The sequence below is a fragment of the Oncorhynchus gorbuscha genome, linkage group LG03 (assembly GCF_021184085.1).
Source record: "Oncorhynchus gorbuscha isolate QuinsamMale2020 ecotype Even-year linkage group LG03, OgorEven_v1.0, whole genome shotgun sequence".
In the NCBI taxonomy this organism is placed as follows: Eukaryota; Metazoa; Chordata; class Actinopteri; order Salmoniformes; family Salmonidae; genus Oncorhynchus; species Oncorhynchus gorbuscha.
Window position 1 is genome coordinate 91,452,133 of NC_060175.1, and position 72,089 is coordinate 91,524,221.

Consider the following 72,089-nt stretch of genomic DNA (forward strand, 5'->3'; position numbering starts at 1 on the left):
TGGAGAATGCTGCACTTCCTAGGAGTCACATGTATCCATTGTCCCAGGAGGAGACAGTAGCTATGGAGACATATGTTGCTGAATCACTGGGACAGGGGTACATTTGGCCCTCCGCATCACCCGTCTCCTCAAGCTTCTTTTTTGTGAAGAAGGAGGGAGGTCTGCGTCCGTGCATTGATTATCAAGGTCTAAATTCCATCACAGTGGAGTTTAGTTACCCACTACCTCTCATCACTACAGCGGTGGAATCATTTCACCTGGCGCGCTTCTTCACAAAACTTGACTTGAGGAGTGTGTATAATATGGTGCGTATCCGGGGATACGCTGGCCATCTGGCCATTATGAGTACAGCGTCATGCCATATGGGTTGAAAAATGCTCCCGCCGTCTTCCAATCCTTCGTAGATGAGATTCTCAGAGACCTGCTCGGGCAGGGAGTGGTAGTGTACATCGATGACATCTTGATCTATTCTGCCACACGCGCGGCGCATGTGTCTCTGGTGCTTAAGGTACTTGGGCGACTGCTGGAGCATGACCTGTATTGCAAGGCGGAGAAATGTGTGTTCTTCAAACAAACCGTTTCCTTCCTGGGTTATTGTATTTCCACCTCCGGGGTGGTGATGGAGGGTGACCGCGTTACATCTGTGTGAAATTGGCCGACTCCGACCACAGTGAAAGAGGTGCAGCGGTTTTTAGGGTTTGCCAATTACTACCGGAGGTTTATCCGGGGTTTTGGTCAGGTCGTTGCTCCCATTACCTCACTGCTGAAGGGAGGTGTTATGCACGCCTCTATGAAGAGGGAACGCAACACCCTGCTACAATTAAACTCTCCGTGAAGTGAAAAAGTTATGGACTGTAGGTGCGAGTAAGGATGACAACAGACAGAATGTGGTACCGTTTACAAGGACTTTATTCCTTCACACGGTAATATGGGGAAAAGGGGCTGGACGGAACCAAAGCAAAGAAAGTAAATCTCAAAGCCCCCCCTCTCCTATCTTAACTGCCTACCCACTACTTACCTAATTTAGCACCACCTGGTGCCCTAACCAAAATACAAGGGGGTGGTCCGCCCAGGTCTTACCTAGTGTGCCTAGACAGCGAATATGCTACGCGTATATGTATGCCCGCGGGCCTCTTGCCTAAGCACTCCCTAGGTGCCTTCCCCTTCCCCCCCTGGGAACAAATGAAACAGGAGAACAAATCATTTCTCAAACAAACTAAGAAACAAAGGACATCAAATAAGCTCTATCTGAGCAACAAACTCACAAAACATACCAACACTCAGCAATGAACTCCCAGCAAAATCAACCTCTATTCAAATCTCTCTAGCAAAAACTCTGCAATGACCTCCCAGCAAAACTCTAGCAAATCTACTTCCAGCAAAATTCTCCCTCCTGAACAGAACACTGGCTTTTATATAGCTTCTGAAGGAATGGGTAATTGGAGACAGCTGAGTCTTGACGAGGGGGCGGGGTCAGCTCTCCAATTAGCCATGGAGTCGACCAATCAGCTGCTTGAGGGATTTCAGGAAGCCATTTCCTGAAATAAACACATGCAAACATACAAACTACAACACATAAACTGGGGAACGTAACACCTCCGGGGTGGTGATGGAGGGTGACCGTGTTACAGCCGTGTGAAATTGGCCGACTCCGACCACAGTGAAAGAGGTGCAGCGGTTTTTAGGGTTTGCCAAATACTACCGGAGGTTTAACCGGGGTTTTGGTTAGGTGGCTGCTCCCATTACCTCACTGCTGAAGGGAGGACCGGTGCGCTTGCATTGGTCAGCAGAGACGGGCAGAGCTTTCAGTCGTCTGAAGGAACTGTTCACCAATGCACCCGTGTTGGCGCATCCGGACCCCTCTTTAGCGTTCATAGTGGAGGTGGACTCGTCCGAGGCGGGGGTCGGGGCCGTGCTGTCCCAGTGCTCGGGCATGCCATCTCAGCTCCGCCCTTGTGCCTTCTTTTCGAGGAAGCTCGGTCCGGCGGAGCGGAACTATGACGTGGGGGACCGGGAGATGTTAGCTGTAGTCAAGGCTCTGAAGGTGTGGAGATATTGGCTTGAGGGGGCGAAACACCCTTTTCTCATCTGGACTGACCATCGTAACCTCGAGTATATCCGGGCAGCGAGGAGACTAAATCCACGTCAAGCTAGATGGGTCATGTTTTTCACCCGGTTTCGGTTCACCATCTCGTACCGGCCAGGCTCCCAAAACACCAAAGCCGACGAGCTATCCCGCCTCTATGATACCGAGGAGCGGTCCGTTGAGCCAACTCCCATCATTCCACCTTCATGTCTCGTGGCACCGGAGGTATGGGAGGTGGACGGGGAGATAGAGAGGGCCTCACGGTTAGAGCTGGCCAGCGGGGGCTCAGTACGTGCCGAGGGGGGTCCGGGATAAGCTAATCCATTGGGCTCATACTCTCCCCTCCTCGGGTCATCCTGGCATCGAGAGGACAGTGCGGAGTCTTAGAGGGAGATACTGGTGGCCCATGTTGGCTAAGGACTGCTCAGAGCAATGCTCCTCGGCACTTGCCTATAGGGAAGTTACAGCCCCTCACCATTCCACAACGGCCGTGGACACACTTATCGGTGGACTTTCTTACCGACCTTCCCCCGTCCCAGGGAAGTACTACGATCCTGCTCGTTGTTGATCGGTTTTCTAAGTTCTGCCATCTCATCCCGTTGCCCGGTCTCCCTACGGCCCTGCAGACTGCGGAGGCCTTGTTTACCCATGTCTTCCAGCACTATGGGGTGCCCGAGGACATTGTTTCTGATCGGGGCCTCCAATTCATGTCCAGAGTTTGGAGGGCATTTATGGAGAGACTGGGGGTCTCGGTCAGCTTGACCTCGGGTTTTCACCCCGAGAGTAATGGGCAGGTGGAGCGCGTAAACCAGGATGTGGGCAGGTTTCTGTGGTCATATTGCCGGGACCGGCCTGGTGAGTGGGCAAGGTATGTCCCTTGGGCTGAGCTTGCTCAGAACCCCCTCCACCACTCCTCAACGAACATGTCCCCTTTTGAGTGTGTGTTGGGTTACCAGCCAGTTCTGGCCCCATGGCATCAGAGCCAGACAGAGGCTCCTGCTGTAGAGGAATGGGTACAGCGCTCCAATGACACCTGGAAAGCCGTCCAGGAATCGCTAAGGTTGGCGGGAGAACTGCAGAAGAGGAGCTCTGACCAGCACCGCAGTGAGGCCCCCGTGTTTGCACCGGGGAACAGGGTCTGGCTCTCCGCCTACCCTGTCGGAATCTTGGGCCGCTGTGTGTGGGGCAATTTAAAGTCCTGAGGAGAATAAACTAGGTGTGTTACAGGTTACAACTTCCTAGTTAATATTACCGTATTAACCCCTCGTTTCATGTGTCTCTCCTCAGGTCGGTGGTGGCTGGTCCCCTGCAGGAAGGTGAGGTGCCTGAGGTCCCTCCGCCCCCTCTGGACATCGAGGGGTCCCCGGCGTACACAGTACCTGGCATTCTGGACTCGAGATGCCGGGTGAGGGGCCTACAGTACCTCATGGACTGGGAGGGGTACAGTCCGGAGGAGAGATGCTGGGTTCCAGTGGGGGACATTTTGGATTCTTCTCTCCTGAGAGACTTCCACCGCCTCCACCCGGATCGCCCAGCGCCTCAACCTCCGGGTCGTCCTCGAGACCGGTGGCGGCGGGCTGCGGGAGCCGCGTATCAGGGGGGGGTACTGTCACGACTTCCGCCGAAGTTGGCTCCCCTGCCTGTTCGCGCGGTGCATTTTAGGTAGAGGTGGATTTATTTTCTTAACTTGGCACCCTGTATGTCCTTTCCCTGTATTATTGGGTTATCATTTTGTGTGCCGAAGTAAAGAGCACTTTGCCCCAGTGGAACTCTCTGTGTCTGATTCCTTCACCCACCTAGTGACACCAAGGAATTTAATGGAGGAAAGTCTGTCAATTGTTCATGAGACTCACTCACAGCTGAAAGAAAGTTGATCACAGGCTATTATTTCCTTAAAAATGGTACTATCAGCGTCTGAGGACAATATTAGTTATTTTTGTTTCGTTTCGGGATCCTTCTCCTACTTAATTCACAGTCCCGGACAGACAGAAAATGATTGGTCGCAGTAGTCATTAGTTAGTCATTATGAACTATAGCCTACAGCCAGACGTGCCTAGGCAGCTTGGCATCAATAATGAGTATAAACTGTTCAACTTCAACTTGATTGGGCCACTAAAACACAAACTAAACTAAACTGATACTGATATTAGTTTTGTCTTAAATGTGTAGTATTTCACTCAGTCTGGATCAATTGCTAATCCCTGGAGAAGCATCTCTGTTTTGATTGCCTGTTATCAACTTTCGGTTTGCTCTATGAAAGCAAAACAATTGACTTATTGTGGCAGGTCCATGGATGATGATCCACATTGATTAGATTATAGAACCCTTTTGTCTTGATTAACTCTTAGATGTTAAGTCCCTTTATGGGGGACTTTGAGCGGTTCAGGACCGGTTCTGACTGATATTTTGATCTACAAAGCGCTCTGTGAACAGCATAGGGTCCTGTGCCTTATAGTGCCAGAAAGTCCCATTGGTCTGCTCTCTGCTACCAATCTCTCATAGAGATGACTTGACGTGTCAGGTTTCAGACCCCACATTTGCATAGGGAGTGACGTGTCAAATTATCTGGCCTATCCAGACAAATCATTTATTTGCTCTTCCTCTGAGTGACATAGCCCAGTCTGGGAGACGGCTTATAAAAGGGGACAGTCTATCAAATCCAATAGTTGTGTTTTCATCTCACTGTGATATTCAGCTGGATTTAGATCTCTCAACATGAAAATATACTAAATCGTGTCATAGAATTGAAAGAAGACCACTTTCTCCTGGTCACTGATGGACGAAATCACTTTCTGCTTAAAGCGGATGTTATAACAAGTCTGCACAATTTTGAATAGCGTCTCTGCATTGCTCAGTGGACAGTTAGGAGAAAATTCTCAGTCTTCAGTTATATGACATAGTGCCAATATTGTACGGTTACTTAGTAGGATCGTATTAATTTTACAGTTATAAGGTGGAATCTTATAATAAGTTTCTTATAATTACATTTTTACTATATTTAGAAAGCATTTAAGTCATTTCAGGCCTTATTACTCAACTTTTGTTGTAATAGGAAAAACATCTTAAATGATTTTTCATATTGTCATAAAATTTGTACTATGTATTTGACCTTGTGTCCTCAAAGGTGAGTACACCTAAGAAATGAATAACTTTTCTTTGACCAGAAATGTGAGTTCCTGACCTTTCTTAAACTATGCATCATTACCAGTTATTGGCCATCTCATGAAAAGTAAATACATTTCGGTATGTCTATTTAGGTGGAAATCTACTGTTAGGATCATTATACATAATATTATGTGATGTCATTGATCTAAATTAATCCAGCTTTCAGGCCAAATAAAAAACTCTACATGACCATAGATGTATTTGGTGATATGCTGTCAATTACATTTTAGTTCATTTTAAACTTTTGTTCATGATCATATTGGCCATGAAGTATTTTTTTCTTCTGTCATATTAAGTCATTTAATCCGGTAGTATAAATAAAACACTGTAAAATAAAGCTGTTTTTAAGCTGTATAACAACTTAATATCAAAGTATGTAGTCAGCATCATGTGTCAGGTATTTGGATTACTAGTAACCCACTAAGCAAATAAGCAATGCTTCCAATGGTTCCACATATCCTACATTCACATCCTGTTTCAATCCCAACCACACCTTAGGCATCATGAGTTTACCTCTCGCTGCAGTTTCTCATGGGCTCTTTGAGAAATACAGTATTGTCATCTAAAACTGTCTGATAAAGCAAAGCGTGTCGTCATGTTCTTATTTGAACATCTTTAGAGAGAATTCAAGAGATTAGCATGAGTACATCAGAGATGCTCTGACAGTTGACAGAGTATTTTAGCTGTGGTTGTGTGTTTGGTATTCAAATAGATCCCTTTTTGATGAGTAAGCGATAGCCCCACCCCTTTAAGAGAAGGGCTAAACTCCTATGTGCATATTCTTAGTTGAGCAGGTTGCAAAGCAGCAAGTTGATCTCTAACTTGCTCCCACTAATAGCTGGAATACTACAGACAGATTGTAAACACACAACTTTCACAGCAGGGGTGTGCTATTGCTGCTTTTACTCTGCCATAGGAGTTGGCACAAGGTGAGACATAGCCTCAAATACTTTTAGCTTTGAAATGCCATTGGTTTAGTGTAGTCCATTCCTTCTCTATAGTTGTTTTTTAAAAAGTTGTATCTATTAGCTTTGCTTCAAATGATATTCATTTATATAAGATGAGTATCCTATTTTAATGATATTTATAATCATTGCATTTGAATTCATCTAACTTTGTTGTTGTATTTGGAGACTATAGTATTGTGATACAAGAATGAAGTATCTCATTCACAGCATTGATGTTACGAACACACACACACACACGCACGCACGCACGCACGCACGCACGCACGCACGCACGCACGCACGCACACACACACACACACACACACACACAGATAAACAGTTTCTTCTGCAGGTTTCAACTGCGATCAAGATGGGCAATGAGCATTCTAAAAACAAGGTATGTTTGATAATAGCCTTCTTTGACAACATGCATGTTTTACTTTGAATGTTGGAATACAGGGGAAAGAAGGCTGGTTGTGGCATTTTACACCCAATGGAAGTGTTTGCTGTCTAATAATAGTAGTTTCAAGGTTCAAATTACAGGCAGTAATATATTAGAGATATTACGTGTGCACATGCATCTAATACTAATTGATGGTCCGTACAAAATGGAGTAACGATGAAAGTGATATGATGAAAACAATGATGACAAGAGAAGCTCATGTCAACCATCTTTCTTCTCATAGGCTGAGCAGGCTCCAGAAAAGCCCCTGCATGGAGGATTGAATGGCCATGCTGTAAGCATCTCATCCAATGGCCTGGAGAATGGTGTGTCTATGAGTGATTTGATAGCCATTTATCCTGTTGTCACCTGATTGTTACCCCATGATCAATAAGGCCCAAACTGTGGGCCCAACTGATTGCAACACCTCTGTCTATGATGTCTATCATGGTAACCAAGTTATTTATGTACTACTCCAATGGGATGACATGACACTAACACTATCCCTTGTAATCAATATTGAATTGCTGGATTAGTCTGGATCAATATCCAAGTCTCTCATAATTCTCTGTAAATACAGCCGTCTGTCAGTGCTCTTGGGCGGTGTTCAATGTTAACTATAGGCGTAGCCTTCAACATAGAGGATGAACAGATGTTTGATCAGTCCTTGTGTATATTGTCTCACTGGATCAACAGTTTTGTACAAGGATTTGCAGGCCAAGTACATATGTATTTTCTTTAAGGGCGATAATATTGATATTGGTCATCTATTCACTAGCTAGTGAGCAGCTAAAGCCACTGTTTCCAGACTGTGTTTGTTTCACAGACTAGCCTGTGTGTCCCCAGTAGCACATTAGTTTTACATACAGCACAAGGAAAGGTTTGGCTTGCATTTAGCATAGGGTAATGAGCCTAGCACTGCATTGATTAGTCATAGAGGTAGTATCGTTAGGAAACTCCTTTGGTAAAGTTGCATGCCATTTCCTACACCCTCCCATGTTCTACTGAATTACATGTTGGGAACTAAGATAAAATAAGATAAAACTAAGATGAATAAAACTAAGATTAATAATATGTATCCTCTTAGATGTAAATTTAAACTTAATTTAACTATGCAAGTCAGTTAATAAGAAAAAGCTAACCCGGACGACGCTGGGCCAATTGTGCGCCGCCCTATGGGACTCCCAATCACAACCAGTGTGGTTCTGGTACCGGTTCCGATCGACATTTTTCCTTTATAAATCCATCCATGGACATAGTGGATCGAAATGGCTTTCATTGAGCGATTGCCCTGGCTCCCACCGAAACAGTAGTATTTCTTTCCGTGCATATGTGACGTAGGATATGAAATTTGAAACCCCGTGAAGCTGGGATTTGCCTCCTACCATTTCATTCGCACTTCCAACTGTCCATCAACTCCTGGCTGAAACCTACATCAAAGCACATAAATATGCACATTTTCTCGAACATTAAACATACAGATTTGTATTTTTCCAGTTAGTTATAAGGAATGTGAATTTTTATAGTTAGTTATTTTATCATTTGATTATGCTATATTTAGAAAGCATATAAGTAATTTCAATCATTATTCATACAGTTTTGTTGATATAAATATTTCATATTTTTCATATTTTTTTCATATTTGTACTGTGTACTTGAGCAATTTATTAAAATAAATACCAGAAAGCTGGGATGTTAACCTTTCTTTCAGTATGCAGCATTACTAGTTATTGTTTATGGCCCTCATGATAAATAATTACTTTTGGGGATTACATAGATTACGTTTTCAATTATGTTTAGGTACATTTAATTGGCTAATTTCCATTACCGGACATAAAAAAGATAATAGTCAGGTATTACATGATGCTTGTGTACGAAGGATGAATCATATCAAATAACTTTCTTTGTCACACCAACTAACTGACTTATATCTTGCAGTTATCAGTGAAGCAGCTGTGGAGCAGAACAGTATGCCTCCCTCACTGCCTCCCTCTGAAGAGTCAGGTATAGTGGAGGCAGATGGCAGTGGTCTTGGGCCTGTGGTGGTGGAACAGAAGTCTGCCATCAAGGAGGTTCCAGAAGTGGAACCAGAGACACAGAATGCTAAGACTCAAAACACACCGGAACCAGAACTGGAACCAGCCACCCAAGAGAAGGAGGAGCCCAAGAACAGTACGAAAGAAAAAGTGAACATCTTTGAAAATCTGTTCAAGAAGAAAGCTAAGGCTCAACCCACCCCCGACCCGGATCCAGCCCTGGAAAAGGAGGAGCCCATAAAGGACAAGATTGTGGAGGAGATTGAAAGTTCTGCAGAAGATCAGAAAGTCCCTGTGGCTGTGACCAATGGGATCCAAGCTGTAAGTAATCTAATCAGTGATCCCTTCAAATTGGGTTGGCATTAGTTCCATTTCAGTTTCACTCAGTGTACTGATAATTAATTCATGATCATCAGCTCCTAACTTGAGATTGTTACATTTCAAAATCGAAATGATTTTGGTTATTCCAATGTAGTTAACTACGCATATAGCCACTGTAATGTGAGGTGTACTGTGAATTGGTAACATTTATTTACAGTAATATTGCATCTGTTGAGACAAAAATTCACAGATCATTATTCACTCTCCAGTGTATAACAAAGCCTATTACAGATCTAACAAACATCCCTGTTGATTATTATTATAAATGAGACAAACGAAGGCATAATTTCCTTGCAATCATCCATTGAACTGGATTTGAAAATATTGATGGCTGCACATTTGTTTCCAATGCAACTTCCATTACTGTCTGATTTTCGCCACTGAAACCACTGAAGAGCAGCCAGAAACCACTGAAGCTCACCCAGGAACCACCGAAGAGCAACCTACGGACAAGAGTGTCAGCCCACCTGAAGAAGAGCCTATGGAGGATAGTGTCAGCCCACATGAAAAAGAGACAACAGAACTGGCCATTGGTGAAGAAGTCACAGAGGATAAAACTTTAGAGGAGTGCACTGCACCTGAAGAAGAGCTGGAAGACATTGCAAGTGTTAGCGAAGATACAGCTGCTGTAGAGTCAGCAATGGCTGAAAAACTTGCATCTAGCCCCATAAGAACTGTACAGTCTAAAGTGAAGAGTGTCAGCCAACCTTAACAAGAGCCTGAGAGTGTAAGCCCACCTGAAATGGCTGAAGAACTAGAAGAGATGAAAGAACTTCTTGAAGATGTAACTTCTTTAGAGTCAGAAGAACCTAAATCCAGCCCACCCAAAGAAGAAAGATGCCACTATCCTTTCTTGGTGTTGCAGAATGATATTACTCTAAGTCATATTACCTTAAGGAATATTCAAATAAAATTTAAAATTGTAAGATAAGAATGGGGGATTTTCTTACAAAATCAACACAACCCAAAACAAAACATGATATTTGAGTTTGCTGACATTTTTCAGAGCAAAAGAGACAGAAGTCTCCAACATTGCTGAATAACAATGAGTGTGGGTGGAAACAAGCATTAATAAAAGGATGATTGTTGATGGTGCCCCGAGTAGGCAGAGGCATGGTTGGAATTGTGCTTCAATCTCAATGCTGCGTCTAACAGACTCCTTGCTAAGCGTATCAGCTTCACTGATAAAACACTCACATTTCTGAGGGCTCATTCTTTGCCGTTGTCTATAGGAGCCACTTGCTGAGGTAAAGGAGGATACAGAGACTTCAAAGGAGCATCCCAACCCTAGTCCAGAGGCAGAGGAGGTCAAAAGCCCCAACATTGCAGAGGAAAGCAGTCACATTCAGGAAAACCAAGAGGGAGAGAGTCAAACAGAAGAGAATCCAGTTATGAACTTCTTCAAAACACTAGTAAGTTGATTTTATTTGTATTGTTTAAAGAGTTGTTTTAACAGTAAGGTCCATAAGTGAATAGATATGCACAAAATATTTGCTCTATTTGCCTAATGTTTGTTTTAAAATATGTTTAAAAGTGACACTACTTCCTACATCTGTAAACTTATTTTGAGAAAAAATTATTTCAAGCCTTTGTAAAAGTCCAACTGTGAAACCACTACAAACACTATTGAAGAACCATCATTTATTTGGTATGGAAAAGAAAGTTTGCCATGCTGTCATAATTCCAAATATGCCTCTGAATAGCAAAACATTTAGCCTAATGCTTGATTATGGTATGGTAATCCTAATCTTCTGTTGTGAAGTAGGGACCACAGATAATTAAATGAGAAAACAGTGTTCCATCAGTGATGTCATTGTATTTTAAGACTGTATAGTGCTGTCAGTGATCATTGTGTGTGAAAATATGTGTAGAGGCGTCTCTGAGAAAGAGTGACCACGTCTTGAAGGAATGATTACACAGGCAGCTATTGTCATTTCTCTTCATCATGCCTTCTTTTGGAATCATGCCTCCATAAAGAGTTAACATAACCCCAGCCCCATGTTAATCAAATCCTTTGAACATGCGGGAATGTGGTGGTCTGTTGTTCAGCCTATAGTGTGAGCTCACAAGGGAGGCCTGTGCCATTGGAAGTTGAGATGCATGAAAATATAGTGAGGGAAGGCGTACGCCATCCCCAGAGCACAATGGCCATCCCAGTGAGAGAGCATGTACTGTATGTGCTTTGCCAAGGACCTCTTTGTGTGCCATCAGTTAGACAACCGTAGATGTCAATGGCTACAGTGCCTTCTAAAAGTATTCATACCCCTTGTCTGATTCCACATGTTGTTGTTACAGCCTGAATTCAAAATGGATTAAATAGATTTTTGTGTTTCTTCTCACCCATCTACACACAATAGCCTATATTGACAAAGTGAAAACATGTTTTTAGAAATGTTTCCAAATGTATTGCAAATGAAATACAGAAATATCTTATTTACATAAGTATTCGCAACCCTGGGTTAATACATGTTAGAATCACCTTTGCTAGTGATTAAAGCTGTTAGTCTTTCTGGGTAAGTCTCTAAGAGCTTTGCACACCTGGATTGTACAATATTTGGCCATTATTCTTTGCAAAATTCTTCAAGCTCTGTCAAATTGCTAGACAACCATTTTTAAGTCTTGACATAGATTTTCAAGCAGATTTAAGTCAAAACTGTCCACTCAGGAACATTCACTTTCTTCTTGCTAAGCAACTTCAGTGTAGATTTGGCCTTGTGTTTTAGGTTATTGTCCTGCTGAAAGGAGAATTAATCTCCCTGTGTCTGGTGGACAGCTGACTGAACCATGATTTCGTCTAGGATTTTGCCTGTGCTTAGCTCCATTCCATTTTTTATCTTGAAAAACTCCCCAGTCCTTAACGATTACACGCACACCCATAAGATGATGCATCCACCAATGCTTGAAAATATGGAGTGTGGTACTCAGTAGTGTGTTGTATTGGATTTTCCCTAAACTTAACACTTTGTATTCAGGACAAAAAAGTTAATTTCTTTGCCACATTTTTTGCAGTATTACTTTAGTGCCTTGTAGAAAACAGGATGCGTGTTTTGGAATATTTTTCTTCTCTACAGGCTTCCTTCTTTTCACTCTGTCAGTTAGGTTAGTATTGTGGAGTAACTACAATGTTGTTGATCCATCCTCAGTTTTTTCCAGTCACAGCCATTCAACTCTGTAACTGTTTTAAAGTTACCATTGGCCTCATGGTGAAATCCCTGAGTGGTTTCCTCTTCTCTGGTAACCGAGTTAGGAAAGACGCCTGTATCTTTGTTGTGACTGGGTGTATGGATACACCATCTGAAGTGTAACTAATAACTTCACCATGCTCAAAGGGATATTCAATTCAATATTCAATTCAATTCAAGTCTGTTTTTTACCCATCTACCAATAGGTGCCCTTCTTTGCGAGGCATAGGAAAATCTCCCTGGTCTTTGTGGTTGAATCTGTGTTTGAAATTCACTGCTCAACTGAGGGACCTTACAGAAAATTGTATGTGTGGGGTACAAAGATGAGGTAGTCATTAAAAAATCATGTTAAACACTAGTATTGCACAAAGAGTTAGTCCATGCAACTTATGTGACTTGTGAAGTACATTTTTACTCCTGAAATGATTTAGGCTTGCCATAACAAAGTGGCTGAATACTTATTGACTCAAGACATTTCAGCTTTTCATTTTTAATTAATCGAGATGTGTAGAAACATAATTTCACTGAGACATTATGGGGTATTGTGTATAAGCCAGTGACAAAGAAATCTCAATGTAATCCATTTTAAAGGCTCTAACACAACAAAATGTGGGAAAAGGCCAGGGGTGTGAATACCATTTGAAGGCATTGCATATGACAAACTGAAAGACATCTGTCCTATGAAAATAGTAATTTCACTGTTCCCTGTGACTGTAACTCTCTTAAAATACTTTGATATTGCTGTTATCTACTGTAGGTATTACATTTCATTTGAAATATTTTTATGAAACATCACGATACACTTAAATGCTAGATTTGTTTTATAGGAAACAAAAAGTAGCTAACAATTTTGCCTGCCATCCAAGATTGTACACAGACACTCAATAAACACTGAGTATACAAAACATTAAGAACTTCTCTTTCCATGACACAGACTGACCAGGTGAATCCAGGTGAAAGCTATGATCCCTTATTGATGTCACTTGTTAAATCCACTTCAATTAGTGTACATAAAGGGAAGGAGACAAGTTAAATAAGGATTTATAAGCCTTTAGACAATTGAGACATGGATTGTGTATGTGTGCTATACAGAGGGTGAATGGTCAAGACAAAATATGGAAGGGCCTTTGAACTCGATATGGTAGGAGGTACCAGGAGCACTGGTTTGTGTCAAGAGCTGCAACGCTGCTGGGTTTTTCATGCTCAACAGTTTCCTGTGTGTATCAAGAATGGTCCACCACCCAAAGGACATCCAACCAACTTGGCACAACTGTGGGAGAGGAGGTATTTGTTATTTTATTAGGATCCCCATTAGCTGTTGCAAAAGCAGCAGTTACTCTAAGGAGGGGGTTGGGGGGTTCAACTCAATATTAGGAAGCTGTTCCTAATGTTTGGTATACTCAGTATATATCTGTGTGTTACCTAGGTGACTCCCACAAAAAAAAACAAGCAAGAAACAGCCACCCCTGCTGTTGCAAATGACCAGGTAAGCATGTACTTTTATTTGAAACATAATACATTATCCAAAAACACTAAATCCAATTATTCAATACAGATACAGTTATGCACAGAGTTTATTTAGCATACTGTATAGTCTACATGTAATGCTATGCAATTATGTGCCTTTGGTAAAGTCATCTAAAAAAAATAATGAAAGCTTTTCATGACGCAGCCTTACTTTACCTTACTGCTTACACCAACAAAGGTGAACAAGTAACAAGTGAAAGACATCTCACTCTTACCACTTATCACCTTCATCCCATTGGTAACATAAGGCCTCATTCAACATTGCGGCTGTTAGCATTTACACTTGAATTCTATTCTGTTCCAGTAGCAACATATTAATCTACATTGAGAGACTTTTGGATGACTGTGATTGTGACTGTTATTGAATTCCTCAGGATTTTTAAAAAATGAATTCAATCATTCAAAATTAATACATTTAATCCCAATTAAGTTAAACAAGTCAATGATTCTTGAATCTAAAACAAGTAGTTAGTAGTGTCAGTAGTCGTAATTGGCATCCATCTTCTGCTGAAGACCAAACGCAGCTGAGAAGACCTGTGCAGGTCAAGGGGCACCTTCCTCAGCTGTGAAGCCTGTTGCAAAAGATGCCACTGCATGTCTTCTAAGCAAGCTATTTAGAAAGAAGATATGTGATCTCTTCACAGAACCAGAATGGTGATCTCCTTTTTACCAGCACTAACTATTGTTTGTTGTTACCAAACATTCACAGAAAGAGGCCCAACCAACAACAACAACTACTGTAAGTACTAACTAAATAAATAAACATAAATAAATCATGTTTTGTGAGCTATTAACCTCGATGTCGGTGATCAACTATTCCTATTTTCCATTGTGTGTCTCTCTCGAATAGGCTGCACAACTAGTGGATGCTCCAGCAACAGCCAATGGAGGAATGTCAATCCCACCAGCCCCAGCCCCAGCCCTAGCCCCAGCCCCAGCCCCAGCCCCAGCCCCAGCCCCAGCCCCAGCCCCAGCCCCAGCCCCAGGCTCATGTAAGATGGAGGTTAAAGCAGAACTAGCTGCCCAATCTGTGACCAATACACCAAACGAAGAACCAAAGGGTGCTGCCAAAGAACCAGAGGCCGCCAAGCCGAAATCTGACCGCCCGTTCAGCAGACTTTTCAGCAGAAAGGTAATCCAACTCCTGTAGAACAAGGCACTTAGAAGCATTCTTTGGCAGCAGATAATATTTTGTAAAAGAGAACATAAAACATAAATGTGTGTCAGATTGTAACAGTTTGATGTGAATTTGAGGCACTGATAGGCCTCAAGTCTAAAATCAAGGTTAAGTCAACAAGTGGAGCCAGAGCCCCTGCCAAGCCTGCTGCAGCGGTATGACAATACAACATTCAGCCATTTTGAAACTAACAGAGTTAAGCTCAATGTGACATCCTTCATTTAATTTAACTGTATTCAAATCATTGCATCTTGTGGGTACAAGATCTACTAGCTACATCATACAGTCTGCTGCCCTTTCTCTTGTGCAGAGCATCAATACAGATATCAAACAAAATAGTCTCTCACAGCAGTCCCTCAGAGCATTCCTGTAAATGTAAATCTATCCCGATACTTCAGTGACACATTGTGACATTCCATAGAGGTTTATTGCTTATGTTTTTCTCAAAGTGGAATCAACACACTTTAGATAGTGCTGCATTTAGCTGGACTGGTGGCATGACTTGTGGAGAATGGGCTGAGGTCTGCATCTATTCATTCATCATTTGTGAACATAAATAGCATAACAGCATCCCAAACAACATCAGAAATCCAACAAAATCTAATTCAGTCATTTTAACCCAAAGAAACAGCAGACCAAGTATTAATTTCATACAGAAACTGAATTACATTTTCATTCGGACTGTATGTGTTCATACAGAAACTGAATTAGATTTTCATTCTGACTGTATGTGTGCATGTGCGACTTTGTGTCTTTATTTGTGTGGTGAACTGTGCTTCTACACACCTATCCGTGCCTTGCCATGCAGCCCATAAAGTAGAAGGTCTAGTTATATGGCACATGTTCAGATTAACATCGTTCTGCTCTCCTGTAGACAGTGGAACCAGTGGAACCACAGCCGGTTGTGGAAGTACAGGTAAAAGGAGAGAACTCTTGGCATACTCCATCCTCACGTGCCATCTATGTCTCTTTCTGTTGGGTTGCATGGTGAAAATGGGTGTTCACGCTATCAGTTACAGAGGAGGCTGGTGGGAGGAGCTAAAAGATGACAGGCTTATTGTAATGCCTGGAATGGAATAAATGGAATGGAGTAAAATACATTGTCTCCATGTGTTTGTGTTTGGTACCATTCCAGTGACTCCATTCCATCCATTACAATGAACACATCCTCCTATAGCTCCTCTCACCAGCTTGAATTTGAGGTACTGATAGGCCTCAAGTCTAAAATCAAGGTTAAGTCAACAAGTGGAGCCAGAGCCCCTGCCAAGCCTGCTGCAGCGGTATGACAATACAACATTCAGCCATTTTGAAACTAACAGAGTTAAGCTCAATGTGACATCCTTCATTTAATTTAACTGTATTCAAATCATTGCATCTTGTGGATACAAGATCTACTAGCTACATCATACAGACTGCTGCCCTTTCTCTTGAGCAGAGCATCAATACAGACATCAAACAAAATAGTCTCTCAGAGCAGTCCCTCAGAGCATTCCTGTAAATGTAAATCTATCCCGATACTTCAGTGACATATTGTGACATTCCATAGAGTTTTATTGCTTATGTTTTTCTCAAAGTGGAATCAACACACTTTAGATAGTGCTGCATTTAGCTGGACTGATAGCATGACTTGTGGAGAATGGGCTGAGGTCTGCATCTATTCATTCATCATCTGTGACCATAAATAGCATAACAGCATCCCAAACAACATCAGAAATCCAACTAAATCTAATTCAGTCATTTTAACCTATTATCATTCTGACTGTATGTATTCATACAGAAACTGAATTAGATTTTCATTCTGACTGTATATGTGCGACTTTGTGCCTTTATTTGTGTGGTGAACTGTGCTTCTACACACCTATCAGTGCTTTGCCATACAGACCATACAGTAGAAGGTCTAGTTATATGGCACATGTTCAGATTAACATCGTTCTGCTCTCCTGTAGACAGTGGAACCAGTGGAGCCACAACCGGTTGTGGAAGTACAGGTAAAAGGAGAGAACTCTTGGCATACTCCATGCTCACGTGCCATCTTTGTCTCTTTCTGTTGGGTTGCATGGTGAAAATGGGTGTTCACGCTATCAGTTACAGAGGAGGCTGGTGGGAGGAGCTATAAGATGACAGGCTTATTGTAATGCCTGGAATGTAATCAATGGAATGGAGTAAAACATGTTGTTTGCATGTGTTTGTGTTTGGTACCATTCCAGGGACTCCATTCCATCAATTACAATGAGCACATCCTCATATAGCTTCTCTCACCAGCTTCCTCTGATCAGTTACAAGTTGTTTCATTCATCTCAGCAATAAAGTGGCCCTAAGGGGCAAATCACATAATATCTATTTTACAGTACCAGTTTTGGTACCTGAGTAGAGATTTTTATCACCCTCTTATCTTTTTCTTATCTGTTTTAGTGGGTTATTTTCTGGTTCTTCCAGGTGGTGGACTCTTGTGGGCTCTTACACCTTCCTTAATCCTGACAATGGTTTATAATTAAGTTTTCTCTTTTACTGTTTCGGTAAAGAATGTAGACTTCTCAAAGACGGCCACTCTGGAGGCCTCTGCCACACTAGAACCACCACCTGCACCGGAGGAAGAGAAGACACCTGTTGCCTCCAAAGCCTCTCCTTTCACTTCCTTTTCTTTTTTCAAGACAAAGGTAAGGCAGACGTTTTACTCACATCTCACTTTGGTTCTCAACGGGAACTACTCATGAAATGTAATTTTGGAAATACAAGAAAATGTGTACATGTGATAAACAATAACAGAATGGTGTGATAATTTGAGGACCTGCTACACCAAATGGCCTCAAAAGCCCAGACAGCTTCAACAAGTGGAGTCCGACAACTCAAGAAACCTTTCAAAGGGCTGAATGACAATACTTGCCAGCCAGTGTGACATTAACGAGTGATCTCACTGTGTTCAGCTTATGCTATGCTGGTACTACCATGTTGAAGTATCCTGCACAAATAATGAAATATCCTCCATAAATAATGAACATTATTTGGTACAGCAATTGATATGTTGCATACACATGATAGCGAAAACAGCTGGTAGTGATACTTTCTAATTTCTCATCATGTTATGATATTTACCAGCCAGAGCAATGCTCCCATTTATGTAGTCATTCCATTATGCAGCCACTATTTAATTGCATCAGTTGTGCTCTTGTATTGTGCTAGTCAGTGTGATAATGTGTGTGCTCAGCTTTTTTAACTGGTGAGAGCAAGGAGGCAACATCATATTGGAACCCCAATGGCTTTAAGAGGAACATTAAATGACCCAAATTACACTTTGAAATTGATCTCTTGATTATTTGTCATAATTCAATTAGGCAGCTGTGCCAAAAAAGGAAGTCCCTGCCCCAGCTGCAGTAGCGGTAGCTGAACCAAGTGTAGCCAAGGACGAACCAAAGGTCCCAGAGGATCCTGCTATGGACAGCAAGCCCGTGTCAGAGCCCTCCGAGGTTATGGAGAATTCCCCCGTCCTCCCTAAGAGACTTGAGAAGAGGAACTCCATCCACTTGTTCTTCAAAAACCTGGTAGGCTGAATTTGCAATCCCTCTTAGTCAAATTTGCAACCACTAGATGGCCTCGGCAACTAAGGTCTAAGGTCTCCCTATGACTATGAACTATACTTCACTATGAAATGTCATTGAAAGATATTGCTTTGGGCAAAGTAATGTGAGGGAAGCAAATGTAGGTTCTTACATGCAGTTGGAGCTGTGTTGATAAGCGAAATGACACTTCCCTTTCCTTGCAGGGCAAACGCCAGTCAGATGCAGGAGTACAAACAGAACCAGAGAAGACCAAATAAAACGGAAACACCTTTTCAAACTTCACATGCCATGTCTGGAAATGAACTTTTGATTTGTTAGATGCATTAGGGTTCTGATCACACTATTGAAGGGTATGATGGTAAGAGCAAGTGGTTTGAGGGAGAGAGGTGGACTGTGGACTGGTCTGTTCTAGTCTAATCTGTGTGGACGATTTCAGAGAATTGTTCTTTGTGGAGGAGGTAAATATATTTTCTGGTTTTATTGATAGGTAGAGAAAAGTGGTTTTGTAACATACTGCGAGCAAAATCCATTTTCTATACAGTATGTACCCTTCTTTTAACATACATGTCAAACTCATTCCAAGGAGGGCTGAGTGTCAGCGGGGTTTTGTTCCTCCCTTGATTGATTGATTAATTAAGGTCACTAATTAGTAAAGAACTCTCCTTACCTGGTTGTCTAAGGTCTTAAAAACGAAACACCCGCAGACACTAAGCCCTTCATGGAATGAGTTTGACACCCCTGCTTTAACATATTAACGTGTAAGGATCTAATGCAAATATTACGTTGAGCATATTTTTTTCCCTCTTCATATGCACATTTTACTAGTCTGAAATTAACTTGTGGAGTGCATACAATGGTTTCAGATACATTCATAGGATGTCTTGCAGAAGAGATGCATAAAGGTTAGCTTGGGATAGAGAGATGGTAATGGAATATACTCCTAATGTAATGGAGGAGTTGGTGAAATGGTGGATATTCCTGCCAATATGTTTTTATTCAGGCTAGACACATGCAATTTACAATGTAGGCTTTAAACTTTGCAAGAACTGTACACGGATGCAAATATATGCCAAACACTAAATTACAATATATGATTATAATCATACACAGGGGGACCTCACAATCATTACTTTTTTGGGGAACTACACAGATCATACGGTAGTCTATATAGCTAACTGCACAGTCATGAATCATATTAACGTTTCACTGAAGTATAAAGGTTTGTTCTAATTTGAGTGCACTGCTTTACATGTGTGTGCCTGTTTGAATGCAGATGTTATAATCTTGGGTATCTTGTCTGTTAATTTCTGCACCTATAATTTGATAAACTGGATCTGGAAGTAGAATATTTATTGTGACAATTTCAGAATCATAAAAACCTGCAATGGGGTATATGGGGGGGGGGGGGGTTCTACTGAGCTAACATGGATTTTTTTTTAAAGATCATATCATGGATCCTTTAGCTATTTAATTTTTCATTTAGGTAAAATATTGAATTTGGCCTTTTAATGGTACAACCTATAGAAATGCATTGAATAACACACTCATAAATTGTCTGTCCTGCATCTAGGAGAAGTAATAAAGTTCAGGATTTACACATATTTAACCCATTTTTTGGGGTGTCACAAAACTACTTCTATATTTGTTTTTATTATGTTAATTAGATTGACGCACGGGTGCATTGATCAACTTTAGGGGGTATTTAAAGCTCTTTTTTTCTGTAACTGTTAAGAGAATAAATGTATACAATTATTTGTTTTCTTGTTTTCTATCTCACAATTTAGGCCAAAAGCTATCAGTATAGGGAAATATGAAAACATATTTAGAGTGAAATTAAATGTCCCTGTAATATATTGATTTAATGTTATCAAGCAGGACTATCAAGTGCTGCAATACCTGAAAAAGACATGACCCAACAAGTTTATCAACACATCTTGTATTCCCGAAGTAGGGAGCCAAGCTGTCTCAGCTATGTTAGAAGACCACACCTTGTTAAATACAAACACTAAACAGCACCCTTGCTAATTACCCAAGCAACCTGGTCAGGCATTCATGTTAGATGAGAAGAAAGGAGAGCCTTAAATAGTATGAAAAATCCACACAAGCAAATGATTTTACCAGCTGATCTGAGGGATTGTAAGCTTGCCTGTGATAAAGGAGTGACTCTAATCTTTTTATAGTATCCTAATATTAATTTGTGTGGTGATTCATAGCAGAGTTTGCATCATGGAGTCCTCTGTCTGTGGAGGAATGTGTTTTCGATGGCTGCGTCTGAGATCATACACCTTTAAGTGATGAGTCAATGTTCCTGAAGTAGTAACTCATACTGCTCCTTAGTTAACTGAAGCACTGTTATACTTGCATTGCCCCCTGTAAATCACTGTGATCAGTTCAAATTGTGCATCAAAGTATTTTCCCAAGAAGTGGCCGGGAAAAAGACAGGAAAGAAGGGAGCGATGCTACGGGTATGGTAGTTACAGAGGGTTATTTGGTCCATTGTCTGTTCTTTTCCCCATGCGGATCATTTCAATTTAAGATGCAATATCACATTTTGTTCTGACAGTAACCATATAACACTAATGTGTCTGAGAGAAGTGAGTTAAATTGTATTATCTTCAGAAGAGCTGAAGTAAATGGTAGCACATGATGGACCAGGAGTAAAACAGCAGCTGGGTTGTTCCACCACTTCTGTCTTTTGAGAAGTGTAACTTGGTTAAAAAAATAAAATAAAATAAAAACATTCACCTAATGTTTACATTTTCATAAAGAGCACATGTTCAATGCAATAAAAACACATTCTCCCATCTCAAGAGGTTTAGTAAAACAATTACAATAGTAATTGCCAAATAAAGTAACAGGGTTGACTAACAGGGTTGACAATGACAGGGTTGATGCTCAGTTTTCCACCACAAAACACCAGCAAATGGTCAAAAAGAGTACACCAGCTCACCTGATTCTACACTATGATTTCACTTTTAGATGTTCAATGTTTCTTTTGAAAAACAACTTCTGAAACCAGAGTTCAGTTCATGTAACAAGGTTGACCGTAAAATGAGGGACATACATAAATTAATCTCTAATTACATTAAATAAATAAGCATTTGTTAAAGCAACAAAATAACTAGGTCTTTACAATGATGGTCAAAACTTGGAGAAATGTAGGGGTTTAGTAGATTAAAATCTTCCTAAACGTCATAGAGGGTGCATGGAGGGACATGTCAAAATGTGGATATTTTGGCACTTTTGCAAGCCTTTATTCATATACAAAATCTGAATGATTGAATTATCCATGTGGTCTATATTAAAGGGTACTTCATTTAATATAATATGCTTTTAAACTTCTATATTGGCCCACAATTTCTACTTAAGATATCAAAGGGGATGCAAAAGACCCTCATTTTGTGGAGGGCCTTTTTCAAAAAATGTGCTATGACTGATGAGTTCAAATCAGACAGACAGTTATGAAGAGTAATAGACTTTATGATAATGCATTCACTGACTGATACATCTGAACTTACTTTGACTTCGCTTCTGTGGCAGTATAAACACTCTGGAATATGTCTAATGCCAGATGTTTCATGGTCATATTCATAGTGAATCCTTATGCCACTACAACAGGTAGAATGTTCCTACACTCCATAATTGTTGAGGTGCTTCTGCAGAAGACAAGAATGGTGCAGCATAGCAACATGGCTAGAAACCTCAGTTTAAACGTTGTGCAATAAGAAGATTTAACCATAATATCTCCTAGTTAAGAAACTGTCATCCTCCTGCAGAGGCGATGATCTATGACCATGCTGGTTCAGTTGATCACAGGACAGTAAGTGTGAGTGTGTGAATGAATGCAGACCACACAGCGCCGAGTACCAAGAGGGGGTAGGGGAGCCAAGGGACCAGTGGGCTGCTTGGGAGGCCTATGGGGACTGGGGAGGGCTGCTGTCAGCACTAATGTTTGTCAAGGCTATGCAGCGCTGTGCTGCTCTGCTCTCCAGCACCATGCACACAGGGAGGCATGGGGGATCACATTACAAGGACCAATGAAGACACAACATATTCCCAGGCCTTGCAATAACAGTTTAATGGCAATATCCAATCACCAGATGATGTTAAACTAACTGATATACTACATTGTCAAGTCTTTATCAGCAGGCAATTGAGCATTATGTGGATGTATAATATTCAGTATTCAGATGTATTCAGACGAACAGAGGCTCTCTTTAGATGTGTTGCACCGGAGGGTGTTTTTGTCATGTATTATGTGAAATTCTTTTGAGTTGAGTTGCTGATCTTGTTGGTTTGAGGGGCTGGGTAGACATGGCTAACAACCTTGTTTAGATTGTTGTTGACCTTAAAGCTCATGAAGTGTAATAACTTTCCCAGTACTTAGTAGTGTAAATCTATGGGACGCATCCTCTTATAATATCAAGTCCTTTCTGGCTTTGCAGATTAAAGTGATCAATCGAAGGTCCATATTCCAATGAATATAACATAAATACATGACATTCATAAGGAAATGTGTTTTGGGTGTATACTGCAATACAGGAAAGAATAACTGTATTTCCGAGCAGCGAATGCATTAGAAGACGACAGTCAACACAAAATAGAAATGTCTCTATGAAGCAGATGTAGAATATAACAAATCTTGATCTTGACCAGATTAGAATATTACAACTATAAGAAATATTGTACCTTAGGTTGTAAGAATGTTTATCCTTCTTAAATGGCTACAACTGATGATGAAAACGTCTTTCAGACGGAGCAGCAGTATGGTTATAAAGGAAGCTGATCCATGAATCTGGAAGGGAACAATGCAGTCAGCTGTTGCTGACACATCCAGACAAGATCAAGTCTACTTGCATAATCGTCTGTGAGGAGGACCTGACTCATGCATCCATCCCTCCATCACATACCAGAGCTGCGGGTTGAATACAAAATAATTATTTGTTTTGCTAATATGTTAAAAGATTAAATGAACACTTTTCTCACCAACTCTATAATACAAATTGTTTTGTTTTCTTATTTTGTAGAATAGAGGCTGATATTAGTTATTATTTTTTATTTGATTCTATTCTATTCTAAATGTCTGTTAATACAAACAATAGTGTATTGTACTTATTTTGTGTTGCCAATACGATATATTCTTGGCATATGTTCTTTTGTGTCTTTTTGCAACTCAAATCAGAGGCAGACGTGTGCTTTATTGCTCCATGAATTATTGACTGAACAGAGCAACTTCTTTGCTCTGTTAGGATGATCGGACAATACAAGCTGTAAGCAACAAGTAATGCACCAGGACTATAGCTATGGAATTACATGTTTAGATCGCTCATCAGTATCAGACATTATACTGCCATTCCAGATTGCTAGCTTTTCACAAAGCCTTTGTGGCCAGGGAACAATGGGAAATGAGCGGGAGGCCACCGTGTGTGTCACATGTGGTGCCTTGATTAACATTCTAGACTTGTTTGTATGACAGGAACTCAAGATAAAGCAAGGACATAAAAAAGGCTACAAATAACCAAATGATGTTTTATACACTTAAAGTAAAATAGGTACAGTACTGCTTCTTTATTCAACAATAATAAGCACATGAAACTATGATCAAAACTTAATTTGAATATAAACATGACACTGGAAATCTATTTGGCTGTCAACACAATATTAATGTATCTATGGTGCCAGAAAGATGTGACTGCTCTGTGAGTTTGTTTCTCCCATAACAGGTTTTATTTCTGACATTGATGTATTATGTAGCCTAAATGAATGTTTCTGACACAAGCCTGGTGGGTTATTGAGACATCAAAATCGTGTCACTCAGAGACCAGAATACCTCCTGGGGACATTTTCTTGGTGTTTGCTATAACCTGCTCTGTAGACAACAGAGGGAGTTGGACATGTCCCAAATGGCTGTGGTGGTGCTCCACACGATTGCCTGTGTGTTCTGGGTTCTTTCTAGGTTCAACATGCAGGCTGGGTGGAGCTACTGTACATGACAACGTTTCAGCCAGTTGCTGGAGATGTTTTGGCAAATGCCTGCTGACAGCAGTCGATGTGGATTTGTTCACTGTTCTTCACCCTCAACAGCTGGGGATGGGTTTCATTTAGAATTTTAAAAAATGTAAAGAATGGTTTAGTCTGGTGTGATGAATGCCTTCTTCTTTGAGCATCAAATCAAAATTTTATTTGTCACATACACATGGTTAGCAGATGTTAATGCGAGTGTAGCGAAATGCTTGTGCTTCTAGTTCTGACAATGCAGTAATAATCAACGAGTAATCTAAACTAACAATTTCACAACAACTACCTTATACACACAAGTGTAAAGGGATGAAGGATATGTACATAAAAATATATGCATGAGTGATGGTACAGAACGGCATAGGCAAGATACAGTAGATGGTATAGAGTACAGTATATACATATGAGATGAGTAATGTAGGGTATGTAAACATTATATTAAGTGGCATAGTTTAAAGTGGCTAGTGATACATTTTTACATTCATTTTTCCATTATTAAAGTGGCTGGAGTTGAGTCAGTATGTTGGCAGCAGCCACTCAATGTTAGTGGTGGCTGTTCAACAGTCTGATGGCCTTGAGGTTGAAGCTTTTTTTCAGTCTCTCATATTCATCTCAATGTCTATTTTGTTGACTATCATGCCAATGAAAAACAATGAGATCTTATAATTCTTATGTGTTTTATTCTATATAATTATGTGATGTAATATTTGTTTTAAGTCTAACCAGCAATGCAAGTAAAACTATCTAGAGCTCTTTGTTCATGAATCATCAAGTCTCTAAATGAACTAAAACTAACAGAGCTCTAACATAGAACCTTTATCACTCAAGAGTTGTTTACCTAAGCTAGTAGAAAGAGGAGGGTTAGGGTGGGGTTAACATCCAACATCCAGAGACAGTGTGATTGTGTTTGGGTTTCCTGACTATCTTGAGCCATCACAAAATCAAGAATGGTGAGTATTAATGAGGTAGAGTAGTACTAATACATACGTTCTGTGAAAAACCCATTGTGAATAGAGTAGTAAATGGCATAATAATTTAAAGTGGAACCACAATGAGATCCATGCTATTGCCAGCTGTCAGAGGAGCTGGGGTGGGGGAGGGGTGAAGCAGTTGCTTTGACATGCATATACTCTGATGAAAAGAGGAGGAAAGGTGATCAACTGTACTGAGAAAGAATAAAGCATTGGTCTTAACTTTACATTGATTATGAGTAAATACATGTAGAAATCAGTTTTTTTCTAGCTCACCTTGAATAGAATGTATGTTAGTTCACTTCATAGATGTTTCATTTTTCATTCAGTAGATCCCTGTATTTCATGGTTGCATTGTAGGCTATGGTACACTATGGATTGAATTATCATGGTTATTTCTAAACATTTTGGTGTCTTACAATAGGACAAGTATTCAAAATCATAATTTGAAAACGTTTTGAGTTTCAATAGTCTACATCTGACCAAAACTAAAATATAACCTGATTTCCAAAAAACATTCAAATGTGTATCTCAAATAAGAAAAAAGGGTTGAATAGCCTAATTACTTTTGCAGTGATAATTTGATATAAATATAAAGCTATAAGGCTATCATTCAATGCTGGAAACACACAGTGACATGTTGCTGCATAGCACATCATCCCACATGTAGCTGTGAGTTGCAGGTCCCCATCCCCCCTCTCCACACGGTGCTCTGTTCTGTTGCAATGGGAAGTGGAGTGAGAGACTTGTAAAAGTCAACTCTTTGTCTGAACAACATGACGTTGAGACTTTTGCTTAGAACAAAGTTCATAAAACATTGCTATTTTGTTTAGGCCTATTTGCTAACCAACTGTGACTGTCTCAAATGGGAAATTATGTAGGATACAACCAAATGTGTACCATCTCATATACAGAATAGAATCACACTGTTATCTTTCAACAAATAGCCAATCATGTTATCTAGGCCTGTCCTCTAACTTTCAGACCAACTCAATAGGTGACTAACCATCCGCATGACACAACCGCCATTACAATGATTACATTTGGGCAGTCCACCTTGTTATTGTTCTTGTGTTTTGTAGTATATCTACAGACGTTCTCTTACCTTGCTTTCATAAGAGATACATATGTGTGTGCAATAGATACATATGTGTGTGCCCCAGTATTGTTTATTATGTAATTATTTTACATTGTATTATACATTTTACTTTATATAATTATTTACTTTGTCAAAAGTTGCGACCACGTGACTGTTGTCCCTGTTTCGCTTTTGGGGCTGTAGTGCACGCGATACTTCTGTCCCCGATTCGTTGAGCGCGCGCCTCACAATTCAACAGCTCCACATAGCGACTTGCAAACATTGAGTAAGAACAATATGACCGAAAATTGTAGAAAGGTGAACACATTTGGCTAGCTGCTATTATTCATGAATTAGCTAGTTTAGCGACAGGATGTAACACGCAGTTTATTTCACTTAGATATATAATTTCGATTAATTGAAAGTATACCTGGAAAGCCTGAATTGGTAGGTAATTGGTGAGTTATCTGCAGTTTCTATAAAACGAGCGTATTGATTGATTGCTAGCTAACTAAATTAGCTAATGTTATTAAATCATTTCGTAAGATGAACTCAAATGATGGTTAATTAGGATATCTGTTTTATTTCCTACCTTTCACCCATTAACTATGTCTTTGCATGTTAAATTAGGAATGTCCGTGCTTGGCTAGCTAGAAAGCTAATTTGCTGAATTTCGTAATGTTTGATAGACACCGGGACAGCAACTTCCTATCAGTGGTTAACTGGCTAACGTTAGTAGGATGTAGCAGAATGAGTTACAGAAGTGACTATTGAGTTCTAACTATATTGAAAATAATCCAATAGAAAAGCACGATTAATTTTTTTATGTGGGACATTAATAACTAGCTAGCTATGTACTTTAAGCCTTCACATATTCTAGCCTTCTAATTTGGCATTACAGATTCATAACCTTGGATTAACTCGACGAGTGGCTCGTTTGTCTTTTATCACGTTGCATGTGTTGGATAACAAATTGGAGACCTGTTTGCATAGCTGATTAAACATCAGTCAAATAACGTGCTACTTCACTATCTTATATAAAAATAGGTTGCTGACTGGGATGGGTCACGGAAGACTAATATTTTAAGACTATACTATTTTCTCACGATGTTTGATGACACTTCCTTAGTCGACAACTTCCACTGATTGCCAACACAAGTCATCTTGTCATGGCTTGTTGAACAAATAATGAACACATTCTGCTATTTCAGTATGGAAGTGGAAACCAAAATGGTTAAACTAATATTTCATGATTTAATTTAAATTACAAGCTGTTTGTAGAGACTATCAAACTGTTTGTGCAATGCCATAATTTTAATTAGGATGTATTTGTGTATCTAGTTTGTCCATTTATTCAACATTTTATCCAACTGCTAAAAATATAACCACAAGCCAAGGCTTTGCATTAATGGCAAACTGTCAAATGATGTGTTAAATATGTAGCCATGTGCAATAAAATTATGCATTCTTCACAGTACTATATGCTAAGAGTAAATTAATCTCATATTCAGTTTCAATTTGAGAACTAAATGTCCTTGTTATTTGAGGTAGCTTGGTGCCTTTTAGCATTCATAGGCCTCACCTTGCCATAATGATAGGTCTGTGCTCTCTGGGATCCTTGGGATGTCCCTATCCCATTGAAGTTGAAATATAAAATGGGTAGGGGTTAAGGTTAGGATTTAGGGTAGGGATGTCCCAAGGATCCCCGGATAGCACTATTCCATGATGATACTACATTAGCCTAACCTTTTCCTTGTTATTTTGTGTTTTACAGGAATCTACCTACTAAGACCTAACTCCCCTGGATGAATCACTGACAATCTTCCACATTGATATTCAGAAACGTCATCCAGTAACTCCTTACTAATAGAATACTTAAGTATATAGATCAATTGCACAACTTTTGAGGAAATGCCAACTCACCTGTTGCCATATGTGGAACGTCCAGATGGACTTGGACAAGACGTTCTAAATATTAGTAGTGGTGCTAGCATGCCAGGGTCTGGCTCCAGCATGACTCCTCACAGTGCCACCATCACTAACAAAGCCGAGGCTCAGCCCGAGGGAAGCCTGCTGGAAGCCCTGGACTGTATGTTTTGTGACCAGACCTTCATACACCAAGATGACATGGGCCCACACGTCCTGACCCAGCACCCCACAACACTGTTCGAAACGACAGTTCTGCGTGTGGAGGCAGAGTTCTTGATCCCAGGTGAGAGGGCCCGGACCAAACCCAGGTTGCCATCTGTGAAGGAGGTGGTATTTAGCTGCGTTGTGTGTGATCAGGCCACAGAGGGTGCCAGTGAGCTGGAGAGCCACATGAGGACACACAAGGACTGTTTCACATTTCACTGTAACTTTTGTGGCCGGCGGTTCAAAGAACCCTGGTTTCTCAGGAACCATATGAGGTTCCATAAGGCTAAGGCCCAGCAGAAACTGGATGGTCCAGTTATTATCAATGAAGTCATCCAAGACCAAGTCCCAGAGCCTGTAATCACCCCTTATAAAATGTGCTTTACCTGTGGCTTCTTTTTTCCCGATAAACACCATTTGGTGGAACACAGCAAAGTACATAGTAAAGAATTAGAGGCTGATGAAAACAGAGAGAAGGATAGACAGGAAGATCCCCTCAGTCAACAAGGTTTTTTACAGGTACTCAACCTTCGCCCCCTCTCTGACGAAAGTACTATACCAGAGAGATCTTCTAGGTGGATTGCCCAACTCGACCCTTTCAACACCTACCAGGCCTGGCAACTTGCCACCAAGGGAAAGATAGCAGTTTGCCCAAGTATGGCTAAAGATCTAGGCCTAATCCAAGACCACAGCTCTAACAACGAGGACTCTGGCTCAGATAAAGAACTGACAAACATCTGGTCAGAAGGCCAAGAAGGTGACAACAAGTGTGTTAAAGCCAACTTGGGTAGAGAACTGAGATCCAGACAGACTGCTGGAGAGACCCCATCACCAGAACCTGATCAGAAGTCAAGTCGAAATGACAAGCCGACGCACTGTGAGGACTGTGGGAGGACATTCAGGACGTACCACCAGCTTGTTCTCCACTCCAGAGTGCACAAGAGGGAGAGGGGTGAGGCGGAGAGCCCCACCGCCTTCATTGATGGCAAGCTCTCCAGAGCAGGGTCCCCCAAAGAAGAGGGGTCTGAAGAAGGGTCAGATGACGGAGCACCGGGAGATGCCTTATTTTCAGGTAAATACAGCAACTTAATGTTTAAGAAACAACCATTTGTTTTGTAATGATGAAAGGTGGATTTACAGTTTTTCCCAATTGTTAACACACGTTTGCTGAAACTACATCTTCGGTACTCAAAACTCTGATCACAAAACAGTTAGCCAATTTCCCCAAACATCTTCCAAAATGAAACACGGAAATCAACATCATGTACTCCCTGCTCAAAATGAAACTCTGCTTACAAATGAGAAAAAAATAATCAAATGAATCTAACTTAGTGACAACCAAGATCACACTGTGACATATTCAACACACTTTCTTAGGGATGCACGATATATCGGTGAACATTTCTGAATCAGCCAATATTAGCTAAAAATGCCATCATCGGTATCGGTTCGATGTTAAAAACCGATGTACATACCTATGTAATATTATATTTAACCATTTTAGAGTGATTAAAAAAAAAAAAGGATTTGTCAGTGCATTATGTAAATGTTTTGCTGATACAGTGGTTCAACGTAATTATGTAATGACGCCACGTAAATTTTGCACGACACATACAACACAGCATTCCAAACCTAGCCCCACAATGTCTGCTGTGTGAATCGAGCAGTCAACAAGTCGAGCAGTAATTTGAAAGAGTAAGGAATATTCAGCGAGACAACTCAAAGGCAAAAATCCATTAACTCCAAGATAATGCAATTCATGGCCCTTGACAATCAACCGTGGGTGATGTTTGCTTTCGCAGACTGGTCAAGCACCGGTACACACTACCATGTGTACTATTTTTCAGATGTTGCCGTACCGGAGTTACACAGTAATAGTGTCACTGCTATTAGAGTCACGATATACATACTATGGGATAAGAGTAGCACTGTCAAAGCTGTACAAAAGTCTGCAAACACCGGCTACAAATGATGTTTACAATACCGCGTTGGTAATAAAGCATTATTTGTTCGTCTGCAACTAGCTAGCTTTAGCTTGGTACCTAGCTAGTACCAATATAACCAGCCTGAAAACAATGACCGGTCAAAACTGCAGTCATTTTCATTATTCTTAGCAATGATTTAGGAATCCTTGTAAGTATTAGCAAGGTTGCCACATGTTGTTTGCCTATTGAATTTTTACTTAAATAGCTAGCCAGCTACTTAACCCTGTTGCCCAAAGCTGGATATCGGTTTCGGCAAAAAATGTAATATTGGTGCATCACTACTACTATCAGAACCTATTTCAGTGTAAAGACTAAACATTTGTTACAGTATATTGTGTATTGTTTGTGTTTGCTCAAACAAGAAAGGAACACAAATGCAAGATGCGGGCTATGGATAATAAGCTCACTCTGATGTGGAAGATGGCAGGGTCTTCAATAATCTGTTGGATTTCCCTGCAGTTTTATGGTATTATTTTCAACTACCATTTGCACAATAGCAGCCTCTTGTTCGTCTGTAAATAGACGCATTTTACCACCACGTGGTTGTCGTCTTTCATTTCTACAAGAAAATATAATACACTACAGTAATACAGTATACAACATAAACATGTTACAAAGTAGTATAGCCCCCAATTTCATACAAACAGTACATGAAACATACATTCAGTACATGAAACATTGACTTTGTTTCACCTTACAGTATGTATTGGAATCTACAGTCTTTACCGTGCTTTATGTTGTACTACTGTCAAGTAGTAGATAGGGTCCTGAAAAGGGGACTGTTCTTTTTTTGCTGAGTTTACCTGTCTTTCAATGATAATTTGTAAAAATCAAAATAACTTCACAGATCTTCATTGTAAAGGGTTTAACCTCATTAAAAAGGAATGTGGGAAGCTAGCGTCCCACCTGGCCAACATCCAGTGAAATTGCAGAGCGCCAAATACAAATACAGAAATACCCGTTATAAAAATTCAGAAAACATACAAGTATTTTACATAGGTTTAAAGATGAACTTTTTGTGAACCCAACCACGGTTTCAGATTTCAAAAAGGCTTCACGGTGAAGGCATACCTTATGATTATTTGAGAACATAGCCCAGCAGACAAATCATTACAAACAGTAACCAGCCAAGTAGAAGAGTTACACAAGTCAGAAATAGAGATAAAATTAATCACTTACCTTTGATCTTCATATGGTTGCACTCAGAAGACAGTCATTTACTCAATAAATGTTTGTTTTGTTCGATAAAGTCTCTCTTTATATCCAAAAACCTCAGTTTTGTTCGCATGTTTTCTTCAGTAATCCACAGGCTCAAACGCAGTCACAACAGGCAGACAAAAAAATCTAAATTGTATCTGTAAAGTTCATAGAAACATGTCAAACGATGTTTATATTCAAGCCTCAGGTTGTTTTTAGCCTAAATAATCGATAATATTTCAACCGGACAATAACGTCGTCAATATAAAAGGTTAACAAGAAAGGCACTCTCGGTCACACGCATGGAAAAAGCTCTGTGACACTGCATGGTCCACTCATTCAGACTGCTCTCACTCCCTCATTTTTCAGAATACAAGCCTGAAACAATTTCTAAAGACTGTTGACATCTAGTGGAAGGCATAGGAACTGCAATTTGAGTCCTAAATCAATGGATACTGTAATGGCATTGAATAAACTACAAAACAAAAAATAATCCTACTTCCTGGATGCATTTTTCTCAGGTTTTCGCCTGACAAATCAGTTATGTTTTACTCACAGACACTATTTTAATAACAGTTTTGGGAACTTTAGAGTGTTTTCTATCCAAATCTACCAATTATATGCACATATATTCTGGGCCTGAGTAGCAAGCAGTTTATTTTGGGCACGCTTTTCATCCAAAATTCCAAATGCTGCCCCCTAGCCTAGAGAAGTTAAACACTGTTTCCCATGCTTGTTCAATGAACCATAACAATTAATGAACATGCACCTGTGGAACGGTCGTTAAGACACTAACAGCTTACAGATGGTAGGCAATTAAGGTCACAGTTATGAAAACTAAAGAGGCCTTTCTACTGACTCTGAAAAACACCAAAAGAAAGATGCCCAGGGTCCCCTTAGGCATGCTGCAAGGAGGCAAGAGGACTGCAGATGTGGCCAGGGCATTAAATTGCAATGTTCGTACTGTGAGAAGCCTAAGACAGCGCTACAGGAAGACAGGACGGACAGCTGATCGTTCTTGCAGTGGCAGACCACGTGTAACACCTGCACAGGATCGGTACATCCGAACATCACTCCATCAGTGCTCAGATGGTCCGCTATAGGCTGAGAGAGGCTGGACTGAGGGCTTGTAGGCCTGTTGTAAGGCAGGTTCTCACCAGACATCACCGGCAGCAACGTCTCCTATGGACACACACCAACCGTCACTGGACCAGACAGGACTGGCAAAAAGTGCTCTTTACTGACGAGTCGTGGTTTTGTCTCACCAGGGGTGATGGTCAGATTCGCATTTATCGTTGAAGGAATGAGTGTTACACCGAGATCTGTACTCTGGAGCCACATCGATTTGGAGGTGGAGGGTGTGTCATGGTCTGGGGCGGTGTGTCACAGCATCATTGGACTGAGCTTGTTGTCATTGCAGGCAATCTCAACGCTGTGCGTTACAGGGAAGACGACATCCTCCCTCATGTGGTACCCTTCCTGCAGGCTCATCCTTCATGACCCTCCAGCATGACAATGCCACCAGCCATACTGTTCGTTCTGTGCATGATTTCCTGCAAGACAGGAATGTCAGTGTTCTGCCATGGCCAGCGATGAGCCCGACTCGAAATCCCATTGAGCACGTCTGGCACCTGTTGGATCGGAGGGTGAGGGCTAGGGCCATTCCCCCCAGAAGTACCTGGGAACTTGCAGGTACCTGGTGGAAGAGTGAGGTAACATCTCAAAGCAATAACTTAATGCAGCTGGTGGCCACATTCTAGTAACAGATACTGACTGTTAATTTTGACTTTGACCCTCCTTTGTTCAGGGACACATTATTCATTTATTTTAGTCACCTCTGTGGAACTTGTTCAGTTTGTCTCCGTTGTTGAATCTTGTTATGTTCATACAAATATTTACACATGTTAAGTTGGCTGAAAATTAACGCTGTTGACAGTAAGAGGACGTTTCTTTTTTTGCTGAGTTTATGTACTGGAGACATTGGACCTATTCTCATTTTGGAACGTCCAGATAATAGATGCTACGGTGAAGTGGCTCAGATTGGCCTGCACTCTCTGCCCTGTCTCTCCCAAGGTCAAACCACATTTGCCTGAATTTTGTCAGAGATTACTCTCCTTGTTCCTGATTTTCCTACACCTATACACCTACCCCCACCTCTACCTGTGAAGTGTAAAAGTGATCAATTGGTAATTGAGCTTAGCTTTTTGAACAGTGTTGCTTTTCACTTGCACACAAGATTTTAGTTGTGAAGGTCATGCCAAAGATAGATAATTGTGTTATTTTGCCAAATGTTTGTAAAATTGCAATCTCAGTGTAAGACAAAACATGTGCCAGTACTATTCCAATTTGGTGTATGCTTCTGGTAAATTAGTTACAGGTTTGGGTCGTTGTCCCTCATGGGCCAGTTTTAGTGTGTAAAAATGGGGAAAAACCTGTAAATGGCCATTTATTATCAACGGTTCCCTCTACTGGTCATTTACAGGTTATGCAAATCCACTTGCTTCACACAAGTTTTTATAATTTTTTTGTAAGTAGACTATTTGATTTCTTCACATGACCCAATCTCCTGTTTTTGTTTTCTCTACAGATAAAAGTGAAGATGGATTTGATCAAATGAAGGTGAAACATATTGTGTCCTCCAGGGAGTGTAGTTACTGTGGCAAGACATTCCGTTCCAGCTATTACCTCAACATTCACCTCAGGACCCATACAGGTAAACATTATGTAATGCTGGGAAGCCTGATTTGTTATTTGTGGTCCTACATGGATATTGATTACTGCATTGTTGGGTTTAGAGCTTGCAAGAAAGGCATTTCACTGTGCTTGTGCATGTGACATTGGAACTTGAAATAGGCTGCACAATTGGGAAATGTAAGTTGAGATTTATAGCTGTTATTTGGCTCTAAGGTTTAACATGAAGTTGGATGGGCTTACTCTGTGTGCTAGAGGTGTAACTGTACTGAACCGTTCGGTAATGGGACCTCGATTTGGTCCGCACTGTGAACCCGAATGAATACATACAACATTAAGTAAACACAAGGCTTATAGGCTATTCCGAAGCTGTGTTGTATGCCTCTTGAGTAGATTGCAACCAGGAACTAGTTCTGTTCTTTTGTAAGAAAACAGCATAGGCCTATACAATTTCTGAACAATGTTTATATATTGATTTCATACACATGTTGCACTTTATTTTAGTGTTGTTGATGAGTTATCATTTAAGAAAATGCAAAGTGAAATGTTGGTATTCCTGATTGTGCTCTCATCAGGCATTACATGAACAAAGATGGAATCAGGAATAAACCGAAATGAACTACAGTAACTGTTGGGGTTTAATTTTCCCGTTAACCGTACCGTGACCCCAAAACCGCAATATGTACCAAACCGTTACACCCCTGTTTTCTGTATGTAGTACTTTCAGCATTTAATTCATCTGAAGACTGTATTTGCTGTTAGGATCATATTATGCTTATGCAATTCTTTTGTCTTTCAGGTGAAAAACCATACAAATGTATATACTGTGACTATGCTGCAGCCCAGAAAACCTCACTGAGATATCACTTAGATAGACGTCACAAGGACAAACCTTACACTGGCATCCCCAATAAGCCTGTGATATCTGTGCCATCTCCCAGTGAGAAAGAATTCACCAGAAACAGAGATGACAAACGGGTCCCCAACCGATCCAAACTGTGGCCAACTCCCAATGTCAGGCCTGCAACCGAACCTTGTGCCATTATGAAATCAGAGGATAGATTTAATAGCATCGGTGTCAAGATTGCCAGCCCACTTGCTCAAGTGAATGCTGAGTATGGGAAATTGATTTCTACGGCTGCTTACTCTTCTTCTGCACACATAAAATGCCCCGTACCTGTTAACCTGAAGTTGGAAGGACAGGGGACAAAACACCCCGCACCTGTTAACCTGAAGATGGAAGGACAGGAGACAAAATACCCCGTACCTGTTAACCTGAAGATGGAAGGACAGGAGACAAAACACCCCGTACCTGTTAACCTGAAGATGGAAGGACAGGAGACAAAATACCCCGTACCTGTTAACCTGAAGATGGAAGGACAGGAGACAAAACACCCCGTACCTGTTAACCTGAAGATGGAAGGACAGGAGACAAAACACCCCGTACCTGTTAACCTGAAGATGGAAGGACAGGAGACAAAACACCCCGTACCTGTTAACCTGAAGATGGAAGGACAGGAGACAAAACACCCCGTACCTGTTAACCTGAAGATGGAAGGACAGGAGACAAAACACCCCGTACCTGTTAACCTGAAGATGGAAGGAAAGGAAATAAATGAGGGCTTCAGCGCCCCATTAAATTTGTCCTTAAAAGTTTCACTTTCCATCTCCGCCACCCTAATACCAAGGAATGTGTTGATTTCCAATGCCTGCTCGTCCTGTGCCTTCAGCACTATGTACCCAGAGGTCCTGCTCATGCACAAGAAGCTGCTTCACAAGGAGAAGTCTGACATAACTAAGAAGAACAGAAGTCTAAAACTGAAGCGTTATACTGGCTGCCCCCCTGCCCTTGAGGGCAAAGATGTCACCCTGCTGCCTCTTGTAGATCGGAGACACCCTCGCCGGACCAAATCCCCAACCCCTCAGTCTCCTGGAAAACGTACAGGAAAGACTCACCCCTCCAACCCTCATGGGCCTAAACAGTCTCTTACCAATGAACCCCGGAAGGCGATGGGAGCCCTGGGCCTGGACAATCAGCGGTACAGGATGATGATGATGATGCCGCCTACCACCAGCCAGGGCCAATCCAGGTTTACAGAGCCAGCAGAACAATCCAACACCAATGGTAGAAAATATAGCAAACCTGTAATGGAGAGACCAAGGCAGAGCCCATCGGACAGCAAAGTGGCAAGCGGCTTAAGAAGCGGTCCTGTGAGGAGCGGTAGTGTTGTAATCTGGCCCTCAGATGCTGCCAGGCTATGCCTCTCCAGCCGGTTCGGTAATCTTCCCCCAATGGACTTTGGTGGTGAACCTTCCAGTAAGAGGCAGAGATTCTCTGTGCTCCCCGGAAGGGAAACGGACACTGTTGATACTGGCTTTAGGATGGAGGACGGGTACAACAGACTGCTTCCCTCAGGAAGAAATGTAGCCTCTCCCTCTCACAGGCTGCAAGCCTATGCCCCAGTCAAAGCGTCCAACCCTCCAGCCTCTGCAAGCAGCAGCAGCATGGAGACTGACTGGAATATGATCAACATCCTCCGTTCCTACACCCCCAGTGACCTGGCCTCCCTCTACCATCCCACTGTGGCTAACCCCAGTCATGGAGTGCAGACAAACCCAAGAGGTATGAGCTAAAAGCTTTATCTTATGTATTTTCTACACGTTTGAAATTCATTCATCCCATTTTCATGATGTTAGTGTAGTTGTAAATGTCGTGGGGTTCCGTATTAATGTATTAGAGTTGGACAGCTATATCATATTGCCATTATTACGGTTTGTATCAAACTTACTTTAGGGTTACTCCTAATATTGTCCTTCTCCTCTTCCTAGGGAGTAGGCCATTACTCTACCCAGCTAGTATGCTACAGAGGAGAGCCTATTCCAGACCCATCAGTAATGAATGCAGTGGACCCACTGACGAAAGGGCTTAACTGTTCTAATGGTATGCTATTGTTCTGGTTGACTTCACCGGTCATGGTGTAAGTAACGTTGTCTTAAGTTCTGTGTTGAGATAAATATAATACATTTGATAGCCTTCTGTAGGTTTGAAATACACTGAGAAGTTCATGCTACAATCATCTTTTGAGAGTTTACCTGGAGGAAAGGCCTGACCCATAAATGACCTAACCCCACTGATCTATACACATCCATCTAATATAACAGTTGAGGTAGTTGACAAATGACTGTTTGAATATCATATTGTTATGGTTGCACTAGATAAAACATGTATAAATGAGAAGTGTTAAGAGGAAGTTACATTTTGTTTATTAATACGCTGGTCTGTCTAATATGACATACAGTCAGCAATCAAAGGACCATGTTTTTGTCAAAGCACTGATGTTGGGTAGGGTTTTATCTGACCTACAGCTTGAGTTCTTAGTTTACAAAACAAAAGCTGTATGTTGACGTATCTTGCCTCAAACTCAATTTATAGACTGTTGACGCTCATAGTAGGCAGTTATTTTTCTAATGATATGAAGCTGCAGTAGCTATCATGTCTACTATTGAGCCAGTTCATTTTGGAGAGTTGGGAGCAACATGTCTGTGCCTATAAGTAGTAGTTATTCACTGGATAAACATGATCAGAGCCTGAAGCCAGGGATTCCTGCTACTGGGTATTATGTAAAATGTACATAGAAAAGGCTGCTGGTTCTGTTCTGCCTATGGATTCCTCACAACTGACTATGCTGTAACAGTGGTAAAACATGGACCGAATATCTGAGGGATTCCAGTTTTTGTGCGCACGAATACTGTTCAGATGTTTCTTTTTTTAGATCAACTGTTTTTCCAAACGGTATTCAGGACTCTGTTCATGTCATGCAGGATCAGAAGATAGTCTTTAGCCTCAGGTTGGATTGTGTTAACTTGTCTGCCTGCTTTGTCACAGGCTTTTCTGAAGCTGTGGTCTACTACTTGTTGATTCTGTATATAAGTCAGGGAGAGCAGAGTGAATGCCTTACTGCAGGAATTGCTCAACATTGTACACTGAAAAAACAATTGTCTCAGGTTTCAGAACTCAATTTGAGCTCTATGATTCTACTTCATTTATGCATTAACTGTTACAAATTAATGCACATGGTGTAGGAAGCGTTCTGATATTTTCAAGCAATTTGGGCACACCAGACCTCTGTTATTTCATATTTTTGCTGTTATAATTTTCAAGGTGTTATTTATTTCTGTACATTTTTTGTTTGTTTTCTGTGTGTGCAATGTAAAAAGTGAAATATCGCTCAAGAGTTGTATGACTATCACCATGAGTCAATGACATTTGGGGCATAGACGAGTAGTGTTATAATATTTGTTTGTGCTGTTTGAAAATGTCTACAGGTATCTTTCCAAGTCTTACTATAGGCCTACCACCTTCCTGTTTATGTAACCTTGAAACAACTTTTGAGACCTTTTTTTTTTCATCACTGGAAATGTACAGTTTCAGACTTCTCCTTTCCTGCTTTCATAAGCGAATGGTTATTAAGTTTAAATCATTTAAACATTTAAATCTAAGTTTGGTTAATCTAAGTTTAGTTTATGTATTAGCCTAGGTAATTATTGTGACGGATACTGGACTTAACCTGGTTAGTTGAATTTACTCCTATTTGAGATGCAATGCTATGTCTGCCTATGCTGCTCTACAGTACTTTATACAGTGATTTCACCCAGTGTGGTTTACGTTCGCCTAATAAATGATAGCCATGTCAATACATGCATTCATTTTTTCTTCACTTTTCTATGTTGTGATCTCATTGTTTGGTATTTTGACTTAGATCAAGTGTAATTGTTGTCTTGAGTAGAGGGATCCAATGAACATTCACACTCAGACCTTCAGTCTGCAGAAATGAAAAATGTTGGTTAAATATCACTGCAATTGATGTACAAATCATTTGACATTTTTGAAAATGTTTATCATTTTTGTAATTGTTTACATGAGCATAGTGTTTTTGTCATACATTGTGTACAGTGAGAAATTGCCATATATTCTGTTACATCTTAGTCCATGTACAGGTAACTGCCAAAACAATGGAAACACTTGAGTAAACGAGGGATACAAAGTATATTGAAAGTGAGTGCTTCCACATAGGTGTTACTCCTGAGTTATGTATGCAATTAACATACTATGATTAATGTAATTATTTGTGTCATCCTATGCCCTCATAGGATGACAATGCCCCCATCCACAGGGGAAGAGTAGTTACTAAATGGTTTGATGAGCATAACTATGTAAACCATATACCACGGCTGTCTCAGTCACCAGATCTCCACCCAAATGAACACGTAGGGGAGAAGAGCGACACCTGAGACTGCGTTTTCCACCACCATCAACAAAACAGCAAATTATGGAATGGTGTTACATCCTGACAGAGTTGTAGACACTTATAGAATCTATTCCAAGGTGCATTGAAGCTGTTCTGGCTTGTGGTGAACCAATGCCCTATTAAGGCATGCGCAGACCAGCTGGTGTGTTTACGGACCTATTCAATCTTTCCCTATCCCAGAATGCTGTCCCCACATGCTTCAATATGGCCACCATTGTTTCTGTACCCAAGAAGGCAAAGATAACTGAACTAAATGACAACTGCCCCGTAGCACTCACTTCTGTCATCATGAAGTGCATCCTAGACCCACTTCAGTTTGCATTCTGCCCCAACAGGTCCACAGACGATGGAGTTGCCATCACACTGCACTCTGCCCAATCTCATCTGGACAAGAGGAATACCTATGTAAGAATGCTGTTCATTGACTACAGCTCAGCATTCAACACCATAGTACACTCCAAGCTCATCAAGCTGGAGGAAAACAACCTCCCACTCAACATGAACAAAACAAAGGAGATGATTGTGGACTTCAGGAAACAGAGGGAGCACCCCCCTATCCACAACGAAGGGACAGCAGTGGAGAAGGTGGAAAGTTTTGAGTTCCTCGGTGTACACATCACAGATAAACTGAAATGGTCCACTCACACAGACAGTATGGTAAAGCAGGCACAACAGCGCCCCTTCAACCTCAGGAGGCAGTAGAAATGTGGTTTTTCACCCAAAACCTGACAAACTTACAGATGCACAATTGAGAGCATCCTGTCGTGCTTTATCACAACCTGGTACGGCAATTACACCGCCATCAACTGCAAGGTTCTCCAGAGTGTGGTGCGGTCTGCACAATGCCTCACCAGGGGCAAACTACCTGCCCTCCATGACACCTACATCACCCGATGTCACAGGAAGGCCATCAGACTGTTAAACAGTAATCACTAACTCAGAGTCTGCTGCCTACACAGAGACCCAACACTGGCCACTTTAATAAATGGATCTCTAGTCAATTTAAACAATGCCACTTTAAATAATGCTTACATATCTTGCATTACTAATATATGTATGTACTGTATTTTATAATCTAGAAGAGAAAGAAACGCACACCTATTAAGACAAGGTGCTGGCTAGCGGAGTAGAAACTTAAAAATAAAAGAGAGCCGCACACTCGGAGCTCAGATGCAAAAATGTAATACCAACGTTTCGACAGCCAAGCTGTCTTCATCAGGGTATAGTCACAAACACTGCGGGATGACTCGTTTATATCGTGTCAAAAGACACAGGTGTCTAATCATGGCCAGGAGTGGCCTAATATCATTGGTTAATAATCAAATATTAAAATGTCATACAATGAACAGCATACAAACAAATGGATAGCATACGATCATATATTAATTTGACTACAAGTTTACACACAATTACAATGGCAAAGTCACAATAATCACAAGAATGGCTTCAGATTAAAGTCCACGTTGAGACCGAAGGGCGCAAGGGTCTTTAAATTAAAGATCCAGGCAGCCTCTCGTTTTAACAATAAATTATCAAGGTCACCCCCTCTCCTAGGGAGGGTGACATGTTCGATGCCAATAAAACGCAGAGACGAAATCGAGTGGCCTGCCTCCAAGAAGTGGGCCGCAACTGGATAAGTAAAGTTTTTACACCTAATGGTGCTACGATACTCTGAGATACGTACTTTAAATTCGCGCTTTGTTTTACCTACATAATGTTTACCACAAGGACAAGTTATAAGATAAATAACTGCCTTAGTGGAGCACGTAATAACACCTTTTATTGGGATCGATTTCCCTGTTTGTGGGTGTTTGAAGGATCTACATTTATAAGTGCCTTTGCATTGAGTACAGCCATTACATTTGTAATTTCCATCCAGTAGGGGCACAAATAGACGTTGTTCAGGAATATCTTGGGGTGGTAAAATCAGAGTTTACCAATTGGTCTCTGAGATTTCTGCCCCGCGAGAATACGACCAAGGGAAGGTCCGAAAACACATTACCGAGACTATCATCGGATTTTAGGATGTGCCAATGTTTATGAACAATTCCCCTAATTTGTTCAGAGCACTTTAAATAGCGGGTAGTTAAAACGCAAGAATGCGTCTTTTTGCGAGACTGACCTTGAAAAAGGTCATGTCTCGTTTTGTTTTGAATTTTCTCAATGGCAATATTAATCTGATCATTCTTGTAGCCCCTCTCCTTGAACTTTCTTTGCGTCTCAGCCATATTTCTGTCGAAATCGGACTGTTTTTTGCAAATTCTTTTGATTCGACAGAATTGGCTGTAGGGCAAACTATTTTTTAAGGGAAGTGGGTGACAACTATCAGCCCTCAACAAACTGTTACGATCAGTAGGTTTCCTGTAAAGATCAGTGTATAGAACATTATCTTCACACAAGATCAGAAGATCAAGAAAACTGATTAGACGTGTATCAGATTGCATAGTAAATCTCAGATGCTCAGAACAGGAGTTAAGAAAAGCATGGAACGCCTGGAGCTGTTTTGCATCACCCCTCCATAGAACAAAAATATCATCAATATACCGTTTCCAAATAATGATGTTAGGCAAGAAAACATTTTTGAGAGGTTTGAAAATAGACTGTTTCTCCATGTAACCCACATACAAATTAGCATAGTTAGGAGCCATGGCGCATCCCATAGCAGTCCCTTTAGTCTGAATAAAGAAATCATTTAGAACCATGAAATAGTTATGCGTGAGTACTATTTCAGCCACTGTATTTTATACCACCTATTGCACCTTGCCTATGCCGCTTGGCCATTGCTCATCCATATATTTATATGTACATATTCTCATTCACCCCTTTTAGATTTGTGTGTATTAGGTAGTTGTGGCGGAATTGTTAGATTACTTGTTAGATATTACTGCACTGTCAGGACTAGAAGCACAAGCATTTTACTACACTCGCATTAACATCAGCTACCCATGTGTATCTGACCAATAAAATTGGATTTGATTGTATGTTGGTGTTTCCTTTATTTTGGCAGTTACCCGTACTTTGGTTTGTTCATTGTCTGGATAATGTTTTAACTGCAAGTAAACGCCAGAGGGCAGTGTATACAAACTCGAGTGCAGCAACATGGAGGTAGGTGGTGTTTCTGTGCTGTGTGGATGCTGTACATTCTCATCTTTATCCAATCAATGATTCTGATAGACTGGCGCAGGAATGCTTACCTGCACATCTTTGATTTGTGTCTGTTATCAGGGATGTGTTGATGCAGGGTGACATGTTTTGGATAATAAAAGGGTCGTGAAGTATTTTGGCCATCAGTAAATGTAAACAGTGTATATAATTGTGTAGATTGGTGGTGTATTCCTATGTTAAGATGGTTGTACATTGTATATCGTCAATGGGTTGTGTACTTTAGATTGAGAAACCATATAATAGCACACCATTGACTGTCACTGGCCTAGCATCAGAATCATGAGAAAAGGAAGAGAGACTGTCAAATCGTATCAAATTGTGCATTCTGTCAACACTAAATTACAAGGGACAGTCTCTACCACATTGAACACGTTTTCCCCTTATTTTTGAGTTCACCACATCTGTTTGCTGTTTGTTCCCCAGAGCCAGTGCTCTGTAATCTATTGCATTAGTTCACATTAGTGCATAATATCGCCCATGGGCCTTGGTAATCATAAACGCAAAATGAGCATTTCACTAAGCATCACCCTCAGATCCTTCACACTGTGGAGAACCAAGTGCAGAGAGAGGACGGAAAAAGACTTCATCTGATGACACACTTCCTGTTCCGAACACTCCAACTCACACGGATACTCTTGTAAATATGTTTCACTTTTCAAAACTCGCTGAAGGGTTTCATGTTTTTTTTAAAGTCACAGTAACAAGCAAATATATAGGACCACTTTGTATTTTTCTAGCTGTTTGCGGCCATTATATTGTTTCAGCATAGTTCAAGCATGTTAATGTTGTTGATTTAAAATATATTTATATATTTTTTTACATAGACGGTTACACAGTTAACATTCAACAAAACTACCACATCACCTTGTTTGAGCTTGTTTATGTAGCCAGAAAGCAGGTGACCCTCCTGAACTTTTGACATATCATCAGATCATTGTCATTCAATTTATGACATTGCTACATCATTCTGATCTCTAAAAGCCATTGCCTGTTCTATGATGGATTTTTAGATATACCCCTTTTCCTAACAAGGTCTGATAACTGTGAGACTGGAGACTACTGTGTGCCAGGGCTGGCTCCCCTGAGATTGTTAGACCCATATCCACTGGGGCTGTCATATTCACAAGAGCCCTTTCTTTTGCTGATACAGGGATCTGGTGCAGAGCTTCCTATGTAACCTACCACATAATGGATGGTATACCAAGTACTATAGTGAAAGCGGTAACACTAGCCATCTGTATGTTCAACAACATTTAGTTTACAAGCTATTGTTAGAAAGCTGCATTATTTCATTGACAGTACAAAACTGCATTGCTCTAAAATAGCTACATTTATTGTACAATTGAGTGTTGTTTAAACACCTCAATCTAATATCCATTTTATGATTATATTCATCCATATAGAAAGCATTTCGGATTCAATATCCATGAGTTGGCTACTGCATCTAGTAAGCCCATTTTGAAAGTTTAGATGCCTCTTTTGTGTCAACTTCTATTTGTTTTTCATGATGATTTCATCATGTTTGCTTTTTCTTACATGGAGTTTCAGTCAGCAGCCAGTTTAGTCCACAATTCAATACCCAATGTTCTTTCTCGCCGACGTTAACTGTCATTCACCTTTATATTTAGTTTTGTAAGAAAAACATTATTGGTGGAATTTCTCTGTTTCATATTCAGGCCAAATTCTTCTCAACCAAAGAAGAACGGCAGACAGACAGATACAGTAACGCAAATGGTGCTTAGTACAGTAGCCTAGCATTACAGTAGTAGCCTAGAATTACAGTAATAGCCTAGTAGTAGCCTAGCAATACAGTAATAGTGGTATCATCATCTTCTTTGTGCTGCAATGGATTTCTTCTACTCACTCAAAATGTAAACCTCACATTAGTCTCTCTCTGTGTGTCTTTCCTCTTTATTTTCACTATCGTCGTCACTCATCATTGTCCTCTCCCGATTGTCAACTTGCATGAATTAGCAATTGGGCCAGCCGAGCAGACGCACACTGTCAATTGTTGCCTATCCTGTCAGAGCTTGAGGCCGAGAGTCTGCAGTCGTGTCTGTGATTGCTTAACATCGTCATTACATCCCTCTGAGGAAGAGGAACAATGTAATGGTTCCCACACCAAAAGCACCTGGCCTCAGGAAAGGGATGGATTTGGGTGTCTGGAGAGAAGGGGGGCAATATAGAGAGAATGGGGGCCTTATGGAGAGAGCGGGGCCATATGGAGAGAATGGGGGCTATATGGAGAGAATGGGGGCTATATGGAGAGAGCAGGGGCCATATGGAGAGAACGGGGGCCATATGGAGAGAACGGGAGCTATATGGAGAGAGCGGGGGCCATATGGAGAGAGCGGGGGCCATATGGAGAGAATGGGGGCCATATGGAGAGAATGGGGGCTATATGGAGAGAACGGGGGCCATATGGAGAGAACGGGAGCTATATGGAGAGAGCGGGGGCCATATGGAGAGAATGGGGGCCATATGGAGAGAATGGGGGCCATATGGAGAGAATGGGGGCTATATGGAGAGACCGGGGCCATATGGAGAGAACGGGGGCCATATGGAGAGAATGGGGGCTATATGGAGAGAGCGGGGGCCATATGGAGAGAATGGGGGCCATATGGAGAGAATGGGGGCTATATGGAGAGAACGGGGCCATATGGAGAGAACGGGAGCTATATGGAGAGAGCGGGGCCATATGGAGAGAGCGGGGGCCATATGGAGAGAATGGGGGCCATATGGAGAGAATGGGGGCTATATGGAAAGAGCGGGGGCCATATGGAGAGAACGGGGGCCATATGGAGAAAACGGGAGCTATATGGAGAGAGCGGGGGCCATATGGAGAGAATGGGGGCCTTATGGAGAGAACGGGGGCTATATGGAGAGAACGGGGACGATATGGAGAGAATGGGGGCCATATGGAGAGAATGGGGGCCTTATGGAGAGAACGGGGGCTATATGGAGAGAATGGGGACGATATGGAGAGAATGGGGACGATATGGAGAGAATGGGGGCCATATGGAGAGAACGGGGGCCATATGGAGAGAATGGGGGCCATATGGAGAGAACGGGGGCTATATGGAGAGAGCAGGGGCCATATGGAGAGAACGGGGGCCATATGGAGAGAACGGGGGCCATATGGAGAAAACAGGGGCTATATGGAGAGAGCGGGGGCCATATGGAGAGAGCCGGGGTCATATGGAGAGAATGGGGGCCTTATGGAGAGAATGGGGGCCATATGGAGAGAACGGGGGCTATATGGAGAGAGCGGGGGCCATATGGAGAGAACGGGGCCATATGGAGAAAACGGGGCTATATGGAGAGAGCGGGGGCCATATGGAGAGAGCGGGGGCCATATGGAGAGAACGGGGGCCTTATGGAGAGAACGGGGGCCTTATGGAGAGAACGGGGGCCATATGGAGAGAACGGGGGCTATATGGAGAGAGCGGGGGCCTTATGGAGAGAACGGGGGCCATATGGAGAGAACAGGGGCCATATGGAGCAGGTGTAGATAATGGATGATGTGTCATGTTTCAAGTTTATTTGATTTTGGTTTGATTTAGTCATTGTGGATTTAAAAAATGAGGATGAGTTTAAATGACTTAGTAGCAACACACAGAAAATGTTTATCTTGCACTCATAGTAAAGTTGTATGCAGTGCCTTCTATTTTAATTCACTGTGTATATTTAAGCAATAAGGCCACAGGAGGTGTGGTACATGGCCAATATACCATGGCTAAGGACTGCTCTTAAGCACGACGCAACGCGGAGTGCCTGGACACAGCCCTTAGCAATGGTAATGTATATTGGCCATATATCACAAACCCCGAGGTACCTTTATTGCTATTATAAACTGGTTAGCAACATAATTAGAGCAGTACAAATAAATGTTTTGTCATACCCGTGGTATACGATCTGATATACCACGGCTGTCAGCCAATCAGTACTCGACCCACCCAGTTTATAAAGACAATTTAACCCCAGGTACAGTAAGGTTGTATACATACAGTATATAGCTAAACAGGACAGGAAAACATGGGTGGACCTGGACAAGAATTCGGCCCTGGCATTTTATCCACACCAGCCCACATCAATGCATGCACCGCCAATCCCCCAGTTACTGGTGAGAGAGACATGGTTCTCCTCTTTTTTAACCAGCTCCTGTTCGGAACAAATACAATATGTAGAAACACTACTGGAGATACTCACCACTATAACTGTTCCTCTGTCAGATGAACAGATACAACTCACCACTATAATTGTGTCTCTGTCTGGAGATACAACGCACCACTTTAACTGTTCCTTTGCTCGAGCCATTTTGTTTGCCATCCCTGTTGAGCTGTATATCTGTCTCAGCATCTTCTCTGCTGTCAGTCTGTGCTTCTATGCCCTTGTCTGCCTGTCTGCTTAAGCCTTATCGTTGTCAAAGCCAAACTAACGACTAAGGCTATATTGCAAATTAGTGCCTGTCATATGTGTTCCCCTAAATCAACACTTACCCTAAGTGTTAATTACTATTCCACACTAACACTTTTCCCTGGTGTTACTTGTGCCACAAACTTCTACAGTTGGTGGCACCAGCCCATGATTTGGTCGGACCCAAATCATGAGTAATTGTCTTGTAAATGAATTCATAGTGCTTTATTAAAAAGTCTAATAAGAAAAGTCTAATAAATAGTACCTACTGAGGTACTCAAGAAATGTGTTGTTTCCTCTAACGTCCAAGCAGGAATTCATCATTCAAGATATTTTGATGTACAACCTAATCCAGTGATTGTCATGAATTATGAGATAACAATTAGACGACAGTTGCTATTTTAGTGTCAAAATCCTGTCCTATATCCGAGAGATCAAACATTTTTTTGTTGTTTTTTACATGTATTCATTCCCTTATTTTAGGCACTAAACTATCTCCATGTACTTCCATCATTTTTTAAAACTGGTACCAGGACCTTCAGATGAGGCTTGTGGGTGTCCTAAAGCAAAACACCATCGTGCTCGCGAGACTCATCTTTCAATATAGTGTCTTACTGATGACAGAGTCGGAGCAGGTCTCTTTGCTGATGCCACGTTCGACTTTGAATGTGAGTTTGCATGACCTCAGCTCAGAAAACCAGGCCGGCCCATCTTGGTATGACCAGGGCTGGCCGTTGCCCACTGATCAGCCCGAAGGCTCACTATAGATTATTAGCTGCCGGCCATGTCACCTTTTTAATTGTTTTATCTATCTATCTATCTATCTATCTATCTATCTATCTATCTATCTATCTATCTATCTATCTATCTATCTATCTATCTATCTATCTATCTATCTATCTATCTATGTATAAATATAAAAAATGTGTCAATTTCGACTTGCCCATCCAGCAAAAAAAATGAAATGGTCCAGCCAATTACCAGATGGCCAACCTGCCACTGGGCAAAGAGTACAATATTTCTCTACGTTCCAAAGCTTTCTTTTTGCCAGGGGGGCACTGACTGTCTATTTACTCCCCCCACCCACCACTCTTTTCCTTATGTACTCTACCTGCATGTGAAATAAGCCTGGCACCTCACCTCTGTTATTCTCTCTCCCTGCCTGTGTCAGAACTACACTTAAGTGCTGTTTCTGATACCCATGAGTAAACCCCATAAAAGCCGCCCCATCGCCGCAGCATTATTGTTTCTTGATTGATGGATGAGGGCTGACACTTCAATGAAGCCATTTCCACTGGCATCTGTATCGGATGATGTGCAGCGTATATTTTCCATCCACGCCTCATTTCTCGCCTGTGTCATTCTTGGAACTTCATTTACACCCTGCTCCCTGAAGGACCTTTTTTTCCCATCTCCCTTTTCTCTCTCTCTTTCTATTTTTTTCTCTCTCTCGTTCTGCCCCCCCCCCCCCCCCCCCCCCCCCCCCAGTGCTATAAAATAATGCTATTTCTTGTCGGCTCCAAAGGGGCCTGGGGTAATTTGCAGAGCCATGATGAAACAGAAGACACGGAGGGGTTATTTACAGGAAGTGCACTGCTGACAGGGTCCCACTGTTGTGTTTTTTCCCCCACTTTTTTTCTCTCACTTTTTTCACACATCAGATGCCAGATCCATGGCTGTCCAGGCCTAGGACCGAGCTTTCCAAACCCTACCGCATAGGCACAATGTCTGGCCAATATGTCGATCATTATCTCTCATGTTTTGAGTCAAAAAAAGGTCTTTCTATACTGCAGAATCCAATGTATTGACCTAATTATGCTGAATACATCTTATATCCGTGCAATGACAGTGTGATTGAGGTGGCTTTTCTGAGAAATGTTTGCTCATATGGAGAACAGATGGCTAGGAAGCATCATTGTGGCTTTCTGGGATGACAGCCATGAGATTCCCCCTCAGGTGCCGTTGGAGCCCATTTAGAAGGGGAGGGTGATTGGTGGGACATGGCACTTCCTAAATAACTCTTATCTGTTATCTGCCTGAGTTTGCCACCTCGAAGCACTCACTAACAGGACACACACGAGCTGCTATACAATGTGTGGCCTAAATAACATACAGTTGCTCAGATCTAGCTCTTACAGTGATGTATATAGCTTGACATTGGGGTTTCCTGATGTGGCTGTATTATTCTATAAACAGGTATTTATGTATATCTTTTTTAAGTTATGCATTTCCCACCCAACAAGAGATACAATATATAATTTTACATACAAGATATGTCAAAGTAATAGATCCTGCCTAGTGTCTCAACACCTTTGGATTCATAGGGATTGATACACGGTCTTTGGTCACAAGGGGAAAAGTGTAATGGAACCACATTCTCGTTTCCATTATGTATTCATCATCGTAGCACTGCATTTGGCCTTAATGAACTTGACCTTGCCAGTCATCTGACATTTCAATGCAGCAGCAAGATATTAGGGAGCTGTGTGTTTACTATTACGACAGAGGCATTTTCTCTTCACAAACCGACATGGCCTCCTGCATTCCTGATGGTTCCTCCCTCTTCTATTTTCTTCACAGGACTCCAGTCCACAAATCAAATCAAATTAATTTATAAAGCCCTTCTTACATCAGCTACATCAGAAACCCAGCCTAAAACCTAGCCTAGAACCTAGGAAGAAACCTAGAGAGGAACCAATGCTATTTCCTCTTCTGGCTGTGCCGGGTGGAGATTATAACATAACATGGCCAAGATGTTCAAATGTTCATAGAGGACCAGCAGGGTCAAAAAATAATAATCACAGTGGTGTAGAGGGTGCAACAGGTCAGCACCTCAGGAGTAAATGTCAGTTGGCTTTTCATAGCCGATCATTCTACTGCTCCTGCTGTCTCTAGAGAGTTGAAAACAGCAGGTCTGGGACAGGTAGCACGTCCGGTGAACAGGTCAGGGTTCCATAGCCACAGGCAGAACAGTTGAAACTGGAGCAGCAGCATGACCAGGTGGACTGGGGACAGCAAGGAGTCATCAGAGAGGGGAACAGCAAGGAGTCATCAGAGAGAGAGAGAGAGAGCGAGAGAGAGAGAGAGAGAGAGCGAGAGAGAGAGAGAGAGAGAGAGAGAGAGAGAGAGAGAGAGAGAGAGAGAGAGAGAGAGAGAGAGAGAGAGAGAGAGAGAGAGAGAGAGAGAGAGAGAGAGAGAGAGAGAGAGAGAGAGAGAGAAAATTAGAGAGCATGCTTAAATTCACACAGGTAACCGGATAAGACAGGAGAAATACTTCAGATATAACAGACTGACCCTAGCCCCCCAACACATGAACTATTGCAGCATAGGGAGGGAATAGTGGTCCCCTCTTTTATGTGTACATTAGACTGGTTTACACCCTGAGAAGGCAGCAGAAAAAGAGAAGCGATTGGCCCCCAGAGTGTATTTCCCCTGTGTCCGCATTGCCGTGCCATTCTTTATCAATAATCACCCTGAAGGGGAGCGCTGCTCTTGTTTGTTTGGGATTGACCCCTCTGGTGATGGGGCTACACGGACTGGGATCATCTGTAACAATAGGTCTTCCATATAGACCTACAAAGGTCCTGCTGCATGATGTAGGGAGGGAGGGAGGGGTTGCAACCAGGAAGGAAGGAGTGGAGAGAGAAATGGCACCTCAACTGTATCCATCCTGGGAGGAGAGTGTAACCACATAAGAGCCCTTCCAACCCTGTCACCACTCCATCGACCTCATCTCAAATCTGTCACTGCCAGTGCATGATGGGCATGCTGGGAAAGGCAGAAAACAATGTTTTTATCTCAGTGCTAGAAGTGGGATGTGTTGTGCTCATGATTATTGTGGATAGAGCTGAAAGAGAGCTAGTTGCACGTATTTCACAAAGCAGTACCCTCTCTCCTCTAATGCGTTGTGACACTGAATACTACACACATATAAACTAGTAACCTCAAATTGGGTTATGTTTCCTACCTGCCAGTAATCCAGTTGATAAACACTATACATGGAGATTTCTTGGGAGCAGGAGAAATCAGATTACTGTGGGCTGATCTGGGAGTTTCAGGGTCTAAATTGGCTTCTACACTGAACTAAAATATAAATGCAACATGTATAGTGTTTTTCCCATGTTTCATCAGCTGAAATAAAAGATCCCAGAAGTGGTCCATACGCACAAAAAGCTTATTTCTCTAAAATTGTGTGCACACGTTTGTTTACATACCTGTTAGTGAGCATTTCTGCTTTGCCAAAATAATTCATCCACCTAACAGGTGTGGCATATCAAGAAGCTGATTAAACAGCATTACACAGGTGCACCTTGTGCTGGGGACAATAAAAGGCCACTAAAATGTGCAGTTTTTCCACACAACACAATGCCACAGATGCCTCAAGTTTTCAGGGAGCGTGCAATTCGTATGCAATTCGTATGCTGACTGCAGGAATGTCCACCAGGAATGTCTCTGTTGCCAGAAAATTGAATGCTATTTACTCTACCATAAGCCACCTCCAACGTCGTTTTCGAGAATTTGGCAGTACGTCCAAATGGCTTCACAACCACAGACTACATGTATGGCGTTATGTGGGCGAGCTTTTTGCTGATGTCAATGTTGTGCCCCATGGTGGTGTTTGGATTATGGTATGAGCAGGTATAAGCTACTTACATTGAACAGAATTGCATTTTATCAATGGCAATTTGAATGCACAGAGATACCCTGACGAGATCCTGAGGCCCATTATCGTGCCATTCATTCGCCGCCATCATCTCGTGTTTCAGCATGATAATACATGGCCCCATGTCGCAAGGATCTGTACACAATTCCTGGAAGCTGAAAATGTCCCAGTTCTTCCTTGGCCTGCATATTCATCAGATATGTCACCCATTGAGCATTTTTGGGATGCTCTAGATCGATGTGTACGGCATTTTTTTCCAGTTCCCACCAAAATCCAGCAACTTTGAAGAGGAGTGGGACAACATTCCAAATCAAATCAAATTGTCTTTGTCACATACACATGGATAGCAGATGTTAATTTGAGTGTAGCGAAATACTTGTGCTTCTAGTTCTGACAGAAGTAATATCTAACAAGTAATCTAACAACTCCCCAACCACTATCTAATGCACACAAATCTAAAGGGGTGAATGAGAATATGTACATGTAAGTATATGGATGAGCGATGGCCGAGCGGCATAGGAAAGGTGCAATAGATGGTATAAAATAAAGTACAGTGCCTTGCGAAAGTATTCGACCCCCTTGAACTTTGCGACCTTTTGACACATTTCAGGCTTCAAACATAAAGATATAAAACTGTATTTTTTTGTGAAGAATCAACAACAAGTGGGACACAATCATGAAGTGGAACAACATTTATTGGATATTTAAAACTTTTTTAACAAATCAAAAACTGAAAAATTGGGCGTGCAAAATTATTCAGCCCCCTTAAGTTAATACTTTGTAGCACCACCTTTTGCTGCGATTACAGCTGTAAGTCGCTTGGGGTATGTCTTTATCAGTTTTGCACATCGAGAGACTAAATTTTTTTCCCATTCCTCCTTGCAAAACAGCTCGAGCTCAGTGAGGTTGGATGGAGAGCATTTGTGAACAGCAGTTTTCAGATCTTTCCACAGATTCTCGATTGGATTCAGGTCTGGACTTTGACTTGGCCATTCTAACACCTGGATATGTTTATTTTTGAACCATTCCATTGTAAATTTTGCTTTATGTTTTGGATCATTGTCTTGATGGAAGACAAATCTCCGTCCCAGTCTCAGGTCTTTTGCAGACTCCATCAGGTTTTCTTCCAGAATGGTCCTGTATTTGGCTCCATCCATCTTCCCATCAATTTTAACCATCTTCCCTGTCCCTGCTGAAGAAAAGCAGGCCCAAACCATGATGCTGCCACCACCATGTTTGACAGTGGGGATGGTGTGTTCAGGGTGATGAGCTGTGTTGCTTTTACGCCAAACATAACGTTTTGCATTGTTGCCAAAAAGTTCAATTTTGGTTTCATCTGACCAGAGCACCTTCTTCCATATGTTTGGTGTGTCTCCCAGGTGGCTTGTGGCAAACTTTAAACAACACGTTTTATGGATATCTTTAAGAAATGGTTTTCTTCTTGCCACTCTTCCATAAAGGCCAGATTTGTGCAATATACGACTGATTGTTGTCCTATGGACAGAGTCTCCCACCTCAGCTGTAGATGTCTGCAGTTCATCCAGAGTGATCATGGGCCTCTTGGCTGCATCTCTGTTCAGTCTTCTCCTTGTATGAGCTGAAAGTTTAGAGGGACGGCCAGGTCTTGGTAGATTTGCAGTGGTCTGATACTCCTTCCATTTCAATATTATCGCTTGCACAGTGCTCCTTGGGATGTTTAAAGCTTGGGAAATGTTTTTGTATCCAAATCCGGCTTTAAACTTCTTCACAACAGTATCTCGGACCTGCCTGGTGTGTTCCTTGTTCTTCATGATGCTCTCTGCGCTTTTAACGGACTTCTGAGACTATCACAGTGCAGGTGCATTTATACGAAGACTTGATTACACACAGGTGGATTGTATTTATCATCATTAGTCATTTAGGTCAACATTGGATCATTCAGAGATCCTCACTGAACTTTTGGAGAGAGTTTGCTGCACTGAAAGTAAAGGGGCTGAATAATTTTGAATAAAGTTTGAAATATCCAATAAATGTCATTCCACTTCATGATTGTGTCCCACTTGTTGGTGATTCTTTACAAAAAAATACAGTTTTATATCTTTATGTTTGAAGCCTGAAATGTGGCAAAAGGTCGCAAAGTTCAAGGGGGCCGAATACTTTCGCAAGGCACTGTATATATAGATATGTAAACATTATTAAAGTGGCATTATTTAGAGTGCATTGTATAAAGTGACTAGTGATTAATTTATTAAAGTGGCCAGTGACTAGGTCTCAGTGTAGGCAGCAGTCTCTCTGCGTTAGTGATTACTGTTTAGCAGTCTGATGGCCTTGAGATATAAGCTGTTTTTCAGTCTCTCTGTCCCAGTTTTGGACCTGTACTGACCTCACCTTCTGGATGGTAGCGGTGTGAATAGGCAGAGGTTCGGGTGATTGATGTCCTTGATGATCTTTTTGGCCTTCCTGTGACATCGGTTGCTATTGGTGTCATGGAGAGCCTTGCGGTTGAGGGCGGCGCAGTTGCCGTACCAGGCTGTGATACAGCCCGACAGGATGCTCTCGATTGTGCGTCTGTAAAAGTTTGTCAGGGTTTTGGGTGACATGCTAAATTTCTACAGCCTCCTGAGGTTGAAGAGGCGCTGTTGCTCCTTCTTCACCACACTGTCTGTGTGAGTGGACCATTTCAGTTTGTCTGTGATGTGTACGCCGAGGAATTTAAAACTTTCTACCTTCTTCACTGCTGTCCCTTCGATGTGTATAGGGGGGTGCTCCCTCTGCTGTTTCCTGAAGTCCACAATCATCTCCTTTGTTTTGTTGATGTTGAGTGAGAGGTTGTTTTCCTGACACCATACTCACGAGTGCCCTCACCTCCTCCCTGTAGGTTGTCTCGTCGTTGTTGGTAATCAAGCCCACTGTAGTGCCGTCTGCAAACTTGATGATTGAGTTGGAGGCGTGCATGGCCACGCAGTCGTGGGTGAACAGGGAGTACAATTGCACAGGGCGGGGTTAAGACCCAGTGCCTCCATAGGCCACAATCAAAATCCTGATTAACTCTATGCGAAGGTGTGTCGTACTGCATGAGGCAAATGTGGGTCCCCACCCCTGTTTTCTTAAAAAGCTGAGGGATAGGGCTGGAGAAATGTAACCACTCTCAAATTCATAGACAGAGCTATGGATGAGTTATGGAACTATGGAAGCAAGGACTGACCATCCATGATATTAATGTTATAGTTTTAACTATGTTTTGAGGTTATATAGTGTATATAGTGTATGTTTACATTTATATATATAGTGTATGTTTACATTTACTTTGAACTAAGCACATGAGGCATTCATACATTATATTTTTCAAGAATCGCTGGGTGCATATCATTAATTTAAAAGTCCAAAAATGGATGTAGCAAGTGCTGATTGCCCCTTTTTAGTTAAAAGATGCAATAAACAGTGATGTTGACAATATAAGGAGAATATAGCTAATGATGTTGGATGGTGCAAGTGAAAATGTTGCCTTGGTTCTAACACAGAGAGGCCATTTACTTTTTAAAATGTTATGATGTAAATAATGATATCTTTATCCAGACTAAAGTCAGCCTGCATTGTGAAGTCTGCATTGTGAAATCCTGATTTGCAGAGTATCGTACAGTTAGAGAGATAAAGAGCAAAGACTTAAGAAACTTATGTTGTCAAACAGGTGTGTAGAATGTAAACAAACACTATTATGGCAACACATAATGGGCTGGTTTAACAGGGGACATCTTCGATAAATGTTTTTTGGTACAATAATGATGGTCTGGTATAATAGCATCCTATAGCTTTGATATGAGAGCATAAAAACACTGGAATCCTTAGTCCACATAGCCTTCACGTGGGACTGGCATGTAACAACCCTACTTGATTCATGTACAGAAAAGCACTTTTTTGTTTTGCAAAAGACCAATGTCTCGGCCTCTTTGTTTTTCTATTTCTTGACATGAAAAAAATAAAATAAATGCCATTTAGCAGACGCTTTTATCCAAAGCGACTTACAGTCATGTGTGCATACATTCTACGTATGGGTGGTCCCGGGGATCGAACCCACTACCCTGGCGTTACAAGCGCCATGCTCTACCAACTGAGCTACAGAATGACCACCCATACGTAGAATGTACATTGACACATTAATCTCTGGTGCACCGGAAATCAGACAACCCAGGTACAACACTAATATCCTAGCATTATCCAAACATTTCCTTTAAAAGTAACTGGTACACGGGGGCCCATAAATTACTAGCTGAACGCTAGCTCAAGATGTCTTCTGGGTTCCAATAAGGAGCGTTCATAACCTGAGCAGTACACTTAGTCACACTTGATTTGGCTAGTCAGGATAGTCCATCTGTAGAGATGCGCTTAAAGATGGTCATACTCTGTTGGTAAGTTTGCTACGGTTAGGGTTAGGTTTAGAATAAGGGTTAGGGTTAGGTTTAGAATAAGGGTTAGGGTAAGGTTAAGGGTTAAGTTTAGGGTTAGGGTTAGTAGATAGTTAGTTGAAATGCTACTGATAGTCTGTAGAGAATCTACTGATGGACTATCCAATTTTGTTACTACATTTTGTTATTGATCCTTTATTTTGACAGGGAAGTCACACTGAGACTAGGGTCTCTTTTACAGATGAGCCCTGCAGAAATACATCAGACACATATCCAAATAAAGTGTCACCATAAACTTTGACATTGCCGCTTGAAAAGTGTCTTCCCTTTTTCATTGTCAAGTGTTACAAATGGATTAAATGAGTTCAGCGATGTTCCGTTGTCATTATCTCCCCAGCGGCACTTTGTTTTACAGACAGTGGGGGGAAAGGGACAGTGCAGATTAGGGTGCCAGGCACAGTTTATCAAACACAATCGAATATCCATAAGAGAAGCGGGAGAATCTGGAAATCAATACTTTATTACTAAATTGTTAGTGGGGGATGAAGAGTAATGTGCGAGTTCAGAGATGTGTCTTATCGGCCAAGCCACGGGAAGTTCCTGTTTGGCCCTGTCCAGGGGTATCATCGGAAGGGGCCACAGTGTCTCCTGACCCCTCCTGTCTCAGCCTCCAGTATTTATGCTGCAGTAGTTTATGTGTCGGGGGGCTAGGGTCAGTTTGTTATATCTGGAGTACTTCTCCTGTCTATCCGGTGTCCTGTGTGAATTTAAGTATGCTCTCTCTAATTCTCTCTTTCTGTCGGAGGACCTGAGCCCTAGGACCATGCCTCAGGACTACGTGGCATGATGATTCCTTGCTGTCCCCCGTCCACCTGGCCGTGCTGCTGCTCCAGTTTCAACTGTTCTGCCTGCGGTTATGGAATCCTGACCTGTTCACCGGACGTGCTACCTGTCCCAGACCTGCTGTTTTTAACTCTCTAGAGACAGCAGGAGTGGAAGAGATACTCTTAATGATCGGCTATGAAAAGCCAACTGACATTTACTCCTGAGGTGCTGACTTGCGCACCCTCGACAACTACTGTGATTATTATTATTTGACCATGCTGGTTATTTATGAACATTTGAACATCTTGGCCATGTTCTGTTATAATCTCCACCCGGCACAGCCAGAAGAGGACTGGCCACCCCTCATAGCCTGGTTCCTCTCTAGGTTTCTTCCTAGGTTTTGGCCTTTCTAGGGAGTTTTTCCTAGCCACCGTGCTTCTACACCTGCATTGCTTGCTGTTTAGGGTTTTAGGCTGGGATTCTGTACAGCACTTTGAGATATCAGCTGATGTACGAAGGGCTATATAAATCAATTTGATTGGATTTGATTTTAATGTCACCCAGGAAGTGATACGTAGTACATATGGGATTATATAAAGTGTAGACTGCTATGCAAAGGCCTCTGAATTTACCCTGGTCTTCTCTTCTCATTTTGTGTCTATTGAGAGTCTGATGTGAGGTTCTAGTTTCAATCAGTAAAATGATTACGATCAATAAAACAGACTAAATAATTGAATACCTGCAAGGATATTTGTAATTGATACCTTCTGAAATGTGAAATTCAGAAGTTTGTCCCTACAAAACAGCACCACAGAGTCAGAGGGTCATTACTGCTTGTCATTGCTACTCTTCTAATAGAAAGCTGTTGTGGATATGTTAACAGACACAGAGAGACTAGCAGAGGAGCATGCTAACCTAAATGCTACAATATCTTACCCGATACCCCAATACACATGTACAAGGCCTATCAGTCATGTTCATCACCAAATACATCCATTTACATAATAAATTACATGCACACTTCCAATCTGAACTATTACTATATTTGTAAACATTGCGACTCAATAACATTCCTACAGATGGATTGGTTTGCTAATTAAAATTATACCACCTTGCTAGCTCATCAAATACCCGCAGTGAGAGTGTTACAGATGAAGGATCTTAATTTTACCTATATTGTCACAGCAAAATAATTCCACAGCAACAGGATTTTAATGTTTAGTCCACAATGTTGCTTGATCGGTGGTTAGGCTATTAACTGGCTAACAGTAGGCTACATGAAAAGTGCAATACTGTTAATATAACCGCGTGTTAGTGTGGGTTTTCAGTGAATTTATTTAAATCAGAAGTTAATCTCAAATAAAATCTAAATAAAATTGTATTGTTAATCAGAAGCTGATAAAAGTGTAATACAATTAAGATCCTACATCTGTAAGACAAGCTGCTAGTGTTTCAGCCATCCACATTATAACACAGGAAATATCATATGTCCCATGTGGCTCAGTTGGTAGAGCAGGCGCCTGCAATGCCACGGTTGTAGGTTTGATTCCCACAGGGGACAAGTATGAAAGACTACAACAAATATGCACTCACTACTGTAACTCTGGATTACAGTGTCTGCTGAAGTGTAGCATGTTTGAATGTCAAGCAAGTGTACTGTTACATTAAAAAAATTAACATGTATTTTTTGTGGTGCTTTTGATGTTAGTGGAGTGAGGCTGACAGTCCAGTTATAGGAGCCCTTTGCTAATTATTTTTTTGTGCAGCCCCCAACAGTGTCCTAAATGTCTGCAATATCCATAAACAACTCTATACTGTCCAATTAGGCAGACAGAGATGTACTGGGCTGTCAGGCAGATCTGCATGGCTAAGCACCTGAGATCCAATGGATGATATGGGGGTTGGGGGGGTCATCGAGAGAGAGAGAGAGAGAGAGAGAGAGAGAGAGAGAGAGAGAGAGAGAGAGAGAGAGAGAGAGAGAGAGAGAGAGAGAGAGAGAGAGAGAGAGAGAGAGAGAGAATGCACATTATGGGCTTTACACGCTCCCAATTACTGACAGCTTTAATTGATTATCTCACCTTTCCCTCTCACTCAACACCCATCATAGCTGTCTACTCTGTCTGTCTGTCTGTCATGGTGTAACTGTTTTCCTACCATAACACCATATTGTCTTAATTTCTTGTATCCACCCAACCCACTCTCTCTCAGGTTTACACATCCTTCCAAAGCTTTTCATGTACAGTAAAAACAACCTTGTGGGGATTTCCAAGGTGTTTTGTTAGAGAATAAAGCTTAATTGGCTTGGCTGCCATTGAGAGGACAGAAGACAGCCATTTTCACCATTGTAGGCACACACACTGGGAATAATTAGATGTTATGCACCCTAGCTCATCATCTCCCCACTCCTCCACACCCTCCCTTCCCTCCCCTTGCTGTAGACAGACAGCCCTGTCAGAGGTTCACCCCTTCCTCTCCTGTATCAAGGCAGCCCTGTCAGAGGTTCACCACTTCCGCTCCTGTATCAAGGCAGCCCTGTCAGAGGTTCACCATTTCCTCTCCTGTATCAAGGCAGCCCTGTCAGAGGTTCACCACTTCCTCTCCTGTATCAAGGCAGCCCTGTCAGAGGTTCACCACTTCCTCTCCTGTATCAAGGCAGTCCTGTCAGAGGTTCACCACTTCCTCTCATGTATCAAGGCAGCCCTGTCAGAGGTTCACCACTTCCGCTCCTGTATCAAGGCAGCCATGTCAGAGGTTCACCACTTCCGCTCCTGTATCAAGGCAGCCCTGTCAGAGGTTCACCACTTCCGCTCCTGTATCAAGGCATCCCTGTCAGAAGTTCACCACTTCCGCTCCTGTATCAAGGCAGCCATGTCAGAGGTTCACCACTTCCGCTCCTGTATCAAGGCAGCCATGTCAGAGGTTCACCACTACCGCTCCTGTGTCTAGGTAACACTGTCAGAGGTTCACCACTTCCGCTCCTGTATCATGGCAGCCCTGTCAGAGGTTCACCACTTCCGCTCCTGTATCAAGGCAGCCATGTCAGAGGTTCACCCCTTGCTCTCCTGTATCCATGTAACCCAGTCAGAGGTTAATCCCTTCCGCCGTATCCAAGCAGCCCAGTCAGAGGTCAGAGGTTAATTCCTTCCCCTGCTGTATCCAAGCAGCCCTGTCAGAGGTTAGAGGTTCACCCCTTCTCGTCCTGTAGCCTGGCAGCCCTGAAAGAGATTTACCGGAGCATGACTCACTCCTGAGTGCGTTTGATCTGAATGAATGTTTGTCTTTTAGATTCATTATGCCACTTTATTTGTCACTTTATCTGCCCTCCTCCTCCCTTGTTTGTCCATCCAGGAGAACTAGGTGCAAATCAGATTTGTGACTGTGCGTTAAAGGAGAGACAAGGTACATGCGTTATTGTATGCATCTTGTCATGGTCATGCCCACATAGGTAGCATGTTGGCATATATTGGGATGACTCGTACTGGAGGCAGCTCTTCAGGGTAGCCACTTACTGGCACAGCCACAGAGTCATACAATCTGATTTTAAACTGAATCCTAACCTTAACCCTAACCTTAAACTCAATGCTAACTTTATTCCTATCCTAAACCTTAAATTAAGACCAAAAAGCACATTTTACAATATTTGCAGCTGGCCCGTCTCGGTGGAAATCGCTCAGCTCTGCCTCCAGGACAAGATGAAACGTCAACCTGAGCATACACATAGGTAGGAGAATATAAGGCCCTTACCTGTGTAGTATTCTATCTAGGTTGTGGACTGTGATATGATGTGAATACTGCACAAATGCCTCTGTTAGAGATTTCACCGACCATCTAAAAACTCCCATAAACCTTCACCAAAACCTTATTTTAGTGTCTGTTATTATTGCATGGTGTATTGTGAACTGTGTTCTAGTGAGGGTGAGGCTGTGGCTTCATGCAGCAGCCGTCAAAATAAAAAAATAAAAAAAATCGAAATGCTCAAGAGTTTAAATCTAATGAACTAGACACTTCACGAAAATCAGATTGCAAAATAATATGACAAAAAAACTAATTGAACTCACGCTTATTTAAGATAAGTTAATATACAAATGAGTCCTCACTTAATTATCGCTAATCACGTGAACATCTACACACTCAAATGGCACCCTATGCTTTTGGGCGTTGGTAACAAATAGTGCACTATATAAGGAATCAGGTGCTATTTGGGACGCAGACCCTCTGGTTGAGGTTGTACACTTCCGGCATCTGTGAGTTGTGAACAGCAGGTCTAAATTAAGAGATATCCTGTTTCCTTCTCTGGATGACTGCTTGATAATATGTGTCTATGTCAGGGCTCTCCAACCCTGTTCCTAGAGGGCTACCATCCTGTAGGTTTTTACTCCACCCCTAATCTAACACACCTGATTCTAATAATGAACTTGTTGATAAGCTGAGCCAGGTTAGTTACAACTGGGGTTGGAGTGAAAACCTACAGGAGGGTAGCTCTCCAGGAACAGGGTTGGAGAGCCCTGGTCTATATAGTGAGATGAACACACATTATGTTACAGTAGATACTCTGGCTTCAGTCAGGGATCGGATTGTAGGTAGTAAAATAGTCTGGTAGACTAGATTGGATTGGAGTAACAGTACCTTATAGGAACACTGGATATGAAACATTTAGAGCCGTTAAGTTCTCACTATTTATATGGTACAGTGGTACTTTAACGAAATTACATTGTTTTCGTCAGATCATGAACTATTAAAATGTTTTTAACCTAATGGTCTTTCTGGCTAGTATGTTAAAAATACAGTGCATTAGTAAGACATGACATACAGTACTTCAATATCCCCCATGAACATTAATTTCTGCATTTTCATTTCTATTTTCAAGGCCACTGTCCTTGTAGAGGCCGCCCAACCTAACAGAAAGGTTAGTAGTCTCTGATGCAACCAAGCTGCTGATCACGTCACAGTCTTTTTCTGTTAGCATTTTCAGCATGGTTAATAATGTAGTCACCTATCCCCAGCCATTTATACTGCTAGCCTGCTACCACCATGGTAGGTTGATATTCAGGGAAATGTGATCTTGGCCCAGACCTATACTCTCCTAAAACAATTACCATTATGGAGTGGTCAGATTTTTTTTCAAATGTTTTTTTTCTGCTCTCCACTCTGAGATTCATCAGTAATCAAGGGTTAATTTCACATCTTAGTGGATCCCCTGCTTTAATCTCTATTCATAGACATTCAATCTGTGAAATAAAGAGAGCACTTCTTTCCTCTTTGTTCTCTCATCTCCTTGTTTTACACCCTTCACATCTCATCTCCTTATTTGACACCCTTCACATCTCATCTCCTTGTTTTACACCCTTCACATCTCATCTCCTTGTTTTACACCCTTCACATCTCATATCCTTATTTGACACCCTTCACATCTCATCTCCTTATTTGACACCCTTCACATCTCATCTCCTTGTTTTACACCCTTCACATCTCATCCCTTATTAGACACCCTTCACATCTCATCTGCTTATTAGACACCCTTCACATCTCATATCCTTATTTGACACCCTTCACATCTCATATCCTTATTTGACACCCTTCACATCTCATCTCCTTATTTGACACCCTTCACATCTCATCTCCTTGTTTTACACCCTTCACATCTCATCCCTTATTAGACACCCTTCACATCTCATCTCCTTATTAGACACCCTTCACATCTCATCTCTTTATTTGACACCCTTCACATCTCATCTCCTTGTTTTACACCCTTCACATCTCATCTCCTTATTTTACTCCCTTCACATCTCCTCCTCCTTATTTTACTCCCTTCACATCTCCTCCTCCTTGTTTTACACCCTTCATATCTCATCTTATTATTTTACACCTTTCACATATCATCTACTGAACTACATGCAATCATGCCACCTTGCATGACAGGCAGAATCTATCCTTAAAATTAAAACATTCCTGACCTATCAGATGACAAGACAGCAGGAGAGAGAGACAAGGGAGTGAGAGAGGGGAGAGAGAGAAGGGAGGTAGAGAGAGGGGAGAGATAGACAAAGAGACATGTAGAGAGATGGAGAGGGGGAAATAGGAGAGAATCGTTACCAAGTTCGGTGGATGGGTGCATAAGAACACGTATCTCTATATTACATAGAACCTTGTGGCAATGAAGCTAACACATTCAGAGATCTAGGGTTTTATTTCCCTTTTTTTATTTTTATAAAATGGAATATGAAGACTTGACCCTGTCAATCAGGCCTAGTGACAAGATTAATCACAGTGTGCCCTACACCAGATCATGGTCAAATAGGAATATAAATAATGGAGCGCCGGGGCCTTTTATAAATGCTAATCAAGAGCACTAATCAACTGACATGTCCACAGATCTCCTTCGTTGAAGGAGTCACTCAAACTTCCTTTCTCTCTTTTCTTTCTATTTCGCTTTCTCATTCCAAACTCTTTCACTCTCCAGCGAGTCCACACTCTTTTTATGACCAGAGTGGTGTAAGGGGGAAATCTGAATGCATAATCAGGCCTACTCTTCTCTTAACCCAGCTCCCGTCTCTCCATCACACTGTAAGGTTATTTCATTGAAGTCTCTCTCCGGTTTGATCTATTTACACGGTTGTAACGTGTCAATTATGGCTGCCTTTGATGTTCAAGAGTATTATTTTTCAATTCTGAGTGGAAGAAGAAAGGTTATTCTTCAGTCTTGTAAAATAATCAATCTGATAAAGTATCCCCTTTATTTTTCAAGGTGGACCAGTGAGCTGCCTATTTCTAAACCATGTTAATGAAGTCTTGCCAATCCACTCCTCTGTGCTCTGTCTCAAAAGTAGAGAGCTCCGTAGACTTTGAAATGTTGATTTAGTTTTCAGCTTAATATGGCCAGTTCTTGCTGCACTGCACTTAAAATCAATTGATCTGAAGTTGTATGTGTGCTTCAAAGTTGTGAAGGTTGCCTTTCTCCACAATTGTTAAGCTCCCTATTAACGATACTTCAGCAAAGCATTGATGTTGGCAATTGACAATACATGTTCGCTGTTATTAGCTTATAAATATAAATTACGATCACAGATTTGTAAAAAAGACAGGAAATAGTAGCCTATTGTTGACATGGTGATATGAGGTGTCAATCTTGAAATAAACTTTGAATATGTTCAGGTTCAGCAAAAACTTGAAACACTGTGACAAAGTTACACAGTTGGTGATACAATTCATGACTGACCTGGTTTAGATACGCTGTTTTCTTTCCTTCTATCTTCTCAGAATGCGCAGGCAGCCCAGAGCTACTGCCAAAAGTTCCATGCAGGAAAATTTTGGATGTCTCACAAATATGAGGTGTGGAAAAATGTTGCCCTACCACGGCTGCGTCAAGCGTCAGTAAGCACAATATTTTTTAAGTCCACAACATCACAAGATTTGGAACAAAAGCCAACACATTGCTATAATTTTCGGCTAGTGTTTTGGAGTCTGTATGTTTTTGTAGACTGTCCAATCAAATCAGACAATGACACAAATGAGGCAGTAAAACAATGTTGTTTTGTTGAACAGTCTATACTATATTTTAATATTTAAAAAAAAGTTATATCCAGGCTGTATCACAACCGACCATGATGGGGAGTCAGGGTTTGGGCCGGTGTAAGTCGTCATTGTGAATGATAATTTGTTCTTAATTGACTTGCCTAGTTAAATAAAGGTTAAATAAAATTAAAATAAACTATAATTTTACAATCAAAACACAGTAGGAGTAAAGAGTATGCTACGCTCATAGTTTCAGGCTCATGACCCTCAGGGTTGAAAAAGATTAATTCTCATTTGCTTTGTTTACAATAAAAAAATGGATTCAAAAGAGTAGAATAAATCTAACATAATTAAACATGATTTGAGAAGGTTTGTCAGTCGGAATTAGGGGTTTAGAACTAGAATCTTAAAAACTTTCCCACTGGGCACAGACGTCAATTCAACATCTATTCCACTTTGGTTCCATATCATTTTGACTTGCAAACAACGTTGATTCAACCAGTGTGTGCGTTGATTCAACCAGCGTGTGCCCATTGGGATCCTTCTCTATTCGCAAATAACAGTTTACAGGCTAAATCTCCTTGGGTGCTTCCAAGATATCCCATCTTCACAGGCAATCGACATAACTTAGTCTGGCAATGCCATAGGTATAAAGAGAGGTATAAATACATAGAGAGTATAAATAAAGTATACATACAGTAAATAGTATAAATAAATGAATACATAGATAGGTATAAAGAGAGGTATAAATACATAGAGAGTATAAATAAAGTATACATACAGTAAATAGTATAAATAAATGAATACATAGATAGGTATAAAGAGAGGTATAAATACATTGATAGTATAAATAAAGTATACATACAGTAAATAGTATAAATAAATGAATACATAGATAGGTATAAAGAGAGCTATAAATACATAGAGAGTATAAATAAAGTATACATACAGTAAATAGTATAAATAAATGAATACATAGATAGGTATAAAGAGAGCTATAAATACATAGAGAGTATAAATAAAGTATACATACAGTAAATAGTATAAATAAATGAATACATAGATAGGTATAAAGAGAGGTATAAATACATTGATAGTATAAATAAATAAATAGTTTAAATAAATAAATAGTGTACATAAATTAATACATTGATAGGTATGAGGACAAGCCAAGCTAATGGGGCAGCAGGGTAGCCAAGTGGTTACAGTGTTGGACTAGTAACTGGACGGTTGCAAGTTCAAACCCCCGAGCTGACAAGGTACACATCTGTTGTTCTGCCCCTGAACAGGCAGTTAACCCACAGTTCCTAGGCCGTCATTGAAAATAAGAATTTGTTCTTAACTGACTTGCCTAGTTAAATAAAGATAAAATTTAAAAAATGAGTAAGATACGATAAATACACCAGTGCACGTAACTCTGAACAAAGTAAACACAACTCCTGACATCCCGTCCTCATTTTAGCTCCAACCCTAACCTGACATATTGAAAACTGGTCCGCAGGTGCATTGATTTATGTTGATGTCTTTTGATTTGTGAGCCTTTATGAAAACCCGTTCAAAGGAGAGCATCAGAAGGGTGGTAAGTGGCCTAAGATATACCCTAGAAGAAGCCTGAGATATGTTGATGTCACATATCACATATTTACATACAGTGAGCTCCAAAAGTGTTGGGACAGTGACACATGTTTTGTTGTTTTGACTCTCTAGCACTTTGGGTTTGAAATTATGCAATGACTATGAGGTTAAAGTGCAGACTGTCAGCTTTAATTTAAGGGTGTTTTTATAAATACGATTAGACAAAGTTTATAAACACTTCTACATTAATGTGGATTCTACCATGATTACGGATCATCCTGAATGAATTGTGAATAATGATCATACCCCCCCAAAAAAATGCTAACCTCCAATGTTATTGCAATGGTGAGAGGTTAGCATGTCTTGGGGGTATGATATTGTGCGCCTGCAACTTTCTCACTCATCATTATTCAGGATTCGTTCAGGATGATCCGTAATCATGGTAGCATCCGGAGTAATGTAGAAGTGTGTAGAAATATATTATATTCCTATTTACAATAAAAGTCACCCCAAAATGACGCAATACATTATTTACCATGAATTTCTTTTGAGCATAAACATATCTGAAACAATTATCTGCATCTAACAAATGTGTGCTATGAATTATGGGACCAATGCTTTATCCCAATACTTTGGTTCCCCTAAAATGTTCAGATCACCTTGTGAGCTGATTGCAACAGACTGGAAATGACAATGGGGCTCCCTGCTTCTGTCTGACCCTTAGAGGGGGATCAACCAGCAGACCAACTGACTGACCAGACCAGACATAAAGTAACCTGGGGCAACAACACCTTGAAGTCTACTCCCCCGTGAGACACCACCCCTCCACTTTTACATATCAGACTTGATTTTCCCTTCCAAAAAATGTCCTTTAATTTTAATCCAAATAATAATTCACATTTCCCGTTGCTGCAGGATTCTTTTCCAGCTGTGGCAAACTGGCTCAAATGAAGCACCTAAATCTGTAGTACTAATGATGCCCTGAGTTTGTCAATTCACATACAGCGCTGTTTGACCAGGTAGCAGATAAATGCCCCACCATTGAACCCCTCTCCTACCACTCTTCAGCACTTAGTGATCCCAGACATGAAGAGGTACCAGGGAAACTGTGAGCCTTGACTGATCTGTCAGGTTCAGCCTGTCTGTCTGTCAGCCTCTAATAGTGCTCTCTTGGTGAAGTATGAAAGTCAAAAACTGAAAAAGGCAGATATTTTATGAATGTCCATGTAGATGCAGTACAAACAAATTCTCTTGACAGAACATCTTTGTGGGCCATGGTACAGTGTGAAACCACAAAGTGTAAGGTTTACATATACTGTATATACACATTTTTAGGTTATGCAATTTGCATACCAACTGTACTGTTCATGCTCCCCATAACCTTCCTTAAACAAATGGGGGAGCAACTCAGAGAGCTTTTATGCATTCTCCAGACTATCCAGTCTTCAGTCCTGCAGTGGAATGGTATGTAGACAATATGAGGACTTGAGAAGGATGTAATTATAGCATCTAGATGCTGTTAGGGGGAGATTGACAGCCAGGCTAATGATCTTTCACAAAGTGGCATGGATGCAGACGAGCGGCCCTCTTCAAATGTGAGGGTGATCCCTGCTGACACAAGGGATGATAGCCCAACCACAGCGATCATTGTCTGAGCCACCCACACCAAGGCATTTGGAATTGAGAAGCTCCTATCCCCCTTGAGAAATAATCCACACATCATATCACACCTTCCAGTTCATTCCATTGAAGGGTGTAAGTTGACGCAGTTTCTCTTAACCCTGGTATTTATGTATAATTAGATTGATGAATCTCTATGTACCCCCTCCCCCATCTCTCTCTCTATCTTTTCCCCTATGTATCTCCCTATTTATCTCTCTCATTCTCTCTCCCCCTATGTATCTCCCTATTTCTCTCTCTCTCTCTCTTTTCCTCTCTTCTCTTCCCTTTCCTTTAATTTCCCTTCCCTTCCCTTCCATTCCCTTCATTTCCGTTTCCCTTCCAATCCTTTCATTCCCCTCACCATTTCCTTTCCACCTCTTCCCTTCCATTTTCTTTCTTTTCCCTTTCCCTTTCCTTTCCCTTACTTTCCCTTCCTTTACGTTCTTTTCGGTCCCTTCCCTTCTCTTCCTTTCCTTTAATTTCCTTTCTCTTCCTTTCTGTTCTCTTCCTTTCCCTTCCCTTCTTTCCCTTCCCCTTTCCTTTCAACCCCTTTCCCTTCCTTTCTCTTCCCTTCCTTTCTGTTCCATTCCCTTCCTTTCCATTCCTTTCTGTTACTTTCCCCTCCGTTCCCCCTCCTTCCTTTACTTTATCTTCCCTTCCTTCCCTTTCTCTTCCCTTGCCATTCATTTCCCTTCTCTTCTCCTTTCTCTTCCTTCCCTTCCCCCTTCCCTCTACCTTCCCTTCCCACTTCACGACTGTCTTGATGGGTTTCCCTTTACTTTACATTTCCCTTCCCTTCTCTTTCCTTCCTACCTTCCTTCCCCTTCCCTTCCCTTCCTCCCCTTCCTTTCCTTTAATTTCCTTTCCCTTCCCTTAATTTCTGTTTCCCTTCCAATCCCTTCCTTCCCCTCACCCTTTCCTTTCCACCCATTCCCCTCCTTTCCTTTCCTTTCCTTTCCTTTCCCTTCCCTTCCCTTCCCTTCCCTTCCCCTCCCTTCCCTCCCTCCCCTTCCTTTCCTTTAATTTCCTTTCCCTTCCCTTAATTTCTGTTTCCCTTCCAATCCCTTCCTTCCCCTCACCCTTTCCTTTCCACCCATTCCCCTCCTTTCCTTTCCTTTCCTTTCCTTTCCTTTCCTTTCCTTTCCTTTCCTTTCCTTTCCTTTCCTTTCCTTTCCTTTCCTTTCCTTCCCTTCCTTCCCTTTCCTTTCCACCCATTCCCCTCCTTTCCTTTCCTTTCCTTTCATTCCCTTTCATTCCCTTCCTTTCCTTTCCGTTCCCTTCCTTCCTTCCCCTTCCTTTCCCTTCCCTTTCTGTTCTCTTCCTTTCCCTTCCCTTCCTCCCCTTTCCTTCTCCTTACCCTTTCCCTTCCCTTTCATTCCCTTTCATTCCCTTCCCTTCCTTTCTGTTCCATTCCATTCCATTCCCTTCCCTTCCTTTCCTTTCTCTTTCCTTTCCCCTTTCCCTTTCCCTTCCCTTCCCTTTCTGTTCTCTTCCTTTCCATTTACATTTACATTTAAGTCATTTAGCAGACGCTCTTATCCAGAGCGACTTCCCTTCCCTTCCTTCCCTTTCCTTCTCCTCACCCTTTCCCTTCCCTTTCATTCCCTTTCATTCCCTTCCCTTCCTTTCTGTTCCATTCCATTCCATTCCATTCCCTTCCTTTCCTTTCTCTTTCCTTTCCCCTTTCCCCTTTCCCCTTTCCCTTCCCCTTTTCTTGCCATTCCTTTCCCTTCCTTTCTCTTTCCTTTCCCCTCTCCTCCATTCACTTCCCTTCCATTTTCTTCCCTTCCTTTCCTTTCCCTTCCCTTCCATTCTCTTCCCTTTCCCACCCTTTCTCTTTCCATTCATTTGCCTTCCTTTCCATTCCTTTCCCTTCACTTCATTTTCTTTCCTTTCCCTTTCGTTTCCCTTCCTTTCCATTCCTTTATCTTCCCTTCACTTCCTTTCCCTTCCCTTCCCTTCCCTTCCTTTCTCTTCCTTTCCTTTTCTTTCCCTTGTCTTCCCTTCCTTTCCTTTCTATTCCCTTCCCTTCCTTTAATTTTCATTCACTTCCTTTCCTTTCCATTCCCTGCCCTTCATTTAATCTTCCCTTCATTTCATCTTCCTTTCCCATCCATTCCTTTCCTTTCTCTTCCCTTCCTTTAATTTCCCTTAATTTCACATATTTTTCCATTCCTTTCCTTTTCATTCCCTTCCTTTCATTTCCCTTCCCTTCCTTCCCTTTCCATTCCTTTCCTTTCCTTTCCTTTCCTTTCCTTTCCTTTCCTTTCCTTTATATTCTCTACCTTTCCTTTCTCTTCCCTTCCTTTCCTATCCGTTTCCTTCCTTTCACCTTTCCCTCTTCCTTTCACTTTCTTGCCCTTCCCCTCATTCCCTTTGCTTCCCTTAATTTCCCTTCCCCAAATCCTGCAGGCAACAGGACACTCTTGTATATTAAATAAGAACTGTCACCCTGGGCAACTTGCAGCAGTGAAGTATTTATTCTGCCTCACATTTCCTGGCAATTAGAATTATTTCCTTCATGCCTGATAACCAAATTACAATATGGCAGGTTTCCCCGGAGTCACGGGATTGTTAGTGCCAGCTCACAACATACTTTCAACTGATGTGGCATTGCATGTACAGCTGCCAATCAAAGATGCGGCAGAAGGGAGAGATGTAAATGAGGGCGGGCCCGGCTGTGTTCAATTACCGCTCTGAGCCCTGCATAATCCCCCCATCCCTGCTACTGACTGACTGACTGACTGACGGACGGACGGACAGACAGCTGCACGTTTCCTAGGATTCCCAGTTTCTGCACCCAATTTCAATACCAATATTTTCACTTAGATAAAGACCAGGATTAGAAACAGCCACTGGAAGGACCTTGGAACACTGTGTCAATTTGGCATTTACTGTTGTAAAAATCTCACATTTATCCAAATGTATCCACATTTATCCATTCGTATTGCATTGTAATGTCCACACAACATAATATGGTTCAGAAAAAGACTAGTCCTTTTACTTGAATCATTCAAAATGACACAAGAGAAAACATGTTGTAATTATTCCAGAGTCTTTCACATTTTGGGTGAATATTTTGTGTATTCTGCATAATAGAAAAGGAGAGGTGCTGGATGATTGCAAGACATTGACATATTTAAAACCCCTATTTCAGTCTCAAGTAGGGGATGTCTTCTGAGCTGTCTGTTCGGCATCACCCTTTAGTAAATATTCAGATTTAGAAGATACATGAATAGAGTTGATCTTCCTTTATCTTGTGAAATGAAGCTTTTAAGTTTTCCCACTAATCGTTCTCTGAAAGGTAAGCCAGCTGAATGGCTTAAGCAATGTCCAGCAAGTGTGATTAAATGACTGCGAAAATGTGTCAGCTAGAATTAAATATTCAAAAGACAACATACAGTACCAGTCAAAAGTTTGGACACACCTACTCATTCTAGGGTTTTTCTTTATTTTTTTACTATTTTCTACATTGTAGAATAATAGTGAAGACATCAAAACAATGAAATAACACACATGGAATAATGTAGTAACCAAAAAATTGTTAAACAAATCCAAATATATTTTATATTTGAGATTCTTCAAAGTAGCCACCGTTTGCCATGATGACAGCTTTGCATACTCTTGGCATTCTCTCAACCAGCTTCATGAGGAATGCTTTTCCAACAATCTTGTTCCTACATATGCTGAGCACTGTTGGCTGCTTTTCATTCACTCCTCGGTCCAACACATCCCAAACCATCTCAATTGGGTTGTTGTCGGGTGATTGTTGAGGCCAGGTCATCTGATGTAGCACTCCATCACTCTCCTTCTTGGTCAAATAGCCACTACACAGTCTGGAGGTGTGTTGGGTCATTGTCCTGTTGAAAAACAAATGATAGTCCCACTATCTAAAATCTAAAATATATTTTCATTTGTTTAACACTTCATTGATTACTAGATGATTCCATGTGTGTTATTTCATAGTTTTAATGTCTTCACTATTATTCTACAATGTAGAAAATAGT

At 41.4% G+C, this 72,089-nt stretch overlaps 2 protein-coding genes across 11 annotated transcripts; both read left to right on the forward strand.

The window, feature by feature from the left end:
• The first annotated feature begins 6,021 nt into the window (after nt 1–6,021).
• On the forward strand, nt 6,022–20,252 carry LOC124032199 (proteoglycan 4-like). 6 transcript variants are annotated; one of them, XM_046344410.1, is made up of 14 exons: nt 6,022–6,180; nt 6,531–6,595; nt 6,885–6,966; nt 8,579–8,997; nt 10,290–10,469; nt 13,666–13,725; nt 14,476–14,505; nt 14,617–14,898; nt 15,021–15,098; nt 15,818–15,859; nt 16,890–16,931; nt 17,466–17,600; nt 18,276–18,482; nt 18,704–20,252. In XM_046344410.1, exons 2-14 carry the CDS (start codon nt 6,569–6,571, stop codon nt 18,755–18,757), a joined length of 1,638 nt encoding a protein of 545 aa, XP_046200366.1. In that variant the 5' UTR covers nt 6,022–6,180; nt 6,531–6,568; the 3' UTR covers nt 18,758–20,252. The 6 variants fall into 6 exon arrangements, with proteins under 6 accessions (XP_046200366.1, XP_046200368.1, XP_046200367.1 ...); XM_046344412.1 differs by lacking the exon at nt 16,890–16,931; XM_046344411.1 differs by lacking the exon at nt 15,818–15,859.
• A 6,523-nt stretch (nt 20,253–26,775) lies between these two features.
• On the forward strand, nt 26,776–39,270 carry LOC124032200 (zinc finger protein 217-like). Of its 5 annotated transcripts, XM_046344421.1 has the most exons (6): nt 26,804–27,014; nt 28,342–29,772; nt 34,470–34,595; nt 35,373–35,764; nt 35,810–37,196; nt 37,403–39,270. In XM_046344421.1, exons 2-6 carry the CDS (start codon nt 28,479–28,481, stop codon nt 37,501–37,503), a joined length of 3,300 nt encoding a protein of 1,099 aa, XP_046200377.1. In that variant the 5' UTR covers nt 26,804–27,014; nt 28,342–28,478; the 3' UTR covers nt 37,504–39,270. The 5 variants fall into 5 exon arrangements, with proteins under 5 accessions (XP_046200376.1, XP_046200377.1, XP_046200374.1 ...); XM_046344420.1 differs by having other exon boundaries at nt 26,776–26,853; nt 35,373–37,196; XM_046344418.1 differs by having other exon boundaries at nt 26,804–27,025; nt 35,373–37,196.
• The last annotated feature ends 32,819 nt before the right edge of the window (nt 39,271–72,089 follow it).

Bases quoted from the DNA above. Each gene is read 5' to 3' on its own strand.
- LOC124032199 (XM_046344410.1), top strand. From the start codon at position 6,569: ATGGGCAATGAGCATTCTAAAAACAAG. The intron at 6,596-6,884 runs GTATGTTTGATA...TTCTTCTCATAG, and splicing joins ATGAGCATTCTAAAAACAAG to GCTGAGCAGGCTCCAGAAAA. The intron at 14,899-15,020 runs GTAATCCAACTC...TGTGAATTTGAG, and splicing joins GCAGACTTTTCAGCAGAAAG to GCACTGATAGGCCTCAAGTC.
- LOC124032200 (XM_046344420.1), top strand. From the start codon at position 28,479: ATGCCAACTCACCTGTTGCCATATGTGGAACGTCCAGATGGACTTGGA. The intron at 29,773-34,469 runs GTAAATACAGCA...TTTTCTCTACAG, and splicing joins GGGAGATGCCTTATTTTCAG to ATAAAAGTGAAGATGGATTT. The intron at 34,596-35,372 runs GTAAACATTATG...TTTGTCTTTCAG, and splicing joins TCACCTCAGGACCCATACAG to GTGAAAAACCATACAAATGT.